The sequence below is a fragment of the Nicotiana tabacum genome, chromosome 13 (genome assembly GCF_000715075.1).
Source record: "Nicotiana tabacum cultivar K326 chromosome 13, ASM71507v2, whole genome shotgun sequence".
Classification (NCBI taxonomy): Eukaryota; Viridiplantae; Streptophyta; class Magnoliopsida; order Solanales; family Solanaceae; genus Nicotiana; species Nicotiana tabacum.
The window spans coordinates 2,046,067-2,117,199 of record NC_134092.1 but is presented as its reverse complement, the minus strand read 5'-3'; the positions used below and the strand labels follow the sequence as shown (position 1 = coordinate 2,117,199).

The 71,133-nt window shown below is 35.9% G+C and overlaps 6 protein-coding genes and 1 non-coding gene across 9 annotated transcripts; 3 read left to right on the top strand and 4 right to left on the bottom strand.

Annotated features, from left to right (window-relative positions):
* The first annotated feature begins 4,398 nt into the window (after nucleotides 1-4,398).
* Nucleotides 4,399-7,099, top strand: LOC107769417 (transcription factor MTB2). The gene has a single exon (XM_075227675.1). The coding sequence runs from the start codon at nucleotides 4,944-4,946 to the stop codon at nucleotides 6,768-6,770; it is 1,827 nt and encodes a 608-aa protein (XP_075083776.1). The 5' UTR covers nucleotides 4,399-4,943; the 3' UTR covers nucleotides 6,771-7,099.
* A 6,956-nt stretch (nucleotides 7,100-14,055) lies between these two features.
* Nucleotides 14,056-25,382, bottom strand: LOC107784729 (uncharacterized). The gene is made up of 4 exons (XM_016605901.2): nucleotides 24,824-25,382; nucleotides 18,093-18,198; nucleotides 16,252-16,342; nucleotides 14,056-16,110 (listed from the first exon to the last, which is right to left on the bottom strand). The coding sequence occupies exons 1-4, from the start codon at nucleotides 25,208-25,210 to the stop codon at nucleotides 14,340-14,342; spliced, it is 2,355 nt and encodes a 784-aa protein (XP_016461387.2). The 5' UTR covers nucleotides 25,211-25,382; the 3' UTR covers nucleotides 14,056-14,339.
* A 566-nt stretch (nucleotides 25,383-25,948) lies between these two features.
* On the bottom strand, nucleotides 25,949-26,020 carry TRNAQ-CUG (transfer RNA glutamine (anticodon CUG)). The gene has a single exon. It is a non-coding gene; the product is annotated as a tRNA-Gln (tRNA).
* Nucleotides 26,021-26,093: 73 nt separating this feature from the next.
* On the top strand, nucleotides 26,094-28,252 carry LOC107784730 (cyclic pyranopterin monophosphate synthase, mitochondrial). Its single transcript, XM_016605903.2, has 3 exons — nucleotides 26,094-26,205; nucleotides 26,420-26,555; nucleotides 27,286-28,252. Exons 2-3 carry the CDS (start codon nucleotides 26,451-26,453, stop codon nucleotides 27,880-27,882), a joined length of 702 nt encoding a protein of 233 aa, XP_016461389.1. The 5' UTR covers nucleotides 26,094-26,205; nucleotides 26,420-26,450; the 3' UTR covers nucleotides 27,883-28,252.
* Nucleotides 28,253-33,116: 4,864 nt separating this feature from the next.
* On the top strand, nucleotides 33,117-42,281 carry LOC107784733 (E3 ubiquitin-protein ligase SINAT5). The gene is made up of 3 exons (XM_016605907.2): nucleotides 33,117-33,573; nucleotides 40,685-41,071; nucleotides 41,694-42,281. The coding sequence occupies exons 1-3, from the start codon at nucleotides 33,319-33,321 to the stop codon at nucleotides 42,054-42,056; spliced, it is 1,005 nt and encodes a 334-aa protein (XP_016461393.1). The 5' UTR covers nucleotides 33,117-33,318; the 3' UTR covers nucleotides 42,057-42,281.
* A 2,172-nt stretch (nucleotides 42,282-44,453) lies between these two features.
* Nucleotides 44,454-47,779, bottom strand: LOC107784732 (phosphatidylinositol 4-kinase gamma 4). The gene is made up of 2 exons (XM_016605906.2): nucleotides 45,911-47,779; nucleotides 44,454-45,017 (listed from the first exon to the last, which is right to left on the bottom strand). Exons 1-2 carry the CDS (start codon nucleotides 47,258-47,260, stop codon nucleotides 44,643-44,645), a joined length of 1,725 nt encoding a protein of 574 aa, XP_016461392.1. The 5' UTR covers nucleotides 47,261-47,779; the 3' UTR covers nucleotides 44,454-44,642.
* Nucleotides 47,780-49,230: 1,451 nt separating this feature from the next.
* On the bottom strand, nucleotides 49,231-53,132 carry LOC107784734 (calcineurin B-like protein 7). 3 transcript variants are annotated; one of them, XM_016605908.2, is made up of 9 exons: nucleotides 52,996-53,132; nucleotides 51,013-51,126; nucleotides 50,856-50,938; nucleotides 50,666-50,725; nucleotides 50,403-50,511; nucleotides 50,220-50,272; nucleotides 49,933-50,013; nucleotides 49,722-49,834; nucleotides 49,231-49,502 (listed from the first exon to the last, which is right to left on the bottom strand). In XM_016605908.2, exons 2-9 carry the CDS (start codon nucleotides 51,089-51,091, stop codon nucleotides 49,448-49,450), a joined length of 633 nt encoding a protein of 210 aa, XP_016461394.1. In that variant the 5' UTR covers nucleotides 51,092-51,126; nucleotides 52,996-53,132; the 3' UTR covers nucleotides 49,231-49,447. The 3 variants fall into 3 exon arrangements, with proteins under 3 accessions (XP_016461394.1, XP_016461395.1, XP_075083775.1); XM_016605909.2 differs by lacking the exon at nucleotides 52,996-53,132 and adding an exon at nucleotides 52,905-52,962; XM_075227674.1 differs by lacking the exon at nucleotides 52,996-53,132 and adding an exon at nucleotides 51,417-51,440.
* Between the last annotated feature and the right edge of the window lie 18,001 nt (nucleotides 53,133-71,133).

Here is a 71,133-nt window from a genome sequence, read left to right as displayed (position 1 = left end):
CGTGTATGCTCATTGCTCTCCACTAAAAATGTCAACAAATGACGAATAGTTTTTTGACTTAATCTATAATTCTATATACATTAACAAATTTCCATATTATTAATATACTTTTACCTGTTACAGTAGATTGTTTATTTACTTTTTAGATTATAAAATTAAACTTATTATGGATAACTAGATGTTGTTATGGTCTTTTAATCTGATTATATGTGAAATTTTTTTATATTTTGTGCGTGATGTTTTTATTTAAATTTTCGGAAAAAGAAAAAAATCATGTATAAAACTATAAGTCTTTTTTCTTTTTTTTGTTCACATATATAACTATAAGTCTACAACTACCAAGATAGTGCATGAGGCATGATCTACAAGCTCGCGTGCGTGACACCTCATGTGTTAAACCTGCCACCCATCTCATTCTTCACGTGATTTCAATATCTCCACTACTTTCTTCCTTTTTCTTCATTTTTATCTGAAATTAATTACTAGTAAAAAAAAAAAGTCATTCCGATACACTAAACTCCCGTTATGTTCGGGGTCCGAAAAGTATCGGACCACAAAAGTCTGTCATACGCAATCTTACCCTATATTTATGCAAGAGGCTATTTTCACGGCTCGAACTCGTTACCTCTTGGTCACATGACAACAACTTTACCAGTTACACCAAGGCTCTCCTTCAAAATTAATTACTACTCCCTTCGTTGTAGTTTATGTAAACCTATTTTTTTTTTGTCAGTTCCAAAAAGAATGACCTTTTTCTAATTTTGAAAATAATTTAGCTTAATCTTCAAATTTTATCCTTAATGAGAAGCTTTTATAACCATATAAATACTCTGAGCCCTTTTTGACTTGTTTAGGACCATAAATTTCAAAAGTCTTATTTTTTTCTTAAACTCCGTGCACAATCAAACAGGTTCACATAAATTGAAACGGAAGGAGTAGTAAGTAGCAATATATGTTTAATTTCCACACAGGGGCGGATGTAGCCTTTACGCTACTAGTTCAATTATTGAACCTATAATTTTCGATACAAAATATGAATTTATATGTAAAACTTTATTAAAATCTCAACATGTATAAGATTTGATCTTATAAATTTTATAGTACAATAATTTCAAAATTAAAACCTTAAAAGTTGAACCAATTAAATATAAAAAGTGGATCCGCCTCTATTTCCACAAGCTGTATATACGAGCTTTTCTACCATTTTATTTCACAAAGTGGTTTCTAGTTTCAACAAATACTCCAATTATATAAAAGTAATCAATTAAATTTTAATACTTTTTAAGTATTTCGATATATACAAATTATTCATGTTATTATATTATTATACTTTTAAGTATCTTTTAGCTTATATTAACCAAAATAAAGTCCATTTTGGTTAGACCACTCATTTCAGCTTTCTATTAAAAATTAAATGGCGTAATATTAGTAATATGAATATCCATCATTCCTTTTAGAATCGATGGAGTAATCTAAGTTAGTTAGTCTGGCTATAAGTTCTATTAAACAAAAGTTGTTGTATTTGGTATATGAAAAACAATTTGACTTTTTAATAAAAGATTCAGGTTCAATGCATTTTTCCAAAAATAATCTTATCTATTTATAGATATGTTACTTTAAAAACCATAATTTAATCGAGTTTTGGCAGAAATAATGGAGAACACCTATTAGCGGATGTAGCTTACTGGATACGGGTTCAACTGAATCCATAACTTTCAACGCAGAGTAAAAATTTGTATGTAAAAAATTATTAAAATTGTAAAAATAGTAGATATGAACCCATAACTTTAAAAATATAATGGGTTCAATGTTAAAAATCTTAAAATTGAACTCATAAGATTTAAATCCTGAATTCGCCTCTGACACCTATTGCTGAAATAATCGACATATGCAGTGTTTAGTTGTGGCAGTTGGATTTTCATTTAGTAAAAACTGAAATAGTAGAAAGAACCTATTGTTCGAAGTGTTCTACCTTTTTTAAAAAAGAAATTCCAAATCCCAACCCAAATTATCTCATACACAAAATGACAGCAAGTAAACAAAAGATGATTTATGCCTTGAGTTTTAAATATGAATCTAATTTAAACATACTAATTTGAAAGAGACGGAGCCAGAATTTAATGTTTATAAGTTCTAAATTGACATCGAACCCATAAGTGGTCATAATTACTGGAATCGTAATTGATTATTCATATATAATTAATTTTTCTAATAAAAATATAATATTTAAATAATAGTTACTGGATTCGTCGAAACCGTAACTAATACTCTCCCTCTAGCTATGCTTATTTAGCACACACATATAAGGGATTATTATTGAAAGCTAAGAATTCATATTGGAAACTGTTGATTCTGTCGAACAAGGAAATTCAAGTTGAATATAATATTACTCTTTTCTGTCCACGATAAGTATTTTTTTTTATCTTTGACATACTTCTTCAGAAAATATTAACTCATAGAAAAAAAATTCCTTGACTAAATTACTCTTAATTAGAATTTGTATATTGTTAACTTGACACATTGTAATATATAAATAAGAAAAAATTTAAAAAACTAAAGTTAATTCATTCTTGATTACGTAAAAAAAATATTTATTTTAAACTAAAATAAAAAAATTAAAAAGTCACTTAATATGGACAAAAGGAGTATAAATGATGAGTGTGAAACTCTGAATAAGTATTTTGTCAATATTTATTCTAACCTTGATTATGTTAAAATGTAATTTATTCGTGTGGAATATTTATATCAAACTAATTAATGCAAACTATATGTCTTTTATAGAAGCCGAGGGATCTGGATTTGCCCAGTTGACCATTTTGTTTTCGTTAAATTGGAACTTTGCATCACACGGTTTACTTAATTCTATTTTTACGACTAATTTATCTAATTGACAAGCCGTGACCTGTTTAAACTCGTGATACGCGATTTCAATGTTGACGTTTTAACTACCGACTTATCTCTTTTCTGCAGAATGTTCCACTAGTTACAAAAAACCAATCTTCTAAAAAAACAAACTTAAACCATTTTTTTTTTAAATAAACGAAACAGAAACAAAAATGAAGTGTTATTTAATCTAAACGCCACCTTAATAGAGGGAAACATAAAAGGGAAAAGAAAAAGAAGGAAATTTATATTCAATTTTTTTAAAAAACTGATCAAATTTCATGAACAAATAATATTTTTAAAAAGCAGTCAAAATCTAAGTCCAAACGGGAGTTTGATCAATTTTTGAAAAACATTTGACGATAAATTTTCAAGTTTCAAAAACTGGGTTGTGTGCCAGTTTTTAGGTGAAATTTTTTCTTTTACTCACAAAACTCTTATATTTTTTTTAAAGTAAAACGTATGTCCAAACACAACTTCAACTTTAAAAAATTATTTTCAACATAATTTTTTTTTCAAGTTTCAACTAAATATATATCCAAATTATAGCTAAATGATTGATATTTCATCTTTGACATTACTAAATAGTAAATATATAGGAAGAGGGCCAGGAAATATCACAAAACCAAATAATTATTTATCTTATAAATAATTTCTTTTATAATTTTTGCGTAACTAGACCGTAAATTAAATGTTTTCCTATATTTTAGGGAGATAAAAGAAAAGATGCTGAACCCAGATTAGAGTAGGGAGCGCTTCCCCACTGATATCTATGCGTCACGAATCCAAATATAATCGGGCTCCCATATGAATACCGGATATCAGACGAAAAACAAATGAAAAAAAAGGATCGTATTTAGATTGAAGAGTTTCTCAAAAGAACCAAAAAATGCACACGCCATAAATGTGGTTGCACATGTTTTTGTCATCTCCCCCATCTCACAAACGTGTCAAAGTGAAACTTCGCCTTTTCCACATTAAAATAATAATTTCCTTTTATCTTGTTTAAAATACCCAATCAAAAGCCATGCCGACTGTTTCTCAAACAAATCAAGAAAACTATTAATATAAAAAATCTCGTTTTAATAACCAAGAGTTACGATGGGATAAATATAATTTATTTTTATAATTAATCAAAGGTCTTCCGTTCAGATTCTTTTTTAGTAGTAAGTGTTTTTTGGTTTTTTTTAACCTTACACAATACGAATATGCATTACTTGAACTTTAATAGAAGTACTGAACACCATGCACACAAACGAAAAAAGGACAAAAATTAATTTTAACCCGTAATCGAAATTATTTATATGTGATATTCGTAAAAATATATAAATTTTTATTTTTGTTATAACATGTAAAAATATATATATATATAATATATTTTTTTAACTATTATTTTGAAAGCAAATATATAATGTCAATTTCCAAAAAGAAAAATTAGGAAAAAGACCCTTAAACCAACTATGGTTAACTTCCTTAACCCTTAAAACCTATAACCATAGTTTACACAAACACATGCAGTTTGGATTTAGAGGAAACATACCCCCAATGCCCCTTCTTGTCTCCCCTATTTTTTCCCCTCTCTGCTCTGCAATTTTTTTTTTTTTTGGAGCATTTCTCAAAAAGGGTGCAACATAAATATTTATTTTGATTGAATTTTGGCTACAGTTTCAAATTTTGGTCTGCTTCTTGACTGCAGATACTGGTTTGTATCTCCTTTTTTGCCAATCTTTTTTGTTATATCCATATGTTCATTGTTATATCCAAGTTGCATATTCTTTCTGAGTATTTTCTTCTAGTTAATGATAACTTTGGGTTCCAAGATTTTGAGATCTGAATGTGGAGCTATTGAATTTTGAGTATTCAAGAAAAAGATCAAATTTTTATAAGGATAAGATAGTATTTTGGATTGGTTTATTTGTATTCTAAGTGTACTAAGTTCAAGTTGTGGAGAAAAAGGGAGTCTTTTTTCAATCAAGATTCAATCTTTTTGGGTTTTAACTCATATTGGAAGATAAAGTTGCAATCTTTAGCATCTGGGTATTTGTTATTATTTGTTAGAAATGAAAATAGAGATGGGTTTAGGGAATATGTTATGGAGTGATGAGGATAAAGCTATGGTTGCAGCTGTATTAGGAACAAAAGCTTTTGATTACTTAATGTCAAGTTCAGTTTCTGCTGAATGTTCTTTAATGGCAATGGGAAATGATGAGAATTTGCAAAATAAGCTATCAGATCTTGTGGAACGCCCGAATGGGGCTAATTTTAGTTGGAATTACGCGATTTTTTGGCAGATTTCGCGGTCTAAGTCGGGGGAATTGGTGTTAGGATGGGGAGATGGATGTTGTAGGGAACCAAGGGAAGGAGAAGGATCTGAAATTACTAGGATTCTTAATTTACGACTCGAGAACGAGGCTCAACAAAGGATGAGGAAAAGGGTACTTGAGAAGCTGCATATGTTGTTTGGTGGAACAGATGAAGATAACTATGCTTTTGGATTGGACAAGGTTACTGATACTGAAATGTTCTTTCTTGCTTCTATGTACTTTTCGTTCCCTCGTGGGGAAGGTGGTCCGGGGAAGTGTTTTGGTTCGGGTAAGTATGTTTGGTTATCGGATGTTATGAAGTCTTCGGTAGATTATTGTTCTAGATCTTTTCTAATGAAATCTGCCGGTATGCAAACAATTGTTTTGATCCCAACTGATGTAGGGGTCGTGGAATTGGGATCGGTAAGAGCCATATCAGAAAGTTTGGAACTTGTGCAGTCGATAAAATCTTGTTTCTCGTCGTTTCTATCTCTTATTAGGGCTAAGCAAGCAGGTTCTGTAACAGTTGTAGCGGAGAAAAAGGATGGAAATAATTTTCCGTTTTCCAGCTCTTTCATAAGTGAGCAGCCACCAAATGGAGTTCCTAAGATTTTTGGGCAGAATTTAAATTCTGGTTGTACCCCGTTTAGGGAAAAACTTGTGGTTAGGAAAGCGGAGGACAGGCCGTTGGAAATGTACCAAAATGGAAACAGGGCTCAATTCTTGAATGCACGAAATGGCCTACGTGCGGCATCTTGGGCTTCATTTAGTAATGTGAAGCCAGTGAACTCGGCGGATCCATATAGGCCTCAAATCCCAGCAAACAACGTACGAGATTTTGTCAATGGCGCAAGGGAAGAGTTCCGTACAAACAACTTCCAACATCAAAAGAATGCTAGTATGCAAATAGATTTTACTAACTCGAGACCCGTTATTTCTCCAGCGCATACTGTTGAATCCGAGCATTCAGATGCTGAAGCTTCATGTAAGGAAGATCATGCCGGGCCAGTTGACGACAAGAGGCCTCGAAAGCGTGGACGAAAACCAGCCAATGGAAGGGAAGAGCCCCTCAATCATGTTGAAGCGGAGAGACAGCGGAGGGAAAAGCTGAACCAGCGGTTCTATGCATTGCGAGCTGTCGTTCCAAATATTTCCAAAATGGACAAAGCTTCCCTCTTAGGAGATGCCATTGCTCACATCACTGAGCTGCAGAAGAAGCTTAGGGACATGGAATCCGAGAGTGAAAGACTAGGAAGCACGTCTAGGGATGCAAATGCATCGGCTTCAGACAGCCCCAGTTCAGAAACTCAAAACCGAATACCTGATATCAACATTGAAGCTGCCAATGATGAAGTCGTTGTAAGGGTTAGATGCGCGCTGGAAACTCATCCTGCATCAAGAGTCATCGAAGCATTCAAAGAGGCACGAGTCAATGTTGTTGAGTCAAAACTTGCCGCTGGGAATGATGCAGTATATCATACATTTGTAGTGGAGTCTAGTGGATCGGAACAGCTGACGAAGGAGAAGTTAATGGCTGCATTTTCTGGTGAATCAAACGCCCTACGGCCATCACCAGTAAGATAATAAAAGCATTATGTTTGACATAGTCTCTAGGCATAAAATGTAGTGGAGAATCCATTTCTTTATTTCTGCAAAGGTTTTAGTATACAACAGTTCAGTTCAGGAATAGAGAATAACTAGCTATAGACAAAGTATCAGCAGTTTTTTCTTCTGTATTTGTTTATAGTATATTACATGTTATTCATAAGAAAACAAGATGAATCAATTTGCAAGCTTAGCTACCTATTGCATTAGGCTAGAATTTTTGTATTGTTATACCCCCCTCAGGCCTCTACTATGTGAAATATCTTAATTTTATCCTCTGATATACTTTTGGGGCTTTGGGCCATTCATTCCTTTGTCATCAACAAATTGTTTGGTATTTTCTCGGGGCAAGTGCACAATAGCCACTCTAACTATACTGTTTAGAGATTAGTCCGTACTCACTTTATCCTGAAATTTAAACTAAAAATTTTAATTTCATGATATTTTTGTCCCGAAAAACTAAACTGAAAAGGTTAAATTCATGACGTACTAGCTAATTCCTAAATAGCAGCTCTTTAGAGTGGCTACGTAATGTTATTTCTACTATTTTCTCTTGACCTTAACGAAATTCCAACCGAAAGTATCAAGGAGGATAATTTTAAATTATAATCTAACATTTCTACTATTTTCTCTTGACCTTAACGAAATTCCAACCGAAAGTATCAAGGAGGATAATTTTAAATTATAATCAAAAGTAGATGGGTAAATTTGACTTCCCTTTTTTAATAGTATTTTGAGACGTGAAATCCATTTAATTCATGTTTGAGCTCTGCTAAAAGCAATACAAATAAGAGACCGTTTGCTGACGACAAGACAAAAACATGTGAATGAAAGTTGAAAGGTCGTAGTGGGTTTGGGAAAATAGAGTTTTCAACGAGGAGAAAGTGATTAAAGTAATTTTATAAACGTTTTTAATATGGTAGAATGCATTGAGGGGGTTGTAGATGTCTGTAATTATGTACTTGGCTTTTAGATATGACCATAATTTGTACTAAGTTTGGCTTTCAGCGTGAAAGCATTCATAGCTAGTTAGCCACCTTTCATTAATATATCTCATGTTTCTATTTGCGTTCCTTTTTCAAACCTATCTTGTGATCCTTTTTAATGCATTTAAGAGCACAATTTGTTGGCATGAGCCTTTTTTTTTAATGGCATTTAAGAGCAATGAGCACCACTTGCGCCCTAGTGCTTTAGTCTAGTGGTAAAAACACATAATTTGATTTAGGGTCGGTTTGGAAAGCAATTGGAATGGAAGGTGTAATTACTAGCGTAGTAGTTACACATTCTAGTAATTATACAGTTGTGTAATTACGATTACCTGTTTGTTTGTCATAGTTTAATTACAGTGTAATTACAAGTTTACTGTTTGGTTGTACAAGTGTAATTACACAGTTAGATTAAATTTTAAACGAAGTAATTATCAAAACTTAAAAGTTAATATAATAAATATATGCCTATAAATTTTTATAAGTATAAATGATACTATATTTGGTATTTAAGATGTATATTTTTTCATGAATATACATTAATTAGTAATCATATATTTATAACTAATATTGTAAAAATAATTTATATATATTTTTCAAATTAATAATATTTAGTTTAGATACTTACAAAAACTAAAAACATACGTTTTGTAAGAACATCATGGAATTCATGTTTGATAAAATAAATTAATATTTATAAATATAATGCCATAATATTATTCAAATATTTGACAAAACTAATCTATCAATTCTAACTAAAAAATCAACATGCAATGTGATCCAACACTACTAAAACAAGTAAATTGGAACCATGAATATAACACAATTTCAAAATCCAAAAAAAATAGTTTAGCATATGTCAAATTCCAACATAATAATAGTAAGTTCTACTACAACTTAAGATTAGGAAACATATTAAGTTTATAACCACATTCAACAATGAAATTTCAATTTAATTGCATCACTCATTATATGCCAAGTTTGTTAATGACTCATTCTTTCTAATATTAGGAAGTGTAGTTTCAAAAAATAGAATAATAAAATAAATAAAAAATAAAATATAAGCAATTACATGGAATCACAAGAAGTAAAGGTAGAGAAATAAAAGATAAATAATGTACAAAGAAAAATATATTTTTAATTTTTTTTTAAAAAAAATTAAAAATAAAAATAAATTTTGAAAAAATAAAATAATAGAAATAAAAAGTTGTAAAGAAAATAAATTAAAATAAAAATAAAAAGGAAAGAAACTAAAAAACAACATTGTAATTACGCAGTGTAATTACTATCAATTCTCACCCTCTCCCCCCTTGAGAATTGGATAGTGTAATTTCACCCCTCCAATTACACTCAATTCTATGTTGATCAAGTAATTATTTGGCCAAACAAATATATCAAACTGTGTAATTGCATCTAATTATACCCAAATTCAATTCCTATGTGACTTTCCAAACATGCTCTTAATGATAAACGTGTGTAAACGTGATGTGTAGGTTAGGCGCATAATTCAAATTTGAACATTGCTGCAAATAAAAACATGGTATTAGTATAGAAAGGTAGACGGTACCTAAAGATCACCACTTGCAAGCATTGGTTATGAAAGATAAGGTTAGGAAATCCAGGTTTTATTGAGTTGATGATACAAATACTCCATGCGATCTATTTTACTTGTCATATACCTTAAGAATTATTAATTAAACTAATAATTTGATTAAATTACCTTAATTTATTGTTTTATCCCAATTTAATACTACTCTTCTGGCTTCCGCCGACTATATTAATTTCTCTCTGCATTTATTAGAGTAAGGGTAAAGGTGAAAAAAATAATTAGTTTTATCTTGATTTTTTCAAATGACATTATTTTGGACTAATTATTTTTAGTAATCACAGACAACAAAAATAGACCAGAGGGAGTAATATTTAGAATCAAATCCATAATACTCCCTCATGTTTTGAATGGGAAAGGTAACCCCCTTGTGCAATAGCTTTCTTGTGAAACAATTATTTTTAATAAAAATCTTTTCTTTTTTTCAATAAATAATTTTTAGAATAACCAAGTTCTTTCATTATAGTCAAAAGCTCAAGATATGACAAACAATTAAGATCTATATAATTTATGGAGTTCTTCTTTCGCCTTCTTCCTTCGTAGTTTAAGATATGATGTAATGCAAAAACGCCCCCACAATAAATTTTTAAATGTGACATTATCAACTATAATTTCCGTTTAATAAAGATATTATCAAAATAAGTAGAGTTTAATAATTGCTTTAGTATAATAATTTTTGTATACAAAGAAAATACATAAATATATTAATATTCATAGCATCAATTCTTTCATCTATAATATATATATGTCAGAGAATTGACTATTTCGTTTTATCTTTTTCCCTTCAAATTGAAATGGTAAAGCATTCATGGTGAATGTGCGTTCAACATATTTCTTGAATTTTGTATGCAAGATTTTTTTCTTTATTGCAAAACTTTTAATATTGGCCTCAATATAATATAAAAAAAATCTTAAATTTTAAAAGCAAGAAAGAAGAAATTCAAGTATTAGTTTGGATGAAAAATATTATACTTCACCTTTGAAATGACAGAGAGAATAAAATCTTTATTCTAAAAACGAAACTCTCACCAAAAAAATATTGCATAAGAGGGTTTTCTTTCTCGTTCAAAACGTGAGGGGTATTGTTTTTAATCTAATATTTAGTACTGGACCAAATGGTAGATGTACTTTAGGCTAGATTCAAGGGCAGAAGAGTTCTATATATCTTTTGACTTTTGCCCATACAGATTGTTGAGAATTGAGATACTTCTAAACATTTAGGAGAAAAAGCTGATAAAGTTCCAAAGATAAGCATTTGGCAGTGATAAAAGGTCGTTTCAAAAGATAAGGTACAAGCCATTGGATATGGTTTTGTATAGAGAAAAAATTGCTTTTCAAAAGAATTCCTTTTTAAATATTTAAACAATAAGTTTTCTGACACAAAATTAAAACAAATTATTTTCTCTTGTAAATATAAAAACAATTTCTTTATAAAGCAAAACAAAAAAAGATAGTTATCCTGTCTATAACACCTGTCTGGGACAAAGAGTTTTCTCTTTCTTTATTGAAAAAGAAACAGAATTTAATTGCAGATGGATAGCTTTATTTAACATTCTCAACTCAATCCCTTTTTTTTATTTAGCACCCACATTCATAAACAAGATGATAACTTATATATGGACTATGGAGCAATTACAAGTAGCAATCCTGTGACTATAAATTATAAGTACGTATATATATCCATCGACTATTTTTAATTTAAACGTTTGAAAGGACGACTATTTCGCGTTTCAAACCAATACTCCCTTCGGTCCACAATAAATGATGTTTTTTTACCCTTTTTTTGTGGTCCAAAATATATGATTTTAATATTAAATGGTGAATTTTTTTATATGTATGAAAACAGCCAAAAAAATTACTTATCGTGGAGTACTAAAATTAATGTAGTTGATAAGTGGCCAGTTTGGATTAAGACAACTCTTTATTTAAGTAGAATGTATTAATGTATGGTTTGACAGCATGTACAGCATGAATTGGATGACCACTCCTAAGTCCCACATAATTTATTCATAAAAATAATGGGATTTTCCCCAAGTCAATATATACTCTGGAACTTTAGTATGTCTATATTTTTGTCCTTCTATTCGAATTTTCTACTTGGTATTTTCAATTGGAAAGCACGAACTGGTTGAATATTAAGAAGAAATTGAAAGTCTAATAATGTATGCTGGCTTCTTTCCTTTATTAGTATTTTTTTTCAACTTTAACCAAATTGTCCAAACTCCAAACCCCTACAAAAATCTAAGCACATTTTCTTCAATATTTTTTATAACGGTGGTGCCCGAACTTGTTTATACACATCTCAACTAATTCTGCTGACTACTTGCTGTCTCGCACCAGCAAACCGTTTGTCGTTCCAATATTGAATCTTCTTTGTCTGCTTTGCTCGTGAATGGTCCCATGCACCTTTTTCTTTCTTCTTTAATTTTTTGCATTTCCCTCCAATACCATTGTTTTAATTATTTCCTAAAGTTTTTATTACATATGAAGTTGAACAGTTGCTAGTGATCTCGGTACACTAATTGTTCAAATTTCAAATTAAAGGAGATCATGTGGTCCAATCCAACTTTAATTGGCTTTGCATTTCTTGGCATAGAGAATTATAATGTTCAAACTCAAAGCTTGAATGATCCTCCCTCCAACTCATTTTTTTAGCCATGTTGGACACCACAATGAGTTATTGTGTAATGGATAGAATCCCTTCACTCTTAATCAGAGTCTCGGGTTTGAGCCCTTGAAATGGAAAAGAATCTTTGAGCCCTTGAAATGGAAAAAAATCTAGTAGGGAGCACTATCTTACCTCTTTAATGGTCCTTATGCAATGCAAATTCGAATTAGTCGGGATTCCAAAAAAAAAAATAAAAAAAAAATGTCGGACTAGAAGCAAATTTTTCATCTCAAATTAAGCTTAAATAGCATCGGGTAGAACTAGAAGCCCGAATATGGATTTGTCCTAACGCAACAACTTTTGTTCAAATAATGTACTTGTATAAAAAATTTATTTAATATATAAAAATATTAAATTTAGAATTTAAATTCGTCGTTCTAAACTTTAGAACTCATAACGTTTGAAATCTTGATTCTGCCTCTGAATGGTGCTATAGAACCAATGGCTTCCTTATGATTCTAACTCGCGAAGTCATAGTGCCAAGTTTCTATTATGTAAAATAACTCAACAATATTGTAGTTGATAAATGAGAAGGAGAGAGTAAAGTTGTTGTCATGTGATCAGGAGGTCATGGGTTCGAGCCGTGAAAATAGTCTATTGCAGAAATGTAGGGTAAAACTACGTACAATAGACTTTTGTGGTCCGATCTTTTTCTGGACCCCATGTATAACGGGAATTTAGTGCACCGGATTTGATAACATGAGCCGCATGAATTGGGATGACAACTCCTCTACTCTCTCGTGACTTATTCATTAAAAAAAATGGACTTTTCCCCAAGACATTACTCTGGTATTCCAGTATGTTTATTATTTTTTCCTTTTTATTGGAATATATTTTTCCTCTTTTATTTTCAATGGAAAGCACAAATTCATTGAATGTTATGTAGAAACGTAACCCAAAGTCAACGTATGCTGGTTTCTTTCAGAAATCAAGAACAACCAAGGCGTTAGGTCATGCTTTTTTTTCTTTTTCTTTTTTAATACTTCAGAGAAAATAATATAATTATAGTGCATATAATAGATTGCACAACTAAGGTGTTGCCATTATAATGATTATTAGTTGACTAAATAAGATTAACGATTTATCAACGCGCATGCGAAGGACGTTTTCCTTTTCTTTTTTTTTTAAAAAGACAGTTTGATATATAAAGTATCCCGCGCTTATGAGTCTGATGAAAAACCTTTTCTTTTAATTTTTTTAATTTTTTTCTTGTTCAGTTGTCATGTGATCATTTATGAATCTGTCTACGTCATGGATAACGACCACTTTATCTTTAAATAATTAATGGGAAGAAAAATATATACATATTTGTGGCAGCACCTGATAGTTGGATCTAGTTATGTTTTGATGCAAGATTTGGAAACAACTGCCAGTGAATCAACAAATTAATGGTTTGATCAAATCTAGACATCTAATTCACAAAATAAAGGATAAGGTAAACACTTTTAATCTACTAGCAAGAATCAAGATGTGCACAAGAAGCTCTAGGAGAGAGTTCTCAAGCTTCCTTTTACCGACAAGAGTTGTGGTGGAGTAAGTATTCCGTTTTTAATCAAAGGTTACCGACAAATATTGTGATGGAGTAAGTATTCGTTCATCTTTAACCAGAAGTCTCGACTTCAAACTTTAGTTATGGAGTCATCTTTGTTACGAAGCGTTTTACCTCCAATGTTGGACTTTCCGGTACAAATCCATATTTTTTAGGTCTAAATACATATACCAAATACCAAGTCGAAAACCAAAAAAGAGAGGTTCTCAAGTTACTTAATATACTAGTATTAAAAATTACATGTAATGACATTCAAAATTAAGGCACTCAACTCTTATTAATAAGGTTAGATGATTCAATTCTTTTACATTATCTCAGAGGTTGACGTTTGGTAAATATATTCCAACTCTCCACGATTCTTGTCACACTTTACGTCCATAATTTTTTTCATGTATGAATCACAAAATCTCTTTTAATTTCAGAGGGTGTGATTAAATAAAATTCTACATCAGGTATTAATTTAAGAACATTAAAATGGATATATAAGAGTTTCAAATGTTTTCTATTGGATACTCAAATTATTTCACAAAGTGTCCAACAGCAGTTAAATAACTTCTCTCTGGTAAAGGATTTGGGCACATGAAGAATATCAATGTAGACTATGTATGAGTAGTATTATCCTCACGGTTGAGCATGAACAAGATTTGACTATTGCTCACTATGATACACTAATTGAAGAGAGAAAAAAGGGGTGGGGTGGGGTGGGTGTGAAGCAAGCAAAGGGAACTGACTGCTCCATCTAAGGTCCCTCAGCCATAGGACTAATTTTATCAGACTTCCCATTGCTCTTAACACCAGAAACAATCGCTACAAGTCCGTCTGTCTTCCCATTAATCTTAGCCTCTGCGACAACATGAATGGTTTCGCTTTCCCTCCCGTTGCTCTTCTCACAGACTTGATAGTTTCTTTCTGTACAATATTTTGAGATGTGCCTCTCCTTGCCACAATTATAGCACTGCCTGCTAATCTTAGCTTCTGTAACAACAGGAATGGTTTCGCTTTCCTTCCCGTTGCTCTTTTCAAGGACTTGATAGTTTCTTTCTGTACAATATTTTGAGATGTGCCCCTCCTTGCCACAATTATAGCACTGCCCATTAATCTTATCTTCTGTAACAACAGGAATGGTTTCACTTTCCTTCCCGTTGCTCTTCTCAAGGACTTGATAGTTTCTTTCTGTACAATATTTTGAGATGTGCCCCTCCTTGCCACAACTATAGCACTGCCCGTTAATCTTAGCTTCTGTAACAGGAATGGTTTCGCTTTCCTTCCCGTTGCTCTTCTCAAGGACTTGATAGTTTCTTTCTGTACAATATTTTGAGATGTGCCCCTCCTTGCCACAATTATAGCACTGCCCATTAATCTTACCTTCTGTAATAACAGGAATGGTTTCGCTTTCCTTCCCGTTGCTCTTCTCAAAGACTTGATAGTTTCTTTCTGTACAATATTTTGAGATGTGCCCCTCCTTGCCACAATTATAGCACTGCCCATTAATCTTACCTTCTGTAATAACAGGAATGGTTTCGCTTTCCTTCCCGTTGCTCTTCTCAAAGACTTGATAGTTTCTTTCTGTACAATATTTTGAGATGTGCCCCTCCTTGCCACAATTATAGCACTGCTTCTTTGTCAGGTCCTTTTTTCGTGCTCCAACTCTCTTCTCAAGTTTATCATTTTTGTAGCGATTGCGACAATCTTCTTCCACTCTTAGATGATGCATTAACATGTCGAGAGACAGAACATTTTCATGCATCAACCTTGCACGACAGTCCTTCCAAGAGGGGGGAAGTTTTGCGATAATAGCACTAATATGGAAGTTCTCATCTATCCAGATTCCTGATGCCATGAGAGAATCGGCAATCTTGTGAAGCTCTTGAACCTGCTCAAGAATCGATATGCCATCAACCATTTGGAACTGCAAATATTTGTTAACTTCGGAACTCTTCGTTCCAAAATCCTCATCATAAGTTGATCTAAGCTCTTCCCACAGTTCTTTGGCACTGTAGTTCTTCTTTGAGTATTCTTCAAAAAGCTTGTCGGATAGAGAGTTTGATATGTTGCGACAACAAAGGTAGTCATCATCAACCCATTTCTGTCGGTTTTCAAGAGTGTTCGGGCAAGGCTCACTGAGCACATATGCAATATTCAATTGCTTTAGGAAAAATTCTATCTGATGCTTCCAGCAATAATAATTTGTTCCATCAAGACGAATAGTTTTAACAGGAACAAGGCTCTGGGCAAGGGAAGTTGTACGAGAACTCTGTTGTATTTGTCCCTGAGGTGCGAAGCAAGGGGCGGAATTAGAAATACCAGCTTCTGTTTGTTGCCTCTCAAGAGGCATCTGCACCTGAGAGTTTGTAATTATTGCCGAATTACAGACGTCATCTCCGTTTTCTTTTCTGTCGGCAGTAATCTTCCCCTCTTGATGGTTAACTGACTGGGAAATATTGGTCTGAATTTGTTCTCTTCCATTAGCAGCCACCTCTGCTGCAGTCTGATTTTCACTCGTTGTCAATCTAGAAAAGATAAATTGGATCATTCATACCAATCAAATAAGACTAACCAAAAAACATTTTATATTTATGAGTTCTGTTGTCTTTCAGTGATAAATTGAAATGGACTCCAGTATTTATTCAGTTGGCTACCAGGAACCTCACCTTATTTTCGACTCCATCGTTGCAATGGCTTCCACAATAGCTGGGAAGCTACTCCTGAATGATGACCATTGTTGAGCACTCAAATTAATTCCTGATTTCATATGTGGGTGGTAATTGTCAATTCTTAAGAAAAGAGTGTAACACATAAGAAGAGAAACAAAGGAAAAGTTAAAACAATATCTATGCATTTCACTTGAGCAGCGAACAATTTAATGCAGCGAGAAAGCAAAGAAAAGACAATATTCACTGAAAAGCCTTTTCAGAATGATAAAGAAATCGGCCTTGGGCCTAACTCAACCCCAAAAGTTAGCTCAAGAGATGAGGCTTGCCCAAGATCATATATAAGGAGACAAATTGCCTCCCACCCAACCGATGTGGGACACTAACAACCCCCACCCCCCGCACACTCTGGCACCTGGAGCGTGAACAATATAAGATGAGGGCCCAACATCGGATGAAACAAGAATTGGATAGGCGGGGCTCTGATGCCATAAAATTAAATGGAAGAAGTTGTATTTCACTATCTCTGAAGTATATGTATTTATACGATTACTACAGGCCCTATCTAAAGTAAGTAAATATCCTACACATAAGTAAATATCCTACACATCTCTCCTATGATTTAGCTAAGCTATATTAGGTAAGAGAATATGTTTACAATATTCTTACAATATTATGTAAAACAAAATAATACTGACACAAGGATGCCTCGATAAAAGATTCTTTGCTTTAGACGGATTTGGAAGCACAAGTCTGCTGGTGACCTAAGAGGGGAGAAGTTCAGAAGAAAGAGAAATTGGAGACCCCCCTTGGTTTCCCCTGCTTTTCTACAACATAGTTGTAAAGAAAATGGACCTTAAGAAAACAACCGATTTCCTCAACCAATTTGAAACATTCTAACACCAGCCTCTTCCACGCACACCTAAGACTGGAAATGCGTAGCATAGACAATATAACATGGGGGCCAACATTGGATCAACCAAGAATAAGGATGGATTTGCTTCTGCTACCATATAAAGAAAATGAACCTTTGGCCACACTAAACATCAAAAGCTAGTTAATGAGGCAAGAATTGTCCAAGATCATAGAAGGAGACAACTGCGCACTAATTAGAAGTCAAACGTTACTGATTTAATTATCTATATAACTTCTTCATCAAAAACAATTATCTATATAACTTGAATATCAATTACAAACTGACTCAAGTAGTCAAAATTTCCTTGGTTATCTTATGACAAATCTCAAACATGTGTTTAGTCAAATATCTTACTACTTGTTAGCTTTGTACGCTTCCATAGTCCTTGCTTTCTAACTATGGTTGTGACCTCAAAACAATAAAATGCTTATATATCTACCCCGGAAAAGTCTAAATCAGAGTGTAGATAAGACTGGAGCAGAGGCGAAGCTACGATTTTGAGTATATGGGTTCTGGAATTTAGGTCAGAATAACTTACTTATCTACACTTATTACATAGATTTCTTAACATAAATACAGGGTATGAGCCGAAGTTACTGGGTTCGACCGAATCCGTAGCTACACTTGTAGCTCCGCCACTGGACTTGAGGATCTGTAAAAGCTTATTTTAAGTGGTTGTCTGCTAAGTTTTCTTCTCCAAAATCAGAAAAAGGTTCAAGAAAATTATGAAAACAGTGTCTTTTCTTCCTTAAGTAGGGAAAGAAAATTAAGGTAATAGCTACAATTTGACGAGATATTTAAGAAACAGCATGAGGAAAACAAAGGAACTCTGGTATTAGTGGTTCGTGTTGATATAGAGTAAACAATCAACCAATCAACTAGGTAACAAAATCAAAGCAATACATGATTAGCTAAGTAAACTCACCTCTGGAAGAAGGAACCAGCTTTCCATCTTTTTCATAAAAGTCACGTATTGCCACAAAGGGCTTCCCGTGAATGTCAAGAATCCCGACACTCCTCTTGCCTGACAGCTACACAAGAGGAATCAGCAAACTTAGGGAAAAATAGAACATATACATTCATTTTAAGTTCTAAAACAATTTTTAATCCATTCAGTTAAATTTGGAAAAGGAAGTCACTCATATGGGGTTCAGTCATACAAGCTATAATTAGGTCAGGCAATAACACAAAAATGAAAAATTGCACAGCAGAATGCAAATGTCATGTCTGTGTTCAAGAACTACCGGAATATGTCACAAACCATATACAAGAAATCCAGCATATCCTTTTGCAAATTCTTTATTCTTTTTCATTTGTTATCCCTTTGATTTGACCAGATATGTTATTTTTCACGTGCAAAACAGCTAATATAGTAGCTAGAGTTGAGAAAGGAAATTCAGTGATCATGAGTTGCCGCATGAATCGCTGCAACTACAACCAGCAAATGATATAGGATTCTGCATTCCTATTGAGAGTTTATATTCCACTTGCAAAATAGGATAGTTACAACTACTCAACTAGACCAGCAAAGGATACAGGCTGATCCTCGATTTTGTTTCGTCACAAAATGCACCAATTAAAGTTAAGAAACTCATCAAATTTCTACTGATAATAGATTCTATCTCGGAGTATCCATTCAACTGAAACTACTCAGCTCCTCTTTCTACTTTTTCCTCAAGCCAAAAAAACGAGCTTTTTCGAGTTGTGCAATAGGCTAAACAAGTTAACCGAGATAGCTAATTGTATAGATAGCTCATCGTATTTATTCTTTCATTCATCCCTTGTAAAGTAGTTAGTGAATGTAGTTAGTGGAATAGTTAGTGAGCTGTCAAATGGTAAGTGACAGCTGTCATTAGTTAGTTGGTTAGTCTAGTTATTAGTACATGTTGTATAAGTAGGAACAATTATTACATTTTCAATTTGAGTTGATTAAAAATGAAGAGGTCAGCTCCTTTCTAGAAACTTCAGTTCTGCTCTTTCCCCTTTCTGTACATTCTTTGATTCCTCCATTGGAGCTCCTGTTGAGCTCGTGTTTCTTTCATTGTTTCTACAATTTCACATGGTATCAGAGCGCAGACATTAGTCCAAGAGCCTCCTTCTTTCGTATTTCGATTACTTCTGTCTATACAAAAAAAAATTATTCGTTGTTTTTTTTGGGAATTAGGGTTTTTGTGTAAGAATCGATCAATCGGTTGATTAACCTCAGTAATTCGTTTTTGCTGACAACGATTTCAACTTTGTTGAACCAAAGCATGGCTGGAGATGAAGAAATTCTGACGACAGATAAGACAACCCTAAATTCTACGAGTCCGCTATACATGCATCAGTCGGAGTGCCGGATCTATGTTAGTGCCAATGGCTTTTGACGGAACTGGCTACAGATCCTGAAGAAGAGTAGCCCTCAGAGCACTCTCCGTGAAGAACAAAATAGGCTTCATCACTGGAAAGTGTAAAAAACCAGATCCCAATTCTGCTACCCTCGACCAATGGGAACGATACGACGACATGGTGACCTCGTGGATCCTAAACTCATTATCTAAAGACTAGCAGACAATCTACAGCATGTCAATGATGCTAGGGAACTTATGTAGGAATTGAAAGACAGGTATGATCAGACCAATGGTGCTAAGCTGTATAAGCTCCAGAAGGAGATAAACGATTTGAGTCAAGGGAATTTGGACATTACTGGATACTACACAAAACTGAAGAAGCTTTGGGAGGAACTCAAAACTCTGAACATACATGCCAAGTGTGCTTGTCAATGCACATGTGGAGCGAAAGAGAACATGCACAAAGCTGAGCAAGACAGAAGACTAATCCAATTTTTGATAGGCCTAAATGAAGTGTACATTGTGGCGAGAGGAAGTATTTTGATGATGAATCCACTTCCAACACTAGCCCAGGCCTTCTCCATTCTCATTAAGGAGGAAAAGCAAAAGGAAGTTAAGCCAATTACTCATTTTTCGATGGATTCTGCTGCCTTGAATGCAAATGGATCAGGAAGCAATAGTTTCAGGACAAACTACACTCAGCAGGGGAACCACAACACAAATAATGGATATAGGGGAAATCAGTTCACTAACAGACCCCGATTGTTCTGTGAGTACTGCAAAAGGCCAGGGCACACTAAGGAAAAGTGTAATAAGCTTCACGGATTCCCACAAAACTTCAAATTCAATAAAGGAAAAAGGATTGCAGGAAATGTGCTTGGGTCATCAAATGAAGGAGTTGCAGTAAGAGATGATGGAAATAACTCTCAGAGTCAGGAGCAAGGTCGAACTATGCACAACCTAACTAAGGAGCAATATGGACAGTTACTCAGCATCTTGGAGAGCTTTCAAGGAGGAGGAAACAAATCTAGAAACACTACCATAAATGGAGGAGTTGTGAACTTTGCAGGTATCTCAGCATGCTCTACTAATTTCGATTCTAGTGATTAATTGTGTGAGAATTCAAATTCAAGTGTTGATTCTTGGATACTTGACTCTGGAGCCACAAACCATATGACATATAATAAATCATTACTAACGAACATCAGAACCTTAGTTTATCCCTACCTAGTTACCCTACCTAATGGTTACAAAGTAAAGGTGACACTAATTGGTGATGTAATCCTTAGTCCTAGGTTCAGTCTTAGAAAGGTCCTTTTTGTGCCCAGTTTCAAGTTCAATTTGATATCAGTCCATTCCTTGACGGTCCAACTTGATTGTACTGTGGTATTTACTAAGTTTGTTTGCATCCTTCTACAGGGCCTTTCACTGAAGAGGCCACTGGAGATTGGTAAAGCCAAGACTGGTCTATACTTCCACTGTTCAGACAACTACAACACTACTCCCCCTGATACATCTAGTGCATCTTTTCCATGTCATACTACTAATAAGGATGAGGCATACTCTGCAGTTAACACATCTAGTTCATTTTTTCCTCCTCATTTAGCTAGCACAAATAAGTCACATTCTACCATCCTTGTTGCATATACTTTTGTTGTTCCATCTCACAGTAGTAATGAGAATAGTTCACTTCCACATCTGCATCATTCTGTAAATAACTCCAGCAATAAAAGTGATTCTTGTATGTCTGATGCCTCCTCAACTACAAAGAACTTGCTTGATCTCTTGTGGCATAACAGATTAGGACATGTACCTTTTGTCAAAATGAAAGGAATTTCTTCTATACATGTTACTTTTGAACTTAAACAACCTTTCCTTTGCCCTATTTGTCCAATGGCAAGACAAACTAGATTGCCTTTCCCAGAAAGAACAACATTAACCACTAAGATCTTTGAGCTGTTATACATTGACCTACGGGGTCCCTATCATGTTACAACACATGACAAATATAAATATTTTATCACACTTGTGGATGATTACAGCAGGTCCACATGGACTCAATTGCTAAATTGTAAAAGCAATGCCCTGCATACTATCAAGGCCTTTTCTACCATGATAGAGAACCAATTCAACATTAGTATCAAAACTATAAGAACTGACAATGGCCTTGAATTCACCCGTTTTGAAGTCACCTCATTTTTTCAATCAAAAAGCATCATGCATCAGAAAACATGCCCATATACACCACAACAAAATGATGTAGTGGAAAGGAAACACAAATATCTGCTAGAAACAGCAAGGGCACTATTGTATCAATCTAAATTTCCCATACAATATTGGGGAGAGTGTATCTTGACCTCTACCTATTTGATAAACAGATTACCCTCATTATCACTTAAGACTAAATGCCCATTTGAATTGTTGTACCTCAAGAAACCAAATTATTCCCATCTTAGAAGCTTTGGGTGCCTATGTTTTCCTACTACCCTCAAAACTCACAAGGATAAATTTGAACCAAGATCCACTCCCCATGTTTTTGTGGGATATCCCTTTGGGACAAAAGATTACAAGGTACTAAATCTGACCACAAAGAAGATAAGTGTTTCAAGAGATGTAGTATTCTATGAGAATGTGTTCCCATTTGCCTTGTCTACTAGTCCTAGTAAAATATTCCCTTCATTTCCTAAAATGAGTTCACATCTATCAGATTAGCTCTTCCCTGCCAATGGTATAGGAATCACTCCACATTCAGTAACTGAAAATCACCATGAAGTGTCACCAAGAACTTTGTCTAGTAATGAGTAACTTTCTGAATCAGACCCTCACCTCAACCCATTTCTTTTGATAATAACTCAACATTTTCTCAATCACCTTTGGACAGTCAGACATCAGGAACTTTTCCTGTTGCTGATAGTCCAACTATCTCAAATCAAGACCAAAATATTTTAGTTTCAGATCAGAGTAGACCTTCCAGAACTCTGAAAATTCCTACTTACCTTAAAGATTATGAGTACACAATTCCTAAATTGCAACTTGCTCATCATGACCACTCTCCCTCTTCCAGTGATAGCCAAAGCACATCATCCTTTTCTTTTACTACTTCTACACCCAGACTTCATTATAATTCCCTTAATGCCTTAAAATTCTAACAGTCAACACTTAATGGAAACTGCCTCACATGAATGTGAACCTAGTTCATATGAGGAAACTGCTGTGAAGCCTGCTTGGCAAGCAGCAATGAATCAGGAATTCCAAGCATTATATGCAAATAAGACCTGGGATTTAGTTCCTCTTCCAGCTGGTAAGAAGGCAATAACATGTAAGTGGGTATATAAAATTAAACATAAAGCAGATAGTAGCATAGAAAGGTTTAAGGCACGATTAGTGGTGAAGGGTTACACACAATATGCTGGGATAGATTATACAGAGACCTTCTCACCAGTAGTAAAGATGACAATTGTGAGAGCTTTGATTGCAACAGCAGTCAAGAAACGATGGCAAGTTTTACAATTGGATGTCAACAATGCATTCCTCCATGTTGGTTGAGGAGAGGCCAGGCTTGGTGTGCAAATTAAACAAGTCCTTGTATGGACTCAAACAAGCAGGCAGACGGTGATATGAGAAACTAACAGAAGCACTATGTTCAAGGGGGTACACTCATTTAATGTTTGACTACTCCTTGTTTTATAAGAAGGCTGAAGGATCAGTAGTGTCTGTGGCTGTATATGTAGATGATGTTCTTGTCACATGTACCCACTTACAAGAGATTGAGTCCCTGAAAGACTTTCTGCACAACACATTCAAGATAAAAGATCCGAGGAGGCTTCACTACTTCCTAGGCTTAAAGCTCTAATACACAAACAAAGGAGTGTTGATGTCACAGAAGAAGTTCACTGTGGATCTTTTGAAAGAATTTGGTTGTGTAGACTGTCCTCCTATGACTTCTCTGGATTCATCTGTAAAGCTGAAAGCTAATGAAGGAGCCTTGCTAACAGACCCTCCCTACTACATGAAGTCGATTGGGAAGCTCAACTTCCTCACTAACACTAGGCTGGACATTGCTTATAGTGTACAGCATCTCAGTCAATTCATGCAAAGTCCTAGGGAGCCACATTTGAAGGCTGCATATCATGTTCTAAGGTACTTGAAAGGTGACCCAACCTTGGAAATTTTTCTTACTAATAATGCAGACTACACAGTCAAAGCTTTTTGTGATTCATATTGGGCAACTTGTCCCCAATCTAGAAAATTAGTTAGTGGGTACATTATACTACTTGGGGACAGCCCTATTAGTTGGAAATTAAAGAAGCAGTCCACTATCTCCTTATTTTCTGCAGAAGCTGAGTACATGCCACCTAGGATGGTGGTTGGAGAGCTTGTTTGGCTTGCCAGGCTTCTCACTGAACTAACTGTTCCTCTATCCTTGCCTATTCCTATATTTTGTGACAACCAAGCTGACCTACACATAGCAAGGAATCCTGTGTTTCACGAGCGTACGAAACACATTAAAGTGGACTGCCACTTTGTACGAGACTAGTTGCAGGAAGGATTGATTTCTCTACACCACATTTCCACTAATAACCAATTAGCCGACATTTTTACCAAGTCCTTGACAGGGATCAAGCATTCCGCACTCCTTGGCAAGTTGGCAGTGAGGTCCTCACCTCCAACTTGAGGGGGTGTTGAGATAGCTAATTGTACTCCAACTTGAGGGGGTGTTGAGATAACTAATTGTATAGATAGCTCATTGTATTTATTCTTTCATTCATTCCTTGTAAAGTAGTTAGTGAATGTAGCTAGTGGAATAGTTAATGAGCTGTCAAATGGTAAGTGACAATTGTCATTAGTTAGTTAGTTAGTCTAGTTATTAGTAGATGTTGTATAAGTAGGAACAATTATTACATTTTCAATTTGAGTTGAATAAAAATGAAGAGGTCAGCTCCTTTCTAGAAACTTCAATTCTGCTCTTTCCCCTTTCCCCTTTCTGTACATTCTCCGATTCCTCCATTGGAGCTCCTGTTGAGCTCGTGTTTCTTTCATTGTTTCTACAATTTCACACTAATTTTGCAAAATAAGGATTTTACTTTGCAAGACTCCATACATAACAAAGGCTTAATTTTTAGATTATCCATCAAAAAACATAAATATAACATTAGGCTTATTGGGCAGAGTTAGGCACCCAGTGGATTAAGTCAATTTGCACGCACCTGAAATATTCTACCTGCTACCTCCCACCAGCACAGATATAACCTAGCATTTTTTTTTTCTTTTTTTGCCTAAAACATCACTATTCTAACAAAAGAAAAATTAGCCGATATTCACTAACCTTACAAATAGTTCGACAATTATTCTCATTGGAATCAACAAAATGCGGATTAGGCAATGAACCATCTGCTTCTTGTTGTTGAGTAGGTGGGTGGTCTGCTGACAATTGTTCTTCAGCTACAAAATCTTTATTAGTCTCTTTTTCTGCTGTACTGATTCTTCTATTATTATCCAATGTGGGTTTTTCAACTGTTGAGAGTAAAAAAGACTCAACAACATGCCTTATATAGTTCTTCTCTTGTATGTTCAAAATCTCAGTACCAAGCTGTTGTGCTGCAGTGGTTCGAACACTGTACTCTGTTGCTGTTTCTATGTCAGCTGTTTTAAGGATGTCCAAAACAATACCTTGGATTTTTCGGCGTTTGGGGTCTGGTAGTTGTTCTTCCATTATTCACTGTGTGTGTGTGTGTGGAAAAAGGGAGTGAAAGAAGAAGAAGAATAAAAGTGAATTAGTAAGATTAAATAGGGGATTAGGGATTACAGTTCGGAAATTTTTAGTATGAATACAGATAGAGTTGCAGTTGAATAAAAAGGGAGTAGATAGAAATTAGGGCGCGGGCATATTTTGGGCAAATTCAAATCCAAATCCCATTTTTATGGATTTTTAGTTTAGATTTTCGGATTATGTATTGTATTTTAGATTTAATTTTTTAATTTTTTTGGATTTCGGATTGAATATTGTATTTGGTATTTCGAATTTTTAGATATCAGAAAATTCGAAATTCTTATACTTTATATTTAGTTGATTATGCATATGTCAATACTAACAAGTTGAATACCTTACTCATTAGATATTATCTCATATATTCAATATTAATTATTAAGTTACTGTGAGAATACTTTCTATTTGGACATGATTTTACTATTTCTACTTCTTAACGTCCATATTAATGTCTCTATTGTATTTTTTTTTTATATAATAATTTCATTACTTGAATGCTTCATTTGGATAATTACGGTGAGAACGAAATTTTTCAGGCAATTTAACATGTGTACTCATTTGGATATTTATTTTTGTAAAAAGAAGAAATTTTTCTAACTTATAAGCTTAAAATCGAAAATCCAAAATAATTAATCTAAAGCCGAACTTAAAAAATCCGATCAAAGGTCAAAAAAGGAAAAGGAAAGGTTCCACCGAGACTTGAACTCGGGTTACTGGATTCAGAGTCCAATGTCCTAACCACTAGACCATGGAACCATTTGTATTTTTTCATCTTTTAAGTATTTTATGTATATATAAAAAAAAAACAATTAACGGTGCCCCGTATAAAATTTATACGAGGTGCTATTTGTGTAATGGTCTCTTTATAAAATGGCCTATATTGGTCCTGAGCTTCAGTTCACCATTTGGTAAAAGACGAAGGCACATCTGCAAAACATCAGGTTAATTTCTTGCTTCGTACATTAATCCCTCAACTTATTCAGCTCTAATTCTCAAAATTAGTAAACACTCATTTCGAACTTTTATTACACCACTTGTTTAGTAGTACTATTAGGAAATGACAATTATCAAAGTGTTTGTGAAAATGCCTCAATGAAAGTTAATAATTTTATGTGAAAAATCTACTTTGCTCCTTATGATTTTTCCTGGTTACAGTTAAGGGTTTTGTTGGAGCAGTTGAATAGTGATGTTTCTTTGCCGAGTTGTATCAAATACATTACCTCTATCGAGAAGGTTATTTTGCAGTATTGGTAGCCATGATATTTCCAAAGCTATATCTGAGCTTAATCAGGTAAATATAAATATGTGTTTCACAATAATGTGCTTAAATTTTTGTCTCAAGGCTTTAACACGTTTCTTTTGGAGACTTAAGGCTTAAGTTTTAATTATTCCTAAATGAATGTTGAGGACCGTTAAAAGAATAAAGAACTTGCAGTTTCATTTTTTGAAGGCTGGATATTGTTCTGATAAGCACATTTTAAATTTATATTAGCTGATTGACATTTTTCTGCTTCTTTCTTTTATAAATTTAACAATCGACAAGAATCTCATCGTCTGTTATCTGTGCCAACTGACGGATCAAATGGCTTGGGTGTCGATAAGTACTGAGCTCAAAACTCTTTCTTAAAAAAAAAATCATCCAAGAAAGTTTTTTCTTATACAAACAAAATGCCACTTTACTTGAGAAGATGCAGATAAAAGGCCAATTGCCTCTCATTATCCCCCATAATAAGGCGCCAAGTGCCTCTTCTCAGCTTCTACAGAGTAAACCATGGAGTTTGCTCAAGAACCATTTATCTTAGTTGGTGTGGATCAGAATGTTTGCTTATTTCTCAATCAGAGCTTTGAGAATGACATGGTCTGCGGAGTGTAAACGATGAGCCTTGAAAGTTAATACAGGACTCTTACTAATCATTAGAGAAAATGGAGATATTAGTTGCATAATTGAGCTTGAAGCTTGTAAAAATGTAGCTGGATACTTTCTGAAGCTTCCTGAAAAATTTTGCTCATCTTCTTACCAGGAAATGGAATCTGTGTTTGGTGAACCACCTCCATCTAGCCTTTCTAGTTCCATTGACAATCAAAGTATGGCACAAGACGTGAAGTTTAGTACTGAAGAAATGGATGGAAAAGAATCTTCCGCTGGACTGACACATATTGGCAGCAAAGGTGAAGCTCAAATGGTGGATGTATCTCATAAAGATATTAGCAAGAGAGTGGCCATTGCACGTGGCAAGGTTATTTTAGGACGTGAGGTGTTTGATTTGGTTTCAGCTAATCAAATGGGAAAAGGAGATGTCCTCGGTGTAGCAAAGTTAGCTGGAATTTGTGGAGCGAAGCAAACAAGTAATCTCATCCCACTATGTCATAACATCAACTTGACGCATGTTCGCGTGGACTTGGCTTTGAACCCTCATGATTTTAGCGTTGAAATAGAAGGAGAAGCTGCTTCAGATGGAAAAACTGGTGTGGAGATGGAAGCATTGACAGCAGTAACCGTTGCCGGTCTAACAGTGTATGACATGTGCAAGGCCGCTTCGAAGTATATCCAGATTACAGATATCAGGCTTGAACATAAAACTGGAGGCAAAAGTGGGGATTGGTCCAGGGACAAATAATCACTATATAAAGAAGGGAGAAGGCAAATGCATTAAGGGCATGATTAGGATGATGCACGCCACTTTCATTTAGTGTTCGTTTTCTATAGGATGTGGTATCTCTATATTATATGATATAAGTAGATGGCTTGTCAAAATATGGTCGATAAACACAAAGTCATTATACTTCTGAAGTTGATTTTAACTAGGATGTGTTAAGAATTTCTAGTTGAAGTAACATTCACCTTATTAAAACAACATAGCCCACATATGTCAAGGCTTTCATCAGATAGTGTTGGTAGTACTTACTGTGGTATCATATGTCACTGAGGTATCTGGCAATGTTACTGTGATATCTTATGTCGCTGAAGTATTTGAAGTTGTGAGTTTTTATTGGTGTGCTGGTATGGCGCATAGCTAAGGTCACTGAAGTATTTGAATACAGGGATTATGATGCCTGAATAAAGAGTTGATGGCTCGATTGTTTGTTGCACACAACCAATTGTAAGATACTTGACATTTAGCTAATTTTATGCTAGCTTCTATAAGCGCTATGACTTTTCAAACTTTCCTTATAGTTGCCCTGAGTTTTAAAGGTTTTAGTTATTGATCTTTGTTGTATCATTTTGGTCATATAACTATGACTTTTTTTAACTAAAGTCATATAACTTTGTTTTCTCACACAAAAATTATATAACTATTACTTTTTTTCACCAAAGTCATATAACTATGTTTTCTCACACAAAAATCATAAAACTTTTACTAACTCGCACAAAAATCATAGTGATTGGAAAATATAATTTTTCGGTAGTATTTTCTTGTTTTGTGGTTATTTATTTTCTTATTTTCAGTCTAATAACTAATAATCCAATTAAAATTGGGATGAGCCAACCTGACCTGGCCCACCCGACCCAATACTCATATATAAAAATTAAAGTAATACTAAAAGTGAATAGTAAATCCTTCAAAACATGATACTTTTATCTTTTATTTTTCTTTTCAAGATTTTTATTCAAATCTATGCATTTTTATTTTCAGTGCTCTCTAATTATACTTTTATTTTCTTATTTTTTTGTCAAAATCTCATGCATTCCAAACTAAGTTTCTTATGGGGGAAGAATTCACTTTTAGTATTATTTTAACTTACGTATATGGGTATTGGGTCAGGCTGGGTTGGGTCATTCCTATTTTAAGAGAAAAATATAAAATTAATGAAAAACTTACATAAATGTCCCAAATACGTCTCAACTTACCAACCTTTAGCCATTAGTCACAAACTTACCAAAACTAGTCAAGCACATATAAAAATTGGAAAACCAAATAGATAAGGTTCTTTCTCTCAAAGAACCATATGCAAAAATCACCTTCCATATTTTTAAGCGTGATTAGTAACATTAGGTGCAAGACGGAAAGGAAATTTCATGGGTGAGGTAGCAAACAAGGTGATGAAATACAAACAAAAAATATACAATATTCCAAAAATCTAAGCAAAAAGGGAACTTTTTCAATGGGTATAGTTGAAATTCATTTAAAACATATAGATAAGTCAATATATAAATTTTGAGGAGGATTGGAGGTGATTTGGACTAGTTTTGTATCAAAATTCATAATTAAATCGAGTTCAAAGAATTCTTCAGCGACACATGTATCAAACATGTATCACGCATGTATCTCACACATATGTATACATGTGATACACAAATGATACACATATCATTTTTTTTCATGTTCAGATTTTACTTCGAATTTTCAATTCAAACCACCTCAAAACTTCACCAAAACATCCCAAAGCTGAGATTCAAGTTCCTTAAGATGTACCCAATCTATTCTAATAACACACACTTAAAAGAAAGCAAATATTTGACATTTTGTTTTTGCTACAAATAGCTAATTGGCTAATATTAATAATATTTTATGAATTGGCCAATTTTTATAACGAGCTACTTATAAAATGGACATAGCTGGTAGTTTCCCAAAATTAATTGACCGGCCGAAACTAATTGCATTTGCTAGCCAAAATATATATATATAGAATATGTATATTATACACACACACACACTCATATATATATATAAATAATATTTTATCGGCTATTATTTTAAGGAGGGGCTAAAAATATACTCATATTTCTCCTATTTTAATTGAATAATTATTTATTAGATTGAAAATAAAATTAAAAAAACGTAAAATAAGAAAATACTACCGAAAATTTTATTTTTCGACCATTATGATTTTTGTGTGAGTTGGTGAAAGCTTTATGATTTTTGTGTAAGAAAACAAAGTTATATGACTTTGATGGAAAAAAATCATAGTTATATGATTGTTGTGTGAGAAAATAAAGTTATATGACTTTGGTAAAAAAAAAGTCATAGTTATATGACCATTTGTGAAATTTACCCTTTTGTCTGGCCACCCTTTTTGCCTAAGCCAAATATGGAATTATTACCGACTCTTCACCTTTACTATAATTCTTTACATTAATTGTTGGTACTGCAGAGGCGGATGCAACATAGATTTACTGGGTTCAACTTAACCCAATACTTTTAATGGGGAGCATACATTTATAAATATAAACCATTAAAATTACAATAAATAGTAGATATGAACTCATAACTTTAAAAATATAATGAGTTTAATACCAAATTTTTTAAATATTGAAACCATAGAATTAAAATCTTAGATCCATCACTAGTCGGTAGATACTAATTATTGAAAAATCTTATTTGCAGTTCAGGATGCTGACTACCTATATCAACCTTAGAGCCAAAGGATGAAGCTATAAGATTGAGACAAAAACAGAAATTGCTTGTCTTTTAATTCTTTTTTTGTCATTAGTTTCCAATTTGATGAATAAGTCCCCGTCAATTTACTTCAAAAACAGAATTTACTCTTATTTCTCATTTATGTTTTGACATTATATTGACAAATCAGTCTTGATTTTAAGATAGCATAGAAAGTTAGTGACCGAATTTAAATTAAAAATTATCCCTTCGAAAACACTATAAGTGAAAGGGAAAGGACTTTCACAATTGTTTTCTTGATGTCTGCATTATTTCAGAGTGTCTTTTCTTTTTGCTTTTTTGCTTTTTTAAGAGCCCTAATTGTATTTAATATAGCCATATGGGAAAACATGATTATAGTTTAAAAGGATAGTGACTTGTCCTAAATTGAAATATAAAGATGAGATTCGATTTATTAATTTTAAAAGTGTTTGTATAGATTAATTAAAGTTTAATTGATTATTGACATGTGATGAGTATACACTTATATAAAAATTGTCTCGACTAATCTCAAACTTTGATTAATCTCTCACATGTTTACCTCCATAGAGTATATGTAATTTCATACAAGCTAACTCAAGAATTTTATATTTATTTTGTATCTTTATCTCTTCTTTACGGTTGTAATTGTTTCCCATAAACACATTCTTTATGTTATGTTCTTTATTTTCTTTTTATTTAGGTCCATGATAATTAACAAAGCTAAGAAATGATAAATTTCACCTTTCAAAACTCTTTTTAGCTTAATATTCCCATATACCGTTGGGATATATTAAGATATGACTTGTTCTAATCCACTTGCTATAAAATTAATTCTTTCACAAGGAGAGAAAAATGAAAAAGACATAAAATTTTCACCACTATTTTTTTAAAAGATAATTTTGATATTTTGCATTCATTGAGTTATGTATCAAAAAATTTCATTTATTTCTTAAACTCTGCATTAAATCAAAAACTTTTACGTAAAATAAGACAGAAGGGAGAATACATGCTTTGTGATAAAGTCTTAAGTAGTTGGCGATAGAACGTGAGCAGCAGTTACAAAAGAGCAAGAAACTTAATAGCCAATTTGGAATAAGTTTATTTCGAGAATTGTTTTTTTCTTCAAAAGAAATATTTTGGTAAGAAGTAGTTTATGTTTGGTTAATTAATTTAAAAAATAATTTTAAGCAGCAATTAGTATTTGATCAAATTTTTAAAAAGTATTTCATAAATATATTTTTCTCCCCTAAAAGCTTGGTCAAATAAATTTTTTTTTTTTTTTTAAAAAAAGGAGGCATTTTCCCCTCAGTTTGTAGCTTGTTGTATTGTGTTATGCCATTTGTAATTCCTTTGGCCTACGTATGTAAACGTGTCATAGTCTGATTTGCAGTATGCAAAATGGTGGCGAGGCAGGCAATAATGAGTAATGATGGTTTCCTATTGGGTTTGGAATGTGATATTGACGGATTACTCCCCAAAACTTCAAAACAACCTAAAATTATATTCATGTTCAAACACAACTCTAATTTTTAAATATTATTTTTACTCGAATTTTCTTTTCACTTTATTTTTGGAATTTTACAATTCTTATGTCCAAACGTCCACTCAGTGGAGCTCACTTTTTTTCCTCGCACAATATTTAATATTTACATTAAGATTCGACTAAATTCATCGAAAAATCTCATATTGAATATAAAACGCTCCCTAACAAAAGACGCGACTTCATTTTTTCGAACTCAAATCTAAAACATCTATTTGAGCTTACTAGCTAAGTTGTCGTCATGCGTTTTTTAGGACATAGATAAAATAAAAATATGTGTAATTAATTGAGTAACATTTTGGTGTATTGATATATAAACAATGAGTGTGAATAATTTTTTTCTATTTAAATAGTTAAAGGAACTGATCTTCTTTTTATCTACTTGGAGTATTTATTTTTTCATAACAAAAAAAAATGTGAAGATGGTAATTATAAATCCTTCCAATAGTCAAATAAACTAACAATACTAGATGGATATGTTCCTATTTGAAAAATCAAACAACTCTGACAACAATATTTTCAGATGTTTCAAAGATAGTTTAACTATAAGATTATCACTTGTAATAGTTTTTTATTTTTTATTTTAAATTTACAGGAAAATCCGTAGCCGTAATCTTTCGAGTGTTCACTAGGTAACCTACTTACTATGCAATAGCTCGCAAATCACATAGGAGATGTAAACCAACTAGGCAAGTTCGGTGCGACGTGTTCTGACTGAGGAATCTGACGGTGAGGAGAATCAATCCCAAAACTCCCACGTGTAAAATCACTCACCCAACCAACTCAGTCATCCTTGAGGTTCAAGGCATTTATAATAGTTTTATAATATATAAATCTAATTCTTTTTTAAAATTTTAAAAATGAGATGCAATGATCTTTAAACCCACCCTTCTTTATAGAACAAATACCTATAGGATTTTAAAGCAAAATAAAATGAGCAAAGGAATAAAGTGGGAGAAAAAATAAAGTGGAAAAAGGACCATTCTTTCCTCCTTCCCAAAGCTAAATGGTCCTCCTTTTTTCCCTTCTTTTGTCTCTTCACTCTCTGATTCAAAAAAAACCATATTTTGAATCCCCATTTTTAATGGAAACCCATCAATAATAAGATTTATACATTCTTGATTTTTGAGTAAAGATTTGATTTTTATGCAAGAATGGAGTTGGATAGCATTGAATGTATATCATCTTCAGATGGTATAATAGAAGATGATGAGATCCCTTTACATCATCCACATATAATTCATTCTCAATTCCCATCTTCAAAATCACCCCTTAATATCAACAACAATATTAACAATAATAGCAACAGCAATAATAGTGATGGCATTTCAATTCATTCTACAACTAGTGTTCATGAGCTTCTTGAATGCCCTGTTTGTACCAATTCTATGTACCCTCCAATTCATCAGGTTTGTTCCCTTTTTCTCTCTTAAAAATGTTTCCCTTTTTAGAAGCTTTGCTAAAAATTCACATTCTTGATTTTGGTTTTTTGAACCTGTTTATATTAGCTTGATAGATGCAAGATTTAATTTTTATTGTTGGGTTTGTTCCTTTAAGCTTCGCTAAAAATTGCCCTCTTTTTTTGAGAAATTATATTTTATTGTTGGGTTTGCTCCTTTTTAAGAAGCTTAGCTGAAAATTCACCCTTTTTGGGGAAATTATGCTTCAAATTGTTTAGCTCCAGATTTTGGAATTTTTGGACCAGTTTATTGGTTTGATTGAGCCAAGATTGAATTTTTATTGTTGGGATTGTGCCATCTATTGATGTGTAGATTCATTAATTTTCTATCTATTGATACTAATGTAGACTAATTTGGTGATTTATGTAACCTTTGGAATGCTTTGATTGTTAAAAGATATGTAATATTAGAAGCTCCGATATGCTAAAATTCCTTTTCTGTTTTGTTGGAAATTATATTTCACATTTCCAGCTATGGATTTTATTTTATTTTTTATTTTTTTTCTTCCTGAACCCTTTTATTGGCTAGATTGAGGCAAGATTGAATTTTTATTGTTGGGTTAGTGGCATCTTTGATGTATAGATTCATTAAGTTTCTTGAAAGGATATATAGGCTATTTGAACTAGGGACTTTGTTTTTGGTTAGTGAATGAATTAGATTTGGTTTAGTTTTCCAGCTTTTGGAGCCTGGTTTATTACGTGGACTCCGCGAATTTGTTCTGCATAGGACTATTTACCAATTGAAAAATCTTGATAATATTCTAAAATTTTATCTGGAAGAGTTGGCTGGGGTTCAAACTCTAGCTCCTTTGCAACTATAACAAAGGTTTTTTGTGCTTGGTTCGACTTGGCCCAGTATAGCTGCTTTCAACTCGATGTGCAGGGTGGTATTGGCAGGGATAGATAGTAAGATGATAAAAAGTTCACAATCCTGTTGCAAAAGCAACTGGTTTGAAAGAGTAAAAGAAGATAATCTTCTTCCACTGCAGCAAAGAAATATATTCTGTCGTCCATTTTTCAATTGTTTCTGATGTTGTCTATAATGGAATCTGGCCTTGTTTATAGAAGCCCTTAGTGAACCATTAATTCAATTGTAAAATTCCCACAAGATATTTTAATTATTGTGTCTCAGGTAAGAACTCAATAGTGATATCATGTGAACATCTTTAACAAGATCCACATATTATTAGCGGTAATCGTGCGTGAATCATGAAGCTTTAATTTGAAATTGAGTGCAAAAAAATTCCAGTCAACTCCTTTGCTTTTCTTATTAGGTCAAAAAACACTAACAATTTGAAAAGCCTATGTTATACATAGTCTCGCAAAGGATCACATATGACCTAACTAAAAGAGGAGAAAGTAGAAGATGGAAAATACTGCGATGTTATTTGATTGTATGGAAGACCATTTATACAAATATGTACAACAGCAACAAGATAAACTTGAAAAAGATAAAACCTATCAGAAAAGAGCCTAAATAGGAGGAGAGAGTTGCAACAAATTCCTAAAGACCAGTAACTACAAAATAGAATTCTATAGTAGTAAGGAATCTTAGAGTAAGCAGTAATCATCCGTTATTACGCCCCCGCAAGTTGGTGGTGTCAACAACACCCAACTTGGAAAATTGCTTGACAAACGAGGCTCTTGGAAGTGGTTTCGTAAGTACATCTGCCACTTGATCAGCCGAGTGAAGGTGTTGAACTTCGATTTCCTTGTTTTGAACTTGTTCACGAACAAAGCGAAAGTCAATAGCAATATGCTTCATATGACTATGGAACACCGGGTCGGCGCAAATGTAGGTGGTACAGACATTGTCACAAAAGATCTGAGGAGTGGCTGATATGCGGAAGCGAAGCTCATGGAGTAAACTTCTTAGCCAATTGGTCTCAGAAACAGTAGCTGCAACGGCCCAATATTCTGCTTCTGTGGAGGAACGGGAAACAAATTTTTGCTTCTTAGAGGACTATGATATCAGAGAGCTGCCAAGGTAAACAACATAACTTGTAGTGGAGGTTCGATCAAGAGGATCTCCAGACCCGTCAGAATCCGAGTACGCTAGAAGACGATGATCACGTTCTTTAGCAATTCAGAGACCAAACGAAGATGTCCGGTGAAGATACCGAAGAAGACGCTTCATGGCTGTCCAATGAGATATTAAGGGTTGGTGCATGGACTGTGAGAGTTTGCTAACAACAAAAGCGATGTTCGGACGTGTAAAGGAAAGATAATGAAGTTTACCAATTATCCGCCTATAAAGAGAGCCATCTACTAGAGAATCTTTGGCAGATTCTAGGAAAACAACAGTAGAAGCCATTGGCGTTGGAACACCCTTGCAATTGTGCATATTAACTTCCTGTAACAGATCTGTAATGTATTTTTGTTGAGACAACAAAAGACCACCTGGATAAGAAAAGACTTCAACACCATGGAAATAATGAAGTGGACCAAGATCCTTTAGTGAGAATCGGGTTGCAGATTTTCAATAATGTTTTGAACATCACGAATTTGATTGCCCGTAACAATTATGTCATCAACATAAACTAGTATATAAGTAGTAAACTCAGAATTATGCATGATGATCAATGATGAATCAAATTGGGATTTAATAAATCCCGAAGTAACAAGATAATTTTTGAGTTCAGTGTACCACGCCCTGGGAGCTTGTTTGAGGCCATATATAGCTTTGTGCAGCTTGCAAACATGTGTAGGATGTGTAGAAGTTTCGAAACCAGGTGGTTGGCGCATATAGACCTCCTCGTCAAGACGACCTTGCAGGAAGGCATTATTGATATCAAGTTGACGGATGGGCCAACTCTGTTTTGTCGCAATTGCAAGAACGAGTCGAACAGTTGCGAGCTTTACCACATGACTAAAAGTACATTGAAAATCAAGGCCAGGTCGTTGTATGAACCCTTTGGCAACTAGGCGAGCTTTGTACCTGCCAACAGAACCATCAGGATGATATTTAACTCGAAAAAGCCACTTACAATCCACCACGTTTTTCGAAGGATCACATGGTACCAGATCCCATGTCCGGTTCCGAACTAAGGCTTCAAATTCATTTTTCATAGCTTCATTGCCGGTGTGGGACTTGTTGAGCTTGCTTAAAGGTTCTAGGTATGGAGGAAGTGGTTTGAACAACAGTGTGAAATTGTTTAGGCTTAAGGCTGTTGGTCTTAGACCGAGTAACCATATGATGAGTGGATGTCACTGTAGAGTCAGAGGCAACAAAGGAAGGTTGTGAGGCGATGGAAGGTGGGACAAGTGACGAGGAAGAAGGTTGTATCATAGGGTTCTGGGTCAGAGGTCCAGTGGACTTATTTCGGCGCTGGTAAGTGATTATTGTGGATTGAGGCTGAGCGTTTAAATGGGGAGAAGGGTGAACTGGTGAAGCAGAACGATTTGGTTGAGGGGAATCATGGCTGACATCTGAGTTTGGTGTGGCAAGAGGAAGGGGCAGCAGAGATGTTAGAGAAGGAGAGGAAGTGTCAGATAAGCGAGAAACTGAATTACCTGAGATGGTGGCACCTGTTGGGGCAGAGGAGACGAGTGAATGAGTGTCCACGGGCTGTTGTACATTTTGAGTAGGAAGCTCATAACAGACATTTGAACTCAAAGTATTATCCATTTGTGGTTGTTCAGTTGAACAAATCTCCCAAGATACATTTTTATTGAGTGTAATTTTCAAATGGGAAAAAATATTTTCAAATGGGAACTGATTTTCCAGAAATAAGACATCACGTGATAAATAAATTTTGAAAGTTAAAGGATCAAAACATTGATGGCAGTAATGTTTATTTGAAATTCCTAAATAAACGCATGCTGTCAAACGGGGCTCTAATTTATTTTTAGCATATGGTTTGAGCCATGGATAGCACAAGCATCCAAATACTTTAATGGAGTCATACTTGGGCATAGTTTGAAATAAAATTTCAAAGGGGAGCTTATGCTGAAGATTGGGTGTAGTGAGCATGTTTATAAGATAAACAACTTGTTGACCGGCAAAACTCCAAAAGTGTGAGGGTAAAGATGCTTGGTGCAGCAAGGTTTTAGCAGTTTCAATAATATGTCGGTGCCGTCTTTCGACTAGAGCAACTCTTTGCGGAGTATATGGGGGTGACACTAAGTGTTCTATGCCATATGTTTTGAGATAGGACTGTAAACTTTGAAATTCACCACCACCATCAGTGTAAAGAGATTGAATTTTGGTGTTGAATTTGTGTTCAAGCAATGGATGCAAAGTTTGAAAAACTTCCAAGCGTTTCATTTTTTGATTTCAAAGTGAACAACCACTTGTATTTTGAAAATTGGCCCACAAATAACACATAATATCTTCTTTTATCAATTGACAAAACCGGAGACGGACCCCAAAAATCGCTATAAAGGATTTGCAGTGGCTTATTACTTTGCAATGAATTTTCGGAAAAAGTCAACCTGAACAGGAATTACAAATGAAACTAGCTTTAGGATCTGAAACAAGAAGAGAAAAATTATTCAAGATAATATTTAAAACGCGACGACTAGGATGACCTAAACGTCGATGCCACAGGTGAATTAGAACAACCGCATTGCATTGAGGAGGACGATGTGCACAACCCAGTGGCCACTCGTACAACCCATCTTTATTCTGCCCGCGAACTAGAGACGCCCCCGTACACAGATCCTTCACAAGATAATGAAAAGGAAAGAATTCAATAAATGAATGATTATCACGACAAAACTTAGAAACAGAAATAAGGTTACTTTTTATGGCAGAAGAGCATAAGGTATTGAGAAATTTGAAATTATGATTTGAAGCACTTATGTTAACGTTACCGGTATGGGATATTGGTATGGTGTTACCATTTCCCATAGTTATCTCTTCGGTGTCGTGGTAATCATGTACAGAGGTTAGGCTTTGAGCATCAGATGCAATATGATGAGTGGCTCCACTATCCACGATCCACGGGGTCTGTTGAGGAGAAAAACGAGCAGCAAAGTTTGCCCGAGCTTGCAGATGATCATGTGACTGCGATCTGCATACTCTACCAGAATGACCTACACGATCACATAGTTGGCAGCGAAGGTTTTTGTCAAAGGGTTGCTGCTGCTTGTTTCTTCGTACTGGGCGCCACGGTTGTGCTTGCCATTGCTGATTGTTGGCAGGTGCATTCGGACCTGGAGTTAGGATTATTACCCTGACGAGGAGTTGGTGTAGTCTTTTGTGCTACAGCAGTGGTAATAGGTGTTGACAAAGGCTTCTTGTCTTCCTCGTGCTTTAGGAAAAGGTGTAGGGGCAGGGATGGAGCCATCGAGATGCCCATAGAGATTGCGACCATGCATAAGCATTGTAACTTGGAGAAATTGTGACTGCTAGTTAATTTTATGGGCAGTTGCGTAAGGGGATTGAATTGGACAATAGTAATGGCGTTGTTGACTCCATTAGCATTGGTCACAGAATTATTGGCGGCCATTTGAGTGGTTGGGCTAGTAAGCGGAAAAAATAAATAGAGGATCGACTCGTGGGAGTTTAGTGTCGCTCTGATACCATAAAAGAGAAGAAAGTAGAAAATGAAAAATACTGCGATGTTATTTGATTGTATGGCAGACCATTTATACAGATATGTACAGCAGATGCAGCAACAAGATAAACTTGAAAAAGATAATACCTATCAGAAAAGAGCCTAAATAGGAGGAGAGAGTTACGGCAAATTTCTAAAGATCAGTTCTACATAATAGTAAGGAATTTTAGAGTAAGCAGTAATCAGTCGTTATTACTAATAAGAAAAGCAAAGGAGTTAGACTGAAATTTTTTTGCACTCAATTTCAAATTAAAGCTTCATGATTCACGCACGATTACCGCTAATAATATGTGGATCTTGTTAAAGATGTTCACATGCTATCACTATTGAATTCTTACCTGAGACACAATAATTTGAATGTATTGAATTCAAATTGTTAGTGTTTTTTACCTTGCCATCTGACAATGGCATGAATTTTGGTTACAGGCATTGTGGTATCCTATGATCCGCAGCTTATATGTACCAACCAATGATTTTTGTTTGTAACTATGGCTTAAACTGACATGGGGTATAACTTTATGAATTAGTTCAGTTCTGTTATGAGTGTTGGATGACGGTATTTTGGGCTCAAGTTGATGGTCTCAAACGAAGGTTCCTATTAACATCGATGTTCATCTTGAGTAAAACCTATGCTGTGTACAGTTTTCCTAGTTCAATGAAAATCAGAGCCTTTTATTTCCTATGTAGTCATTAAAGAGTAGTAACTACTTTGTAAAAAGCCCTCGAAAGGATGCAGTTAAGGTGAAATAAAATAGATCTTCAGCCCTTTTTTTGTTGTCAGAAACTATGAGAATTGGGAGCAGGATGATGATGTTCGAAATCACACCTAGGATCTTTTCCATTTTGCTCCGTTGCTAATAGTAAGAGATGGGAAGGAAAACTGTACGAGGAACTTAGGGGAGTGTAAAAGTAACTTAGTTATTCTATTGCTCTTTGCTCATGAGGTTTCGTCTAGAAGAATATCTGCAACCTTATTATTTTTGAAAACTTTCTTTAGAAGCTTGACCAATGAACCTTTTTTTTTAATTTTAACAACTTTGAGGCTTCTATTTGAGCAGGTGGGGTGGCTCAAGTAATACTTTTCAAGTTTCAACTCTTTATGATATATTTTTTCATGCAAAATTATGCATGTTTTAAAGACAGATAATATGTGCCTTCGTCTCTTGGTACTGAATGCTAGGAGGCTTCCTGGTATCTTTTTACTAACTAACCGCTCGCAATGATGCCTAATTTCTTCTTAATTTTTTCTGTGCATGTGTGTGCCAAGGTGATGGCTTAGATTTTTCTCTACTTATTTAATAGGAGCCTTTTTTTAAGTCTGAGCACTAGTCCATGCAGTTCTCCTTAAATATTGTAGTTAGCTACCATCGATACGGATAGCAAATCATTGTTACAACTGGTCAGCTAAAAGAGAATCTGATTAGTCTCAACTGGGAATGCTCACTGCAACTCTTTGTTTGTCAATAATTTTATGTTTCACTTTTGCATGTATTGCTGCAGTGCCACAATGGACACACGATCTGTTCGACATGTAAAGCGAGGGCACACAACCGATGTCCCACTTGTAGACAAGAGCTTGGAGATATCAGATGCTTAGCACTGGAAAAAGTGGCTGAATCACTCGAGCTCCCTTGCAAATATGGTTCTGTTGGGTGTCCTGAGATATTTCCTTATTACAGTAAGCTAAAACATGAAGCAATATGCAACTTTAGACCATACAACTGCCCTTATGCTGGGTCTGAGTGCTCGGTTGTCGGTGATATTCCTTACTTGGTTGCTCATTTGAGGGATGATCACAAGGTAGACATGCATTCGGGGTGCACTTTTAACCATCGCTATGTCAAATCTAACCCTCGAGAAGTTGAAAATGCGACGTGGATGTTAACAGTAAGTTGGAAATCTTCCTTTTTTTTCCGGTATATTCATTAAAAGGACTTTAGCTTTGTTGAGTTTAACATGTTCTTCAAAAGCTGAGCATGTGATATTTGATCAAGGCTCTCAACATTTAGAAGGTGCATAACTATTTCATGCGTTTACGTAAAACTTTAGCTGTCACCTGTTACATCTGTTTTGTTATTACACTCCTGATGATGCTCTTGACACTTTATAAAATGGCTCGTCATATGTGGACGTATCCTATCTATTGTTGCGTGACTTTGTTTAGTCCTCCGTCCTGATATTCTGCACTATTTCATTGTCACAACTTTTTCATCATTTAAGTTATTTTGGCCAATCAAAGCCGAAACATCGTTCACATTAGCAGTAACATCGACATCTGCAAAATTGGTTCAAAGGAGAAAGCAGTTGAGGAAATATGAAAAACAATGACACCACTTATCACTACAGTGATTTATTCATTTGTTCACTTCTTCAAATGTTGACGCCCAATTAAAGTTTAGTTTGATCTCGTGGGAAGCTTCTGATCAAGAATTACACTCCTGCTTCTGCTGCTGAATTTTCGAGTTATAATCTCATAGCTTGTATGTTGTGCTTGTTTTACTCTTTTCAGGTTTTCAATTGTTTTGGTCAATGCTTCTGTCTCCATTTTGAAGCCTTTCAGCTCGGAACAGCTCCTGTTTACATGGCATTTCTTCGTTTTATGGGAGATGAGATAGAGGCTCGAAACTATAGCTACAGCTTGGAAGTTGGGGGTAATGGAAGAAAACTTACATGGGAAGGTACGCCCCGAAGCATAAGAGACAGTCACCGGAAAGTTAGGGATAGCCACGATGGACTCGTTATACAACGTAACATGGCCCTTTTCTTTTCTGGTGGAGAGAGAAAGGAGCTTAAACTACGAGTAACTGGAAGAATATGGAAAGAACAGCAGAATCCTGATGGGGGAGTATGTATGCCCAACCTCTGTACTTAATGCTAATTCGAATTGTGCTATTTTTGTTGTACCATGTGCTGAATTTTCTGGACAGAAGCGAATTCAAGACGTTGAAGATTCTTTGAAAAATGTGTGGAAAGTTTAGTTCATGTGTATGAACTGACAAGAGTTTTTTTTTGTTTTGTTATTAACGCTTGAAAGAGCATGTACCATAAACATCTAACTTATTTTTCCTAATGAAGATACCTACTTGTGTGCTTGTGCTATTGCAAGTTTGTGATAAGTAAAGAGACGCTTAAAATTTGGTAAGGAAATAATGTCACCATTGTACCTAGGGCTTTAGTCTAGTGGTAAGAACGCAGTGTGTAATGTGCGGGTTAGGCGCTACGGATTCAAATTTGATGGCCTGATATTTTAAGAGAGAATGGTAGAGGAGCGGCCTTATTATCCATTGAGTTTTTAAACCGTGTGGCATGTGCAACCAGTGGCGGAGCCACATGCTTAAGGGGTGTCAACCGACATCCCTTTGTCGGAAAATTACACTGTGTAGTTAGGTAATTTTTTATAAAATATGTATATATACTATGTATTGACACCCCTTGACTTCTTGGTGAGTTTATTTTTTTATATTTTGACTTCCCTTAATGAAAATTCTGGCTCTGCCACTGCGTGCGATTGACCCTTGGGGAATTTTCCGGTTATAAAAAAGTACTTAAAGCCACCATTTGGCATGCAAAGGGTACAGACGATCTGCATTTCAGTTTGAAGTAGTAAGGAACTCAAAATCCAAGAGGAATAAACAACATAAGAAACAGCCATAAAACAAATAGTATTGACTAATCTACACATCTCAACATATGTTTGCATTATCGCCAATCTTGAATTAAAAAGAGGATATGTAAAAAGAGAACATGACTGGCATGAACATTAAAGAGTGCTCGTTTGCAGGATCAGAGCAGAGAGCAACACGAGATTCTTTGCTTCAGAAACTATTAAAGGTGCCCTCAAGAATTTTTCAGAAAGAATATACTGCTAAATTTCGGAAAATCTTTTTTGTGCCCTACTGGTAAATACACAGTTAAAATAGCACGGGCTAACCAGTTTTCGGACTGATAATTGAAAAATAGCCAGCATTTGCAAAGTCATTGAAAAATAGTCACTATTTTGCTGCAACACGAAAAGTTCCAGCATAATATACTGGAGATTGGAGCACATGTGTATGAACTTCCAGCATATTATGCTGGTATTCCAGCACACGGAAAGTTCCAGCATAATATACTGGCGATTGGAGCACCTGTATATGAACTTCCAGCATATTATGCTGGAACTCCAACACACGGAAGTTCCAGCATAATATACTGGAGATTAGCACTTGTGTATGAACTTCCAACATATTATGTTGAAATTCCAGCACATTATGAAATTCCAGTATGTTATGCTGGAAGTTAACATGTAAATGATCCGAACTTCAGCATATTATGCTGGAATATTTTTCGGATTTTGAACAGTGTTTTTGTTCACATTTATCTTTACATGAAAAATAGCTAAATTTTGATTATTTTTGAAACTTTGGCTGTCTGATTATTTTTGAATTTCACCTAAATACGGAAGAACTTTATAAATTTCCAAAAGTTAAAGGTTCGAGGAAGCAACTCATGAATGCCACTTATAAATTCATTTGGTGAACGACTTATAAATCTCATTTAATGTGACTGAAAAATCACATTGGTTAATGAGATTTATCAATGGCATATTCGACTTATAAATCGCATTTAATGCGACTTCTAAATCGCTAAGAGACTTATTTAAGCCAGTTACATATTCTAATGTTGCTGCAGACAGAACGTTTAGTGTTTACGTGGAGAGTGGTCGGCCTTACGCATCAAGAATAGTGTGCCACCGCCTCGTGGATTTCTCACTTTATCAAAAATAAAGGAAATACGTATGATGCCAAACTACTAAGGCCACAGCTTACCCGTCGCTAACACACTACATCCGCCCCTGCCTGAAAGGACAGAAATATTGTTTCCGATTGACTCTCGGCTAAAGAAAAGATGAAAGAAGCATTGGCAACAAGTAGTAACAATACAAAACCGAAGCCAAGATAGTAACTAAAACACCAGAAACAAAAAAAAGGAATATCCTCAACCATTTTTATTTTTTTATTTTTTTTTTTTTTTTATTTTTTTGCAATTCATTTAGCCAAATTCAACTATACACCAACATCAAATTCGACAACAAAAAAAAAAAAAGAATAACAAACATGAAGCCACTCTAGCAAGGCAAAGCTAGGCTTAGATGCATAAGGATCATACATGGTTAATATGGCGTATTAGTTTTACATGAGTCGCTCTCAGTAGGAAACTCAATAGAAGGTTATCAGCATTCATAAGGGTTATATCAACATTTAAGAGCTAAACAAGAACATAAACTATCTGAGAAATGAGAAGCATATTGTGTCTTTTACTTTATCCATATATAAAAATGAATACAGTATTTTTACAATTGATACTGATAGAGAACTTGCTAATAGCTTAGCAAGTCATTTTCAGTTAACTGCTAAAAGAATCAAAGATTGTGTCTTTTCTTTTCTTTTGATAGTCCAATTCTTTAGTGAAATGTCATTTAGTCAATCTCATCAAGACGGCGGTCCATTACATGGGAGACGGATTCAAGGAATGCATCTTCACTTGAGCCAGGGAGCATAGAGTCCAACGCTTCTTGACAAATCTCCTCGATCACAGATTCCTTCTTCACAGTTTCCCTGCACATGATGTTCCCTATGGTAAATGGTGTGAGACCCCTCTCTGCACCTTTCTTCAAAAGCATGGTGGAGATTCGGAGTATGCGAGCACTTTCCAAAGGTATGTCCCACCCATAGAACTTCAATAAGCCTATGTCTTCCTCAGTATCAAGTGATTTAATGTATTCGATGGTCTCACAGCTAAAAGGCCGACGAGCTTGTGGCCAGTAGAGCCAATCAAATGTGACATCTTCAAACTGCATCACATGTTAGGTAGCAAGGAACTCAAAATCCAGGAGGACTAAACAACACAAGAAACAACAACGACGACAACAAACCCAGTATAATCCCACGAGTGGGGTCTGGGGAGGGTAGTGTGTACGCAGACCAACCTTGAGGGTAGAGAGGTTGTTTCCGATAGACCACTGGCTCAAGGAAAGAAAAACACAAGAAACAGCCATAAAACAAATATTCACAAATCTACACATTCTTCGCAATTTGTCTTTATCGTCAAGCTTGAATAGAAAAGAGGATATGTAAAAAGAGAACATGACTGGCATGAACATCAAGAGTGCTTGTTTGCAGAATCAGAACAGAAAGCAACACGAGATTCTTTGCTTCAGAAACTATCAAAGGTGCACTCAAGAATTTGTCAGAAAGAATATACTGCTAAATGTCGCAATTTTTTTTTCCCCTACTGGTGCAGATCATAGCGGCTCTTTCAAAAAGGCAAAGGAAAAAGGGGAGATCGGGGTTGTAACGGCAGCAGCCTCTCAAGTATTCTTTGGCAAACTAATGTCCTATTTGCATTAAAACATGAAGAGCATAATATAATATTCCTTTTCATCCTACAGTCTGTGGTAGCACATGCCCCTATCTCAAGGGCTTGTGATTACATGAAAATGTCTGATAAATAGTTCAAATATAGAATGTGAAGCTATATCACAACTGCTAACTAAAATTATAAAAAGAAACATATTCTCTTGAACAAAATAAAAAAGATTATAAGATGGTAGAGGAATTATTCCATGGATAAAGGCCAAAATGAGTAATATAGACAAAGTGTAGAGATTCAACACTAGTGATCAAACGAATAACAGCATCACATTAAATCACCAAATGGGCATGAAAAAGAAAGATGAAGACTTACACTCTCCGGCAAGCAGTAGCCATGATCAATTGGAATGAGCACAATCTGACCATCTTCACCTTTGCTCATCAATATATTCCCTGCATGCCTATCAGCATTTGCCAGCCTCATATCTAATACTGCAATTTTATGCACCTCCTCAGCGGGGAAAGCACTAGGACCCATATCCTCACAACTGCCATTGTTTTCCATGAATTTCTGCAAGGACCCCATCTTAACTGTCACGCCATCAGGATGGTTGAAACCGCTATGACGGCACCTCACAAAGGTAGTTGGCGGAACCCCAGCAAAGCCCTTTATCTCACCGGAATGTGAGCGCCTACCACTCCTTGGATGATCCAAAATGTAGGCAGCGACTTCCCTGAAACCACCTTCTCCAACTCTTGTTCCTTTCTTCAAGCCCTCGCCATTAACCGACAGAGGCAGCCCGTGTGGGTTATTCACAGCCATAGGCTCCTCATCAGTTGGCTTAAACACCGAAACATACCTACTCCCTGATGCATCACGCATAAAATATGCTCCTCCTGTGCCTTCAGAAGATCTAATAGGATAATTTCCTCTATCTAACCCTTCAAATGTTGAACCAATCAAATCCCCAAGTACCATAGGAATTTCGATCCTTGGGTTAGCGATAACAGGTTCCAAAAATATTTCCCTATCCGGAGGCTTCCTCGGGACCAAAAGTTCACTATCCGTTTCAGTCACACTCCTGTTTTCTCTAACCACATCATACTCCTTAACATCATTCTGCCGTGGTGCCACAATAGATAACTCAAAATTCTTTTCCAACGGTCTAGCCCTAATCTTTGCATTCTTGCGTACAAATAAATGAATCACTGCATCATTATTCTTGCAAAGATCATGTATGATTCTCCGATCTTCAATCTGTTCATCATTACAAAACACTTCCTGTTCATCAACATCATCACCTAAACCAACCTTCTTTTCAGCAAGTTGACGCTTAACATATCCAACATTCCGACTCCTCTCTACATTAAACGTAAACTCTTCACCCGAACAAGTTGTCACATTAATAACCTGAAGATCAGATAACCTAAGGACTAAATGGAGAACATTCCCATCAGAAACACCATAGTCCCTAATGAGTGAATATCTCCGGGCCAATTCTCGGCCCCCACAAACCAATTTCTGATTTTTTACCACAAACCCTTTACATTTCTGAATCTGTAGCTTCACAGATTCAATTGAATCATACTCTAAAACCCTTAATGGTACAACCGAACCCGACATAGCCACATATATCAAGATTGATTCTTGGCTATGTATAGGTGGATTTACCACATTATCTACACAATTTGGACTAATTGCAACAACCCCAGCAGCTGACATTTTTCCTCTAATCCAATTTTTTTCCAAACCCTAAATTCACAAATTAATCTAGAAAATATAAACACCCTAAACAGTATTCCCAAAGCAGTCTGTACAGAAATTACTAACAAATTTTAAAAAATAAAAAAATATAATACCTCCCAAAGCTCCAGAATTTCAAATTTGGTTCTTTATTGGACTAAATTATAACCAAAAGATTGAATTTTTGGGGAGCTTTGGGAAAAAAGAAATTTTGGGGGTTGGAGAAAAATGGAATTGGGGGTAAAGGGAAATTAATTAGATAAGGGTTAAATTAAAAGGCGAAGAATAGAGGACGGATTCTTACAGGAGGAGAAGAATCAAAGAGAAAATTGTACAGTTTGAAGAATAATATACAGCAAAAGGGAAATATGGACGATCAATTTTTTAATGGCTCCGGCGGGTTTTCCGGTGAATGAAGGGAGAAAATTGAGCAGCTGTTGAATTTGAACTTAAGGGACTGTTTGGAAAGCAAGGTAATTGGAATTGGTGTAATTACTAGGGTATTAATTACACAGCCTAGTAATTATACAGTCGTGTAATTATGACGACTTGTTTGTTTGTCACTGTAATTAAAAGTTTAATGTTTGGTTGCACAAGTGTAATTACACAGTTAGATTTAATTTTAAATGAAGTAATATCAAAACTTCAAATTTAATATAACAAATATATGCCTATAAATTTTTATAAGTATAAATGATATTATATTTGGTATTTAAGATGTATATTTTTCCGTGAATATACATTAATTAGTAATCATATATTTATAACTAATATTGTAAAAATAATTCATATATATTTTTTAAATTAATAATATTTAGCTTAGATACTTACAAAAACTAAAAATACACGTTTTGTAAGAACATCCTGGAATTCATGTTTGATAAAATAAATTAATATTTATAAATATAATGTCATAACATTATTCAAATGTTTGACAAAACTAATCTATCAATTCTAACTAAAAAATGAACAACATTGCAATGTGAGTCAATATTACTAAAACAAGTAAATTGGAACCATGAATATAACACAATTTCAAAATTCAAAAAGAAATAGTTTAACATATGTCATATTCCAACATAATAATAGTCAGTTCCACTATAACTTAAGATTAGAAAACATAATAAGTTTATAACCACATTCAACAACGAAATTTCACTTTAATTGCATCAATTATTATATGCCAGGTTTGTTAATGACTCATTATTTCTAATATTATGAGGTGTAGTTTTAAAAAAATAGAATAATAAAATAAATAAAAATTAAAATATAGGCAATTACATGGAATCATAAGAAGTAAAGGTAGATAAATAAAAGATAAATAATGTACAAAGAAAAATATTTTTTAAAATTTCAAAAGAAATTAAAAGGTAAAAATAAAATTAAAAAAATAAAATGATAGAAATAAAAAGTTATAACTAATAAATTAAAATAAAAACAAAAAGAAAAAAAACTAAAAAGCAACCTTGTAATTACATAGTGTAATTATCACTAATTCTCACCTCCCCTTGAGAATTGGATGGTGTAATTACACCCTCCAATTACACTTAACTTCGCACTGACCAAGTAATTGCTTAGTCAAACAAACATGTCAAATTGTGTAATTACACCCAATTACACCAAAATCCATTTCCAAGGGGGCTTTCCAAACATGCTCAAGTGAATTTGATTTAGTATGGAATTTCAAATAAAAAAAATGTTTTGAAATTTGTGGATTTAAAATAATTTATAAATAGTTGTAAGCTTATGAATAGTTTTATTTAAAAAAAAAAATCTAAAGTTAATTTATTTTTAAATATAAAAAGGTATTATTCTTTTGGAGTGAATTAAAAAGGAAAGATTCTTTTGACTTCCTCTTTAATTAGGGAGTTCTTTGCATACCACCGAATGTAATTTCTCTATTTGCACCTTTTTGTTTTTTTTTTCATCCCATATGTATATGCACTTAGTATAAAGCATTGCCATATATACTTGTCATATTGTGGGTCTATTGTACGCAGCCTTACCCTGCATTTTTGCAAGAGACTATTTCCACGGCTCTTATAGGTAAATCATGTTTTCTAAAATTATAAAATTACAGCAACTATATTAGAACAGATGTTTCCGATACGCTAATGCACCATTTAAGAGGAAGAGAATTTTTCATATCACAATTAGCCTTTAAAGTTAGTCCTCCGCGCCAGTGCCTAGGACAAAGCTCGGAAATGCTAAATTGACATCCCTGAAAAACCACGTAAAGAAGCAGTTAAAATGTGATGGAGTTCAACCGTTTAGACACAGTCGTGACATTGCAACACAAAATATGGTAAAAATCAGTATAAGGTCCTGAATGTAGTTTACAAGTCTGAATGCAATTTAACGAGCTGAAAGCAACATTGGATTAAATATGAACAAGTCCAAGACGAAAAGGATCTTGATGTAATAGGAGCTGAAAACATACATTAAATATGGAAGAGTCATGTTTCTTAACAACGTTGGATTTCTAGCTGCATATTCTCTCCACTCCTCTTGGTCGATCCTGCCATCACCATTTGTATCTGTTTCTTTAAATGTCTGCACGATGGATTAGTGATTTAGTGCAAACAACAATTGCATTAACTTCAATAAAATGAAGACTTTAAGCTAGACAAAAACAGAATAGAAATCCTGACCTTGTCGACAATGGCTTCAACAACATCATCTGAAAGGTGAAGATCAGATTCGTCGAGAAGAGCTAAGACCATCTCCTTCAACTGCTTTGTAGGCATATACATGTGATATACGTGACAAGACTGTAAATTTACTTACCAAAATTGCACATAATTCCACAAAAACTAGAAAATACATTCACATTTATACACCCATGACTTTATGAAATTGCTTCTCATGCTCTAAACATACGCTAGAATGACTAAGCAAGTCGGTAATCAAGCAAGAACATGTAATAGTATATCTTTACCTCCTCGCGCTCGATGTAGCCAGTGTGCCCAAGATCATATAACTTAAATGCATCTGAATCAAAAGTTTTCAACATTTTTAAAATTGTAACAAGAACACTTATTGATTGTAAGCATACAAATGAAAGGGGAGTCACTAAAGTATGCAGATAACAATTTGAAGTCCTGAGGTGTGCGTTCCTCACATGCAATTTTCTCAGATTCAGGAGTCCTTGGATGGAAAATGCTCAATGCTTGTACAAATTCTTCAAAATCAATTTGTCCATTTTGCTTGGCATCAAAAAGGGCAAATATCTGCAGAGAACGAGAAGTGCAGAGAAACAGCTGAACAATCAAAAAACACACTACAGAATAAAGAAACTGGAACCCCCAACACATGAGCACACCCTTTTCGATCTTTCCCGTTCTTCCTTCCTCGGGGATTTTGACAGTTAGTTAAAGAACATACCCTGTCAGCGAAAAGGTTTTCTTTCTTATGGTTCTTGAAAAGTGCCAGTAAGAGTTCTTCCTGTGGAAAATCAGTAACAGCTGTTATTAGGCAATTAGCTTGAAATTCGGGAGATAGAAGCCACAGACAAGAAATTAAGGCTAAAAAACTAATAGCTTTTTGGTAGCCATTCTAAATTCAGGCGAGATACCTTATGGATCAGCCCGTCTTTGGTGATGGAGCAGCTTAACTTCTTGTATAGATCCAGCAATGCTTCTACTTCGCTGACAGTGACTGCACAAGTAAAGCTTTTTAAATTATCATATTAGCTAATTAATTAAACAAGCAAAGAAAAAGTCTTAACTTACAAATCGTTTCAGAAGCAAGTGCAATGGGATCTGCCAATACAGATCTTGCTCTATCTTTTTTAGAAGCTTTGCCACCCATAGCGACAACAACAGCACGATCCTAATAGGTATAAGCTGTTGAGAAAATTCAGAACATTAGGAATACAGTTTTGGATAACATATTAATTACCAGGATACCAACCTCATCAAACTAAGATTTGAAGTAACTTACAAACAGTCGGAAGAAGCCAAAGATAAGATTAACAATAGACAAATTGCTTCAACTTTATCAATTAGTCTAGCAGTCTAAAAAATTTCCCTTACTTTCGTCATGCTAAACGTTCAACCGTATTTATATCTGAAGTATAATCTAATTCTTATACTGAATGCGGAGATAGATATAACATTAAAGTGGACATTGTCACCTCAAAAGGACATTAAACCATTTGAGATATACTTTCTGTCCGCCTGCCCCTTTCAACAGAGGCCAAGGCCAAGTAGAGAACCGTAAAGCATGAAATCCTAGTTAAGGTTTGCCTAAGGCACGGACTGTCAGATGACACTCAACATATAGAATATTACATAGTTATCGTGACGATGCAACTAAGTAATATATCTAGACTTCATCAATTAAAGAATGAAAATTTGAATGCTAAACCAGTGTTATTCAAACCCATCTCTTTGTAGCTAAACCTATAAAGTGATGCAAGGGTTATGAAGTCATGTGCTTCAGTGAAGTGAGTGCTTTAAAATCATGTGCACAGTGATCTCGACAAGAACTTTAAGGATTTAAATTAACATCGTATGTAAGTGATGCACCAGTTCGAAACTCGATAGGTAATGGACCCGCCCCTTAACCTCATAGGCAGAGCCAGAATATCAAACTTATGGGATCAGTATTCTAATCGTTTAAAGTTATTGAGTTCTAAATTAATAATTTATACATTAAAATAGATTTTTAAAGACAAATACAAGGTTTGAATCAAAGTTGTTGGGTTCGGCCGAACCTGCTTCCGGAATTCTAGCTCTGCCCCTGCTTAACCCTTATCCGCTTAAAAACTAGGCTTTTGTCTGCAACAGAGTTCGAGTCCTTGACATGTGCCTACCCCACACATCAAAAAATACACTCTTATCACTAAACCTAAGCTTGGGGACATTAATTTGATTATCATAGTACTAAATTTTATATATGTGTACTTCACATCAAAGAAGTGTGTCTTTCCCATCAGCTTTTCACTTCAAGCCCACTAAATCTTGTCCTTGTGTTTGCGCTTTTTGCTTTTAGAAACACTACTTCAAACACCCTTTAACCAGATTCTTCCAACAATTCATTCTCCTTAAACAAAATCTAACTACTCAAATTGTCCTTTAACTTCACTTATTCCCATAGTCCACACTATATCTGCATTATTGTGAAATCAAAAGTATTTTTTTCACTTTCAAATTCCTTACAATAACACTAACAATTACTCTCAACTACAAGCTTCACTAAGCATAAAGATAACACCTTCACCAATAAAGTGTACTCCCTCGGTCCCATTTTATATGGCTGTAGCATGAATTTTAAAAAAGAAAAATAAAAAACTTTTACATTGCTATAAATCATCTCATTATTTTATTAAGAGTAAAATGAAAAGTTTAAAGTTAAATTATTTCTAAACATAAAAATATATTTATTTTTTTTACAGAAAAATAATTCGACGAAAAATGGGACAGAGGTCAGAGGTCAGAGGTCAGAGGGAGTATGCAATTATAAAGAAAAACAAAAAAGGATCAATCTTTTTTATTTTTCCAACTAATAAAGCATTGATTCCAACTATGGATCATGAAAGGAAAAGTGGAAGCACATGAAAGTTAAAAAGTTAAAAAGAGTGAACTTGAGGGACTAAACAACAAAAGGAATTTGATACTACCTGTCAAAAAAAGGGGAGCAAATTTTACTTTTATGGACATTAAAAAAAAATTCAAAAGAAAGAAGAAGAAGAAGAAGAATAGCATATATACCTGAGACGGGTCAAGGGCAGAAGGGAAGATTCAAGATGCGGTTTGTCGATTTTCAGGTTAATGCTTTTGACTTTTCTGAGCAGAAAAAACATCATCGCCTCGGTTTCAGACAAAATCTAGTAGGCGCCGAAAACAAATGATTTGTTTTTAAATATAACTTAAGTCGGGTTTACGGATTTAAGTTATAACTACTGTGTAAATTTTATAATTTGCTTACCATTTATTTTAAATTTATTTTACCCTTAAAATCAAGTAATAATTAAACTTGTAATGTGATTTTAATAATACGTGATTTTGCTCAATATTAGTTGATTAACTTAGAGATAAATGATGCGAATTGACAAGAATGTAAAACAAATCAATGCTTGGACAATGCCCTCAAGTTGATGAACCCTCGAGAATAATGAAGTAAGAACAATTTAAAAAAATAATAAGTTGATGAACTAAAGCAAGAAATATTATATTGCCTTGATATGCGTGAATGTAAGGTGCTTGCAAATGATGGGAACTTCCCTTTCTATACTAAAGGATTCCTAATTATGGTACAATTCTAATCACGGAAATAAATCTCATGATTGGTACCAATAACCGCTCTTGATTTGATCTGTTCAGGGATTTTCGCCGTGATCTTCGATCGGTTAAGGATATCTCGTCATTTTGTTATTATGCTCCACTCGAAGTTGGTCATACTTGGTCTCGATTGTTGCTGGCCTCGGTCTCAATGTACACTTCGATCTCTAGGTTCGATGTCTCATCTTCGAGCTCGGGTCTGATTTATTACGAGGCTACCCCCGATGCAACTCCCTTGTCTTGATCAAACAGTAAAATCGGGTAGGCCCGATTTTGACCGTATGCAGATAGTCCCCTCGTTTCTTGGAGTGTAATTAGAAGAAATGAACTGAGCCTTCGACTTAGTATCTCGACAAATTATGACGTCACACTCGTGACGTAAGCGACAGAGGCGACTGAAGCAACACGTCTACACAGTTCTCAAGATCATTAATTAGTGCCAGTTGGCGGTCGGCCACTAGTGTTTTCAAACCGCCACAACAGATATTATAAATAGACCATCTTCATAACTTTCACAAACTTTACTTTCAAAATCTCCCCTAATCTTCTAAAACTCTTTTACTCCCTTCAAGCTTATCAATTATGTCGGTTCTTCAGACCCCGTTTGCCAATCTTTTCTTAAATCAACAAGTTTCGTCTTTTTCTTTCTTTTTCCTCATATAACAATGGCAAAAACATCAAAAGTCGTTCCTCAAAAGGAAAAAGCTTCCTCGTCGCAGTCGGCCGGTGATAAAATGCCGGTGGAGCCACGCATCGAAGAGTGCGTTCCCGGGTCATGCGACCTCACTTTAGATTTTAAATTTGAAAAACCCTCTTCGGTTCCTGGCCGATGTGAGCCCATGACGAGATATATATAATCGATAACTGAAGGCGATCTCGAGCAGGTGAAAAAAGATTGCCACTTGGAAAACAAAGAGGTGGTGGTTCCTACCCCCGAGGAGGATATCACCACTCATGTGAAAGGGTTTTTAAGTGTTTACACTTACCCTTTCACGCTGGATTTTGTCGATCCCGTTATAATCGACTTCTGCCGCCAATATCACATAACCCTAGGCCAAATCCACACCTCTTTTTGGCGCATCATTATTTTGCTCTGATTCTTCGTGAGCAAGGTCGAAGGGATGCCTTTCACCCTCGATCATCTCATTAGACTATACAGCCCCCATCTCTACCGAGGCGGATTAGTAAGGCTTTAGCATCGAGCCACAAAGGTGTTATTCTTGAGCATAGACGAGGATAAAGATCGAGGATGGATGGGCCGGTTTGTCCGAGTCCAGACTTCTGACATAATTCCGGCCGAGAAGATGTCATTCCTTGAGGAATGGAACATGAAGTGTAAGTACAAACCCACCAACAGCTTATGTTGATTGTTTTGCTTCCTTTATCCTTTCTTATCTACATCCTTCCTTATGATGCAACGGTCTCTTGGTTGCCTGATGCGATCCCGAACCTTGCAGACTGGGTTCGGGAACTGGCCTTGACTTTCTTGTATGCTAAGCACTCGTGGAGCGATTTGGCTGAGGGCCGATGGGAGGCCAAAAATCAAGGTAAGCTTCTCTGTCTGTGTTCCATTCCTTCCTGTGAAACGCTTCGTTTTCACTTGATTTCCTTCCATTCAGGTCTTGGAGACAAAGCCGTCATGAGGCCACCTTCATCTGGGGAAGGGGAGGTCCTGAAACCGGCTGAGGATAAGAAGAGGAGAAGGGCTTCGCCTTCTGATATTCCAAAGCCTAAGAAGAGTAAGGCTCGTAAGTCGAAAAATGACTCCGCAACCCAAAAACTATAGGGTGAAGAAGAGGAGGGAGAAGATGGTGACAGTGTGCTTTGTGGCTCGAAATAGGGGAAGCATCGAAGCTTCGAAACCAGCTGAGTCGGTGATGGTCGAGAAGATATCGGAAGATGTTCCGAGCAAAGTTCCCGAGTCATCGGGGACTGATGACGTCTCCCGTTGTGACGAACAATCGGCAGGCGTGTCTGAAGGGTCCGGCTCCGAGGCCCGTCGAAAAGGAGAGAGTGCCCCAAGTGACTTGCTTGGGGAAATCAATATTGATGATTCGCCACCCAGCCCCACATTTTCTGAAGGGCAATTTCGGGAGGCTCAGTCTATTAAGACCCCCGATGTGGGAATGGCCCACGAAGGGGATGACATATTCCATGGTTGCTTCACGGGGGTCGATGACATTTTCGACCTGGATGCAACGATCATTTTTTATGAGGCTCAGCGACTCCTGAGCTAAGTAAATTTCAACCCCGTTATTAGGTTTGCGTTTGCTTTTATTTCCTTTTGTCTGATTTTCTCCCTTTCTCCATAGGTTATGACGCTCCATCGAGAAGAGTTTACCAAATCCCGAGCTGAACTAAACTGGTGTGAGGCTGATCTCAAAAGGCTTACGGAGGAGAGAGACACCCTCAAACTACTCTATGTGCAAAAAGAAGATGAGATCATGGACCTCCGAGCTGAGTTGGCAAGAGCTCATAAAGAGCAGATCGATCTTATCGAGCAGGTAACGTAAATTTTCAGGGAGCTTGGCATATTAATTTGATGGCGACTAACACTTAGATCCTGCAGGTTCAACAGAAGGCCGAAAAGATTGAGCAGCTTTGCTAGGAGGCTAAGGTGAAAGAGATAGAGACTTTGAGGTGGAAGCAGAGTATGGACCACCTTGCCTTGGAGAGAGATACGGCTCGAGCCTAGCTGTCTTCGCTTGAGCGTCAACTCTTAAGCGTGAAGGAGGAGATCTCGTCCCGAGCCAAGAAAATTAAAGAACTCGAGGCTCGGTTGGCCGTTGTGCTTGCAAAGGCCACAACCGAGGCGAAGGCGGTCGTGGCCGTCTACCGAGCCGATGTTGAAGCCGCTAATGCTAGAGCAAAGGAAATTTCTGATGTTGCTCAGGTTCGTTTATCCTGTGTTTCCGAGTATGCTAAGCGCCAGTCTCGGAGAGAGACTCTCAAAGAGGTACATGCTCGTGGCTTTGACCTCACGGGCGATGTCGAGAATGCGAAAGTACTAGAGGACGAAGCCAAAGCTTTACTCTCTGACGACGATGACTCCGGGAGCGTGAGTGGATCCAAGAGCGGAGGAAATGAAGATGAAGCTCCTGAGGAGGATTAGGCACTTATAATTTTTTCTCATTTTTTGGATTTTTATGTAAGACCCTGAGTGATCCATGTAAATAATTTTACATATATGAAAGATCCTTTTTTTCTTTCCGATTTATCTCTGATTTCTGTTTCGTAAAAAACTCTGTTTTGCTTTCGCCTCGTGATAATTCTGATATACTTTTGGTCTTGTGAGAAATTTGACTCACTTCGTTATCTTGTGAATTTTTTGTTGAAATCTAATTGCTATAGTCTCTATAATCGAGTGAGCACTTGCTCGAACTCGGAATAGAAAAACCCTTAGGTTTTTTGGTTAAGCGAGGGCGGGTCCTCGAGCTCAACAATGTAATGGCCCTTAGGCTCTTGAATCGGGCCGATATGGCCTTGAAAGAGTGACTTTTTTCCCCTTTTTTGGCTTAAAAGTTTTAATAAAAATTTGTAATGCCTTAGCATAAATTTGTTCAATTTGGTACCTCTTAAGGTTTTCTAGGGTTGATGTTATCGAAACCCTATGTAAATTTGCCGAGGGTAGCCCTTTTAAAACCAGTTTTATGAGAATGTTTGAAGGCCTGTTTGATTACGGAATTCGGACGTCTCCGAACCGTGTTAGTTTGGTCGTAGCCTTTAACTCAATATCTGCCCATTGGGCTTGTTTCTCAATTGTACTTCAAGCTTGTTCGAAGTATCAGTCCCTAGATGGGGTGGTCGTGGCCTATAAAATTGAGGATTGCCTTTTTAAGGTCTTTAAGATTTCGAATTTGATTTTCGGATGGCAGTCCCAGACTACGAGGTTAATTGCTCGAGCTTTAGTTGCGATTGGATTTTGAGCAGGTTCCCGTAATATATCGTAAGTACGAAATTGTAAAGTAGAAATCTTACTAAGGCATGAAACATCTGGTAAGGAAAAAGTACTTCTTTCGATAGATCATTCATGCGTACATGTTTTACCATTAGGGCTCGGGCAATCTACGTGGGCACGGTTAGTTTGACCGTTTGGCCTTTTACAGAATTTTCCTATCGAGACTCTGCTGACACGAAGCGTCTTCCTTGAAGACATAACATTCGAGGGTGATGCCCCCCAGTTTTCGAGGTTATTGTAAAGAAACCTCGGATGCTGTTGAATTGTCCCCAGGTAGCACATATAATTGTTGCCTCATTAAAAACCTCGCCGGAAAAACCCATTTGGGACAAAAACCGATCTAAGGGAAAAAGAGTGCAATACGTGCTTTAAAACCTGAGGTTTCAATGTCTTTGACCGAACACCTGCAATAAGTTAGTATTGAATATAAATGAAAAAATGGAGAGAGTCATACCTTAGCAATAATATCGTTTGAGGAGTGAGATGTTCTAATTATTTGGCAGTTGTTCGCCGTTCATCGTGCCAAGCTTATAAGATCCCTTTTCGATGATATCGAGGACATGATATAGTCCTTCCCAATTTGGGCCGAGTTTCCCCTCGTTTGGATCTCGAGTGTTGAGGGTGACTTTTCTCAGAACTAAGTCCCCTATTTTGAGGTGTCGAAGGTTGGCTCTTCGTTTATAGTATCTTTCGATTTGCTATTTTTGGACGGCCATTCGAACGAGGGCAGCTTCCCATTTTTCGTCTAGCAATTCGAGACTTATATTCATAGCCTCGTGATTTGATTCTTCCGTTGTGTATCGAAACCTGACGCTTGGTTCCCCGACTTCGACCGGGATCAGAGCTTCGACGCCACACACTAAGGAGAACGGTGTTTCCCCCGTACTAGATTTTGTCATTGTCCGATATGCCCATAGGACTTCTGGCAGAATTTCTCTCTATTTCCCCTTAGGTTTTGAATGATGGACTTGTTCGTCGACTCGGCCTGTCCGTTCCCACTAGGATGATACGGTGTCGATAATATCCTTTTTATTTTTTTTTATCTTAGAGGAACTTCGTTATTTTGCTGCCGATAAATTATTTCTCATTGTCGCACACTATCTCGGCGGGTATCCCGAATCTGCATACGATGTGATCCCAAATGAAGTCTATAACTTCTTTCTCTTTAACTTTCAGCATGTGCTTCAACCCATTTAGAGAAATAGTTAGTCATAAATAAAATGAACTTAGCTTTACCCGAGGCCGACGTCAGAGGGCCGACGATATCCATTCCCCATTTCATGAACGGCCATGGGGACAAGACTGAATGGAGCTGCTCCCCGGGCTAATGAATCATCGGTGCATGTCTTTGGCATTTGTCATATTTTCGAACAAACTCCTTAGTATTTTTTCCATACTGTCTCAATAATACCCTGCTTTGATGACTTTGTGAACCAGTGATTCGGCATCGGAATAGTTCCCGCAAGTGCCCTCGTGAATTTCTCGTAGGACGTAGTCGATGTCTCCCGGACCCAAGCATATTGCCAACTGCCCATCGAACATCCTTCTATATAATGTTCCATCTTCGGCTAATGTGAATCGTACAACTTTCGTTCGTAGAGTTCTCGATTCCTTAGGGTCCGACGAAAGTTTCCCATTTTTCAGGTAATCGATAAATTTGTTCCTTCAATCCCAAGTTAGGCTCGTGGAGTTTATTTCGGCGTGGCCTTCTTCGACTATTAACTTTGAAAGCCGTACGACAATCCTCGAGCTGATTTCATTATCTTCGACTGACGACCCCAAATTTGCAAGAGCATCGGCCTCAGCGTTCTGCTCTCAAGGTACATGGTGTAGGATCCATTCTTTGAACATGTGTAAGGTTACCTGTAATTTGTCTAAGTACCTTTGCATCTGATCTTCTCGAACTTCAAAGGTTTTGTTAACCTGGTTAACCACGAGTTGGGAATCACACTTGGCCTCGATGACTTCCTCTCCCAAACCTTTAGCTAGCTCGAGACCTGCAATCATGGCCTCATACTCAGCCTCATTATTAGTCAACTTAGAGGTTTTGATAGATTGTCTAATCGTATTGCCTGTGGGTGGCTTCAAAACGATGCCTAACTCGGACCCCTTCATAATCGAAGATCCGTCTGTGAAAAGGGTCCACATCCCTGAGGATGTACCCGATTTTAGCAATAATTCCCTTCCGACTTCGGGTATAAGGGCTGGCGTAAAGTCGGCCATGAAATCTGCCAAGATTTGAGACTTGATGGCCGTTTGGGGTTGATACTCGATATCGTACTCACTGATTTCGACGGCCCATTTACCAGTTGGCCCGAGAGCTCGGGCTTATGCAAAATGTTACGAAGAGTATAAGTGGTTACAACACAAATTGGGTGGCATTGGAAATACGGTTTTAATTTCCTAGAGGCGCTTATTAAAGCAAGCGCTAGTTTTTCTAAGTTTGGGTACCGGATCTCTGCTTCACCTAAAGTTCGGCTAACGTAGTAAATAGGAAATTGCGTACCTTGCTTTTCTCGAACTAGGACACCACTTACCACGACCTCCAAGATGGCCAAGTATAAATAGAGTTGCTTGTCCGCCTTTGGGGTATGAAGCAATGGCGGGCTCGAAAGATATTGTTTCAATTCTTCCAATGCATGTTGGCATTTCTAGGATCCAAGTGAAATTGTTCTTCTTTTTAAGCAGTGAGAAGAACCTGTGGCTTCGATCCGAAGACTTCGAGATGAAATGACCTAAAGCGGCTATCCGTCATGTTAATCTTTATACGGTCTTAATGCTGTCCACGGTTGTGATATCTTCGATTACCTTGATTTTATCGGGGTTGATCTCGGTTCCCCGATTTGACACAATAAAGCCGAGGAACTTGCCCGAACCGACCTCGAATGCGCATTTCTCGGGGTTGAGCTTCATGTTATATTTTCTCAATATGTCGAAGGTTTCCTGCAAATGTGTCAAATGGTCCTTTGCGCGCAGGTACTTAACTAACATGTCATCAATATAAACCTCCACTGATTTTCCTATTTGTTCTTCGAACATTCGGTTTACTAGGCGTTGATAGGTAGCACCAGCATGTTTTAGCCCAAACGGCATTACATTATAGCAATAAGTTCCATACTTAGTGATAAATGAAGTCTTTTCCTGATCCTCCGGGTTCATTCGTATTTGGTTGTACTCGGAGTAGGCATCGAGAAAGTTGAGGGTCTCGTGGCCGGTCGTGGCATCGATTAGGCGATCAATGTTCGGCAAAGGAAAGGAATCCTTTGGGCACGCTTTGTTTAAGTCTTTGTAGTCTATACATATTCTAAGTTTATTCCCCTTCTTGGGGACTACAACTACGTTTGCTAACCAATCAGGATATTTTACTTCCCAGATGGATCCTATTTTAAGAAGTTTGGTTACCTCGTCCTTGATGGACGCGTGCTTTATCTCGGACTGTGGCCTTCTCTTTTGCTTTACCAGTCTGAACTTTGGGTCCAAACTCAATCGATGAGTGGTGATATCGGGTGGAATCCCTGTCATGTCAAGGTGGGACCAAGCAAAACAATCCATATATTTAATAAGGAATTTAATGAGTTTTTCCCTAAGTTCGGGAGTAAACCTCATGCCCAGGTATACCTTTTAATCGGGCAGATGCTCGATCAGTATGACTTGTTCCAGCTCTTCGACCATTGACTTTGTGGCATCAGAATCATTGGGGGTCACGAAGGTTCGAGAGATCATGCAATCATCATCCTCGATAATTTCCTGTTGTTCCGAACCGGTCGAAGTCGGCGACTATGGTTGCTATTTGACCTTCTGCTTCTCCTTTGATTTTTGTCCCTTTGACGTTGAAAGTGACGATATAGGTTTCACCTTATTGATCGCAAATATTTCCTTCACGGTATGTTGTTCCCCATGTATTGTTTTCACCCCGTCCAGTGTCGGAAACTTCATCATTTGATAGAGAGTCGAAGGGACTGCCCTCGTGTTGTGAATCCAGGGCCTTCCGAGTAGGGCGTTGTACCTCATGTCACCCTTGATTACATGGAAATTGGTTTCTTGAATAATTCCCCATGTATTGTTTTCACCCCGTCCGGCGTCGGAAACTTCATCATTTGATGGAGAGTCGAAGGGACTGCCCTCGTGTTGTGAATCCAGGGCCTTTTGAGTAGGGCGTTGTACCCCATGTCGCCCTTGATTACATGGAACTTGGTTTCTTGAATAGTTCCGACCACGTTTACCGGTAGAATGATCTCTTAGTTAGTCGTTTCGCTGGCCATGTTGAAGCTGTTCAGGACCCGAGCTGCGAGAACGATTTGGTCTTGTTGGTCGATCTGCTCTACGACCCTTGATCGGATGATATGCGCCGAGCTATCTGGATCCACTAAAACACACTTAACTTGAACTTTATTCATAAAGATAGAAATTACCAGAGCGTCGTTGTGGGGGTGAGAAATTCCTTCTGCTTCCTCATCGTTGAATGATACGGTACCTTCTGGCACATGATATCGGGTCCGTTATTCCCTAGTAATTGATACCTTAGTGCGTTTGAACATAGGTCCTTATGGGATATCGACCCCGCCAACGATCATGTGGATTACATGTTGTGGATCTTCCTGTTCATTTTTCCTATTGGCGTCCCTTTCTCTGAAATGATTCTTGGTTCGATCACTTAAGAACTCTCGAAGGTGGCCCTCGTTGAATAGATGGGCTACCTCCTCTCTTAGTTGCCAGCAATCCTTGGTTTTTTGGCCATGTGCGCCATGATACTTACACATCAGATTGGGGTTTCTTTGGGAAGGATCGGTCTGTATGGGCCCCAGTCATCTGGTATCTTTGATTCTTCTGATTGCCGATACAATACCTGATGTGTCGGCGTTAAAATTATACTCTGACAATCGTGGTGCCTATGTATGATCGGTGTGCTTATCAAAACCACTTTTGCTCATAAGTCCCCGAGAACTCTGTCTTCGATCGCTTCTTCGATCATTCTGGGTGGAGTTGTGTCCTGGGCCACCGTTCCTGCGATCTGCGATGTATGGCTGATATCGGTCTTTGTTCGACCGAGGTTCCCTGTCGATGGTCCTCTGATTTCTAACTGCGGACCTGTTTGGGTATACCGAGCCGAAAGGAGCTCCTAACTGGTCATCTTCGACCCTGATCTTTGATTGATACCGACTATGTACATTGGCCCAAGTCATCGCTGGATATTCGATCAGATTTTTCTTCAGTTGACGTGATGCTATTGAACTCCGTTCATTCAAACCCTGAGTGAAATCTTGAACATCCCAATCATCTGTGACTAGTGGTAACTTCATGCGTTCCATTTGAAATCGGGACATGAACTCCCTTCACATTTCATTATCCTTCTGTTTTACTTTGAAAAGGTCTGATTTCCTCGTCGTAACTTTTATGGCCCCAACTTGTGCCTTTACGAAAGAATCTGTCAACATGGTAAATGAGTCGATGGAATTTGGCTGCAGGTTGTGATACCATATCATTGCTCCCTTTGACAGAGTTTCTCCGAACTTCTTCAATAGAACAGTTTCGATCTCGTCATTCTCCAAATCGTTACCTTTGATAGAGCATGTGTAGGAGGTGACATGCTCGTTGGGATCGGTGGTCCCATTGTACTTAGGTATGTCCGGCATACGAAACATTTTGGGAATGGGCTTTCGGTGCCACACTTGGAACAACTTATGTACGAACTTCCTCGAATCCAGACCTTTTAGGATCGGGGATGCCCCGGTATTTAATCAACCCGTGAATTGTACGTTTCTACCTTTTTGTCGTTGGCTTCAATTTTATTTTCTCCTGATTCGATCCGTTTGGTGAGCTCCCCGAGCATCTTCATGATGGAGGGGTTTGTTCCCGATCCGTTATCGTTCAATGTTTCCTGTATCGGTTCGGCCCTATGAACAACTTTTTCTGATGTATTGAGTTCAATTCTGCTCGATGCTCGATTTTGATTCTGGAGTTGCGATATCGCAGCTTGCCGAGCTTGCAACATTTCAAATATCATTCGAAGGCTAATTCTGCCTTCTTCACCGCTTTGTGTATTTTGATCGGCTGCCCGAGAGTCCCTACGAACACTATTTTCAGGGTCGGCGCCTAAATCCCCATGAACGGTGACACGAGAATTGACATCAACTGGATCCACATCCTGTGGTGCGTCGGGATTGATTGGAGGCACTCAGTTTCCTGGGGCGACCACGTGATCATTTTCGCCATGAAAACCAAGGTCGATGTCAGTGTGAGAGGGTACTGCTTGAGAGTTTGACATGTTGATTCCTGAAATCAAAAGCACTTACAAGAACAAGTGTAAAAGCAGTGTGTGTTATGAAGGCTAAAATATTAAGCAATCACTATTATCCTTAGCCCCACGGTGGGCGCCAAACTATTTTACCCTTAAAATCGAGTAACAATTAAATTTGTAATGTGGTTTTAAGGATACGCAATTTTGCTCAATACTAGTTGATTAACTTAGAGATAAATGATGCGGATTGACAAGAATGTAAAACAAACCAATGCTTGGAAAATGCCCTCAAGCTGATGAACCCTCGAGAATAATAAAGTAAGAACAATTTTAAAAAATAGTAAGTTGATGAACCGAAGCAAGAAATATTATATTGCATTGATATGCGTGAATGTAAGGCAAATGATAGGGACTTCCCGTTATATACTAAAGGGTTCCTAATTATGGTACAATTCTAATCACGAAAATAAATCCCATGATTGGTACCAATAATAACCGCTCTTGATTTGATCTGTTCCGGGATTTTCGCCGTGATCTTTGACCGGTTATGGGTATCTCGACATTCTGTTATTATGTTCCCCTCGAAGTCGGTCATACTTAGTCTCGATTGTTGCTGGCCTCGGTCTCAACGTACACTTCGATCTCTAGGCTCGATGTCTCATCTTCGAGCTCGGGTCTGATTTATTACGAGATTACCCCCGATGGAACTCCTTTATCTCTATCAAACAGTAAAATCGGGTAGGCCCGATTTTGACCGTATATAAAATTATTCATTGATGTTAATAAATATAGTACAATCACCTTTCAAGTACGTTAATATGGTACAACTATAATGAAAGAAATAGTTTGATGATTAGAAAAGATAAATGTGATTTGATTGGCGTTAGAACATAAATATTATCGAAACTTTGAAAAAAAAAATTAAAGTTGTGTTAAAAAAAAAATTTAGAAGTTGAAGTTGTGTTTGGACATCCATTTTAATTGAAAAAGGGTTTGAAATTTTGTGAGTGAAGGAAAATATTTTGCCCAAAAAATACCCTAAATCAGTTTTTGTGATTTTTTATTTTCAAAAACTGATCATATTCCATGAACAAATAATGTTTTTAAAATTCATTTGGTTGTCTAAGGAAAATTATTCTCCAATAAAATTATATATGCAATATTCCGCATTACTAATAGTACCAAATCACTTTTTGTTTTGTTTTGGATAACATCTATTTTGTAGCGAACCAAGTTACTAATTTAAATTTAATTAATATTAACAAGATAATTAACAAAGTTTAACTCAAGAAAAGGTCATAATCGTTAAAGACGCCTTGCCACCATGTTAGATATATTATTTGACAAATGATATGTTAATACATAGCAATGCAACCACATCAGAACAAATGTTTTCTTCTATACTGAAAGTGGCGTGTATTAAGCTCTTGTTATGCGCGAGGTCCGGGGAAGGGTCAGACCACAAGGGTCTATTGCACGCAGCCTTACCCTGTATTTTTACAATAGGTTATTTTCACGGTTCGAACTCGTCACTTCCTGATCACATGACATCAACTTTACGAATTACGCCAAACTACCTTAACAACGTTGGATTTCTAGCAGCATATTCTCTCCACTCCTCTTTGTCGATTCTGCCGTCACCTTTAGTATCTGTTTCTTTAAATGTCTGCACGATGGATTATTGATTTAGTGCATAAAACGAGACTTAAGGTACAGCAAACAGAATAGAAATCCTGACCTTGTCGACAATGGCTTCAACAACATCATCTGAAAGGTGAAGATCCGATTCTTCTAGAAGAGGCAAGACCATCGCCTTCAACTGCTTTATTGGCAAAAGAAAAATAAATCTTAGCACAAACTACATAGGATTATAACCAAAACATGGAACAACACAAGCTATAAGACATACTTGGAACCAATAAGTATGCTATGAAAAGTGGTTCAAGGTCAATCTTTTCCAACTAGTAAAGCATTAATCACAAGTATCTGTTGGTTTTTTTAAGCATAAATGTAGCTTAAAAGAGGATGAATGGGAAATAAAGGGAAATTGAAAATATTTGAGTTTCCCTCCTTGACAAAGGGATATTATCCCATATTGGAAGAAGAAGAGATTTTGATGAGTATATATACAATTGCACTTCTTCTAGCTCTTAAAGAGTTAAGAAGAAGGCAAGCCTCACGCCGTCGTCGCTCGGCTTCGGCTTCGAATAATTTTTTAGACCAAATTTATTTGTTAATAGTAAATATTAACAGAATTGTTATTAAATATCCGATTTTTTGTAAACGAAATATTAATATTAAATCCAAACGTAATAGTATATGCCCTTCACTTTTTGTAAAAGACATTTACAAAACAGTTTGACCTCTTCAGAAGAACAGTTTGTATCTCTTCAAATCTGAAGAGTTGAAGAACAGTTTGCACCTCTTCAGATTTGAAGAAACAGTTGGCACCTCTTCGGATTTGAAGAGTTGCACCTCTTCAGATTGAGCTCAACATTGGCTATAAATACCAATCCATTCTCTCAGATTTTCCATACGAATTTCTGACTTCTCCTCCTTTCTTCTGCATTATTTTAACTACAAACAAAGCATCAGTAAGTGTGATTTGCTACCGATTTTGTATTCGCTGAAACATTGGTGTTTGAAGTATCGCTACACCAGTGTGTAATTCGTTCTATCCTGGAGGAAATAATCCACAACCTTGGGTACTAAGAGGGGATTAAATTTCTTAAAAGAACACTGTGAATTCAGTGAGCTCAAATTAAATTCTGTTTCATTTATATTTATGTTATTTTATCTTCTCCATAATTGTTTTACAAATACAGCTAAACAACCGTATCAACCATAGAAAGAAAGATGGAAGTAAATGGCAATTTGCTCGTGAGTAAAAAAGATTGAACTTGAGGAGCTAAACAAGAAAAGCAATTAGATACACTGGTTAATAAGAGAAAAGGAGCAACTTTTACTTGTATGAATAAAAGACTTCAAAAAGAAAAAGGAAAAAATAAAGAAGAACCAGAAACAGGAGAATATAACGCAGAATATGTGAGTGAATTGAAGAAGAAAGGAGAATGAAAAGAGGAGATTCAGCGTTTGGCCATAGATTCCCAAATTTGTTTTGAAAAATCTGTTTCGGATGAAGTTTGACTTGAAGATGAAAATGTGTTTGGACATACGTTTTCCAAACATATTTCCCAAATTTATTTTGAAAAAATATATGTATTATTAGGGATTTGGCCCAAAACCAGCTATAGGATTTGAAATTTTGCCAAAATATAGGCAAAATTTATGACGAAATATGTGTTTGCCAAATAAAATTCAAGTTTATTTTGTCAAAATCTATGACCAAACGGGTCCTCAAAGTGCGGTGCGAGTCGGCTCCCAAGTCAATGCTTTCGGTTTTTCTGAACAGAAGAAATATCATCATCGTTTTCAGAGGTAATGAAGACAAATCTAGTAGGTAATGGAAGTCAATTGTGTTGCTTTCAAAATAAACTAATGACTGGTTTTCTGAAACCCTTGGACATAAGAATAATAAAATTCCAAAAAAAGTGAAATTGTTTTTCGAGCGAAAATGGTATTTGAAAATTAGAGTTATGTTGGACATGAATATAATTTTGGGTTGTTTTTGAAGTTTTGCGAGTGATTTGAGTGAAAATTTTGAAAAATAATTTTTGGAGTTTTTTAGATTTTCGAAAAATTTCAAAATACATTTTCAAATGAAAATTAGAAATTTTATGACCAAACACTGATTTCGATTGAAAAAAAGTAAAAAAATTAGCATGTTCAAACGGGTTCTTAACCGTACAATGGAAAATGTGTTTTTAGACCCTTTATATAGAATATGTTATATCTAGATTATCTTTAAAATTATAACAGTACAAGCTTTACACTAATACATGATTAATCAATTAATGTAATGGTACATATATATTAAATGATCAAACATGCACATTTCAATTAATTGAGAGTTAAATTTATTAATCGGATATCAGAGTGATCAAAAATTCAAAATTAGAATATCTCCATATATTTGTGAAATTAAGGGTGTGTTTGGTACGAAAGAAAATGTTTCCATGGAAAATATTTTCCTAGAAAAGATTTTCATGGAATATGAGTGATTTTATCACTTATTTTTCCTTGTTTAGTTGGTGTGTGAAAATTTTTTTACGGAAAATATTTTTTAGTGTTTGGCTAGACGACCCAAAATCTCACCTCAGGTGTCATGATGACACTTAGTCTCTAAGACTAGATAAACCGATTTCAATTTCATTTCAAGCCATTTTTAAAAAAAATAGATAATCGAAACCCACAACGGAAATAATTATAATAGCCTCCCAAGACTGGTAATAATGAGTCACGAACTCTAACTGAATACATGTAATGATCTCAAGGATCGAATATACAATATTGTTCGAATAAGAGTTGACAGTACAATAAAATAGACAGGACTCCAAGGGACTGCGACAACCAAGCAACTCTACCTTGAATCCTTGCTATCACACACTAACTCTGCCCGAGTCTGATATCTCCAATACCTGGCTCTGCACAAAAATATGCAGAAGTGTAGTATGAGTATACCACAGTCGGTACCCAGTAAGTATCAAGACTAACCTCAGTGGAGTAGTGACGAAGTACAGTCAAGACACTCACTAGTCTAATAACCTGTGCAATATAGTATACAAAATTAATGAAAAATAAATGACAGTGATAGCAACAACAATCAACTAGTGATGTAAACAGCAAGGCAGCAAGAACATCATAATTATTTTTCAAACGAATAAGAAATACAAGTACAACTAATTAAACAAGTCCTTCAAATATAAATCTTTCACATATAATTCTTTCAAATAAATATCTTCCGAATATATTTCTTTCGAATAAATATCCTTTGAATATAAAACTCTTTCAAATAAAAATCTTGCAAATATACTCCTTTCAAATAAATATCTTTTGAATATAAAACTCTTTCAAATAAATATCTTTTGAATATAATTCCTTCGAATAAAAGTCACTCTGTGATACCTCGTTTCATAATCATAAAATACGGGTCTCAGCCCACTTTCATATTTTTACTGTATCTCATGCCCATATTTCTGTCAACACCGCAAGGATAACTCACATGCCAATAATAAAAATCATTATATTTTTTCGGCACATCGTGCCCACATTTCATATCACATCTGCACGGACAGTTCACGTGCCAATAACATAATCATTATATTTCACTGGCACCTCGTGCCCACATTTCATATCACATCTGCACGGACAGTTTACGTGCCAATAACATAATCCGCCCGGCAATAGCCACAAGCTCACAATTTCAACATGAATCGGACTATTATCAAGTTACTAACAACAAGACAAGTTGTACAAGAGATAAAAATAAATACCAGTAAAAATCACAACATCATATAAAAATCACCAACAAAATAATCCCACATCATAATGTATCATCCCTGACAATAGCTACCCTTATCTCTCATATAGCCACTCATACACTCCATAATAATAGCCACCCTTATCCCTCCGCCCTAACAATATCAATATCCACCCTTATCGCTCTTATAGCCACTCCTATCGCTCCTATTAATAGCTACCCTTATCGCTCATATTATTAGCCACCCTTATTACTCTGCCCAGACAATATCCCAACACACATAATGTAACGATCTGACCGGTTATTTTGAGAGTTGTTGCCCCATTTCCTCAGTTATTGCTTATTTTGTACTTTATAGTTGTATTGTGACTTGCCGGGGTAGTCAGTTCGAGTCCAGAGAGATTTCGGAATGAATTAAGACACTTAGTCTCAAGGTTGAAAACTTAAGTTGAAAAAGTTGACCGGATATTGACTTATGTGTAAACGACCCCCGAAATAGAGTTTTGATGATTCAAATAGCTCCATATGGTGATTTTGGACTTAGGAGCGTGCCCGAAAAATTATTTGGAAGTCTGTAGCTAAATTAGGCTTGAAATGGCTAAAATAGAAATTTAAGTTTGAAAGTTTGACCGAAGAGTTGACTTTTTGATATCGGAGTCGGAATCTAGTTCTGAAAATTTTCATAGCTCCGTTATGTCATTTATGACTTGTGTGCAAAATTTGAGGTCAATCGGACTTGATTTGATAGGTTTCGGCATCAAATGTAGAAGTTGAAAATTCTTAAGTTCCTTAAGCTTGAATTGGGGTATGATTCATGGTTCTAGCGTTGTTTGATGTGATTTGACATTTTGACTAAGTTCGTATGATATTTTAGGACTTGTTGGTAAGATTTGATGGGGTCGCGAGTTGCTTGGGTGTATTTTTGGATCATTGGTTTAGAGACTAGTAAAGTTATGAAATTTGGGAGTTTGATCGTGGTCAATATCGGGTCAATACGACCACTTTTAGTGTTTTGAGTGCGCGAGCAGGTCTGTAGCGTGTTTTATAATTGAAATTCATATATGGTTTGTGTCCGGGAGGTTCCGGATGAGTTTCGGGATAGTTTCGGATCATTTCGGAAAAGTTTGAGTTTGCTGGTTTCTGGTGAGGTAGTGTTCACTTGCAATTGTGAATAATTTATCGCAATTGCGAGCACCGTTCATTGGAGGTTACTATGCAATCGCAATTGTGAACAATTTATTGCAATTGCGATGATTTTTGGATTTTAGTGCAGTTCACAATTGCGAATAATTTATCGCAATTTCGAATATTATTCATGGGAGGTTACTGTTCATTTGCGAATGTGAAGTTTTTGTCCGCAAATGCGAACCTAGACATAATGTTTAAGATCTGAAAATGGGACTTTCTTGACAAATTGAAGCTCGGAAAGAGGCGATTTTCGGGAGATTTTCAAAGAAAATAACTGGGTAAGTGTTTTTAACTCAATATTTATCAAATTACCTAAATTCATAGTTATTTTTAACATTTTGAGGATTTAAGTTGGGAGATTTAGAAAACCTTCTTGGTTTAAATTGAAGATTTGAGGGTCGAGTTAATGTCATATTTTAGTAAAAATTATATGGTTGGACTCGTGATTGAATGGACGTTCGTATTTTATAACTTTTGTCGGGTTCCGATACATGGGCCCCACGGGCAATTTTTGGATTAAATTTCGAATTTTGTTAGAAAAATTGTGTTTTCATATGAAATTTATTCCCATAATTTGTATTGATTGAATCGAATTAATTGTGACTAGATACGAGATTTTCAGAGGCCATTTTACGAGGCAAAGGCATAACAGAGTAACGAATTACACAAGTCGGGTAAGTGACTTGTCTAACCTTGTGTGAGGGAAATTTCCCTTAGGATTGGTATTGATATGAAAATTTTAATGTGTTGAAAGTCGTGTACATGAGGTGACGAGTGTGTACACGGGCTAAATGTGGAAAATTA

What these genes read in the sequence shown, in the direction of transcription:
- LOC107769417 (XM_075227675.1), top strand. Translation starts at nt 4,944, where the DNA reads ATGAAAATAGAGATGGGTTTAGGGAATATGTTATGGAGTGATGAGGAT.
- LOC107784729 (XM_016605901.2), bottom strand. Translation starts at nt 25,210, where the DNA reads ATGGAAGAACAACTACCAGACCCCAAACGCCGAAAAATCCAAGGTATT. An exon ending in ATTGTCGAACTATTTGTAAG is followed by an intron (nt 18,199 to 24,823) that starts GTTAGTGAATAT and finishes CCTCTTGTGTAG; the next exon opens with CTGTCAGGCAAGAGGAGTGT. An exon ending in GCTGGTTCCTTCTTCCAGAG is followed by an intron (nt 16,343 to 18,092) that starts GTGAGTTTACTT and finishes ATATGAAATCAG; the next exon opens with GAATTAATTTGAGTGCTCAA.
- LOC107784730 (XM_016605903.2), top strand. Translation starts at nt 26,451, where the DNA reads ATGTTTCTTTGCCGAGTTGTATCAAATACATTACCTCTATCGAGAAGG. An exon ending in CTATATCTGAGCTTAATCAG is followed by an intron (nt 26,556 to 27,285) that starts GTAAATATAAAT and finishes TCTTCTTACCAG; the next exon opens with GAAATGGAATCTGTGTTTGG.
- LOC107784733 (XM_016605907.2), top strand. Translation starts at nt 33,319, where the DNA reads ATGGAGTTGGATAGCATTGAATGTATATCATCTTCAGATGGTATAATA. An exon ending in TGTACCCTCCAATTCATCAG is followed by an intron (nt 33,574 to 40,684) that starts GTTTGTTCCCTT and finishes GTATTGCTGCAG; the next exon opens with TGCCACAATGGACACACGAT. An exon ending in ATGCGACGTGGATGTTAACA is followed by an intron (nt 41,072 to 41,693) that starts GTAAGTTGGAAA and finishes TACTCTTTTCAG; the next exon opens with GTTTTCAATTGTTTTGGTCA.
- LOC107784732 (XM_016605906.2), bottom strand. Translation starts at nt 47,260, where the DNA reads ATGTCAGCTGCTGGGGTTGTTGCAATTAGTCCAAATTGTGTAGATAAT. An exon ending in GCTACTGCTTGCCGGAGAGT is followed by an intron (nt 45,018 to 45,910) that starts GTAAGTCTTCAT and finishes CATGTGATGCAG; the next exon opens with TTTGAAGATGTCACATTTGA.
- LOC107784734 (XM_016605908.2), bottom strand. Translation starts at nt 51,091, where the DNA reads ATGGGTGGCAAAGCTTCTAAAAAAGATAGAGCAAGATCTGTATTGGCA. An exon ending in AAGACGGGCTGATCCATAAG is followed by an intron (nt 50,726 to 50,855) that starts GTATCTCGCCTG and finishes GATTTTCCACAG; the next exon opens with GAAGAACTCTTACTGGCACT. An exon ending in TGAATCTGAGAAAATTGCAT is followed by an intron (nt 50,273 to 50,402) that starts GTGAGGAACGCA and finishes CTTTTGATTCAG; the next exon opens with ATGCATTTAAGTTATATGAT.